Raw genomic sequence first — 72,089 nt, 5'->3', positions numbered from 1 at the left:
ATGAAGATTCCAACAAGAACCCCGATGAACATATTTTGGCCGGCGTAAAAGATGTAGCAATTTCACCATATCCAACACAGAGGTATCAAGAGGCAAATGGAGTTCAAAGTAAAAGAGTTCATCCTTGGAGTATTCCAACATGGCGAATTCTGGATGTTGAAGAAATGTCTTGCCGTACACTCCACATAAAATCACTAAACAAATAGAACATGGGCAACAAACCTACATTTTATCAGTGAGTGTCAGCGAGTAACACTAAAAACAAACTAAACACAAATAATAAAACATTAAAACGCCGAAAACACAGGTGGAGTAGCGGCAACCAAACTGCGCCAGCATGCTCTCCTCTCCTCCTGTCTTCTTTGAAATGTTCAATTTAAAGTGCTTCCATACTTTAGAAGACTTATGCCTCGGTTCCACTGGCTTAAGCGTCGTGTCGTGTCATGCCGTCCTCAGACGCGTCCCAGAGCTTTTTCTGCAAAACCAGGCCGCTGTGATCCGTCCCTCTGATGGGAGGAGCAGCGACTGTGGGTTTGGTTTGTGTTTCGTTTTAAAAACAGAGATAGAGAATAACACTACGAGCGACACAGCCTGACAAGGAGAGGACTTTTGTGTGTGTTTTATTATTTGTGATTTACATGATTGTAAACAGCGTAATAAATACACGTTTCTGTTAAGAGATGTTAGGAAGAGCTAAACGTGTAGACAACATTATATTCAGACAAGCATGTTCACATAAGAATACGGTTCCATGCACAACAATAATACTAAATAGCAAATATGTGTTGTTATTATTATCGTCATCATTTGTGCTAGTATATATGTATTTTAAATGGCACAGCGTGACTCCCTTCATTTATTACTTATTACAGATTTGTAACTGCAAACGATACTATTTGCCGTATTATTTATAATGTACTTATCAGACGTCCTTAATCAGGGCAAGTTACAGTTGAAACAAAATACACGTTTAACGATTAATCATCCAGCTACAATATAGCAGGTTTAATTTAACTAAAGTGTGCACGTCTCCGTCATGGCGTTTATGGATGCATTTATTAAACCAGTCCTTATGTTTTAGAGGGAAACACAGATCTGCTGTATTTATTTATTCATTAATTTATCTTGTAAATGGACACACGTTATCTGAATCAGTATTCCAGATGAGGTCTAACTAGCGCATTGTACAGTCTTAACATTACTTCCCTTGTTTTAAATTGTACACTTTTGACAATATACCCTAGCATTCTGTTTGCCTTTTTTATTGCTTCCCCACATTGCTTGAATGGAGAAAGTGAGGAGTCCACATAGACTCCTAAGTCTTTCTCATGTGTTACTTCATCTAGATCTGTACCTCCCATAGTGTAATTATAGTGGACATTTTTGTTACCTGCATGTATTACCTTGCACCTGTCCACATTGAATTTCATTTGCCAGGTATCGGCCCACAACTGAATATTATCCAAGTCCCTCTGAATAGCCTGTGCTGCCAAGATTGTATCTGCTGAGCCACCTATTTTAGTATCATCTGCAAATTTGACAAGTTTGCTAACTATCCCAGAGTCCAGATCATTAATATAGATTAGAAAAAGCAAAGGCCCTAGTACTGAACCCTGTGGAACTCCATTAACAACCTCACTCCAGTTAGAAGTGACTCCTCTAATCGACACCCTCTGTTTCCTATACATCAACCAGTTCATAATCCATCTACTTACATTACCTTGAATGCCTACAGCTTCCAATTTGAGGATCAGTCTTTGGTGTGGAACCTTATCAAAAGCTTTTTGGAAATCTAAGTATATCATATCATATGCTTTCACATGATCTACACCTGCAGTTGCATGTTCAAATTTTTTTAATAAATTAGTAAGACATGATCTGCCTCGTCTAAACCCATGTTGACTATCTCCAAGAATATGGTTTTCATTGAGATGCTCCTCTATTTTCTGTCTAATAATTTTTTCCAACATTTTACAGTTGATGCAGGTGAGACTGATTGGTCTGTAATTTCCTGGCTCAGTTTTGTCCCCTTTCTTGTGGATTGGTATGACATTTGCTGTCTTCCAGTCAGTTGGCACATCCCCTGTTCTAAGTGTCATTTGGAATAATCTAGTTAGCGGCCTATAAATAATGTTCCTAATTTCTTTAAATACTGTTGGAAATATCCCATCTGGCCCAGGTGATTTGTTTGTTTTTAATTCTGCTAGTCCCTTTAGTGCCTAACTATTATATTAACTGTAAGCAGTCATTGTTTCTGTATGTGGATTTCACTCCATGCTGCTAATAAAACTGCAATTTCTTCGTGATCCCACACGGCACTTGAGATTATATCTTCCGATACAATGTATCTGATCTCCTCCTTGTGTCTCAAGTCAAACACACACTTCCAATTCTGAAAGTGAATCATGTCCTCAGTGGGACGGACACTTACAGACGCGTCCAGCACCAGCAAGTTAACCACCATAAAACACGGATGCGTCCGGACGCTTAGCCAGTGGAAACGGGGCAATACATGACTTTTCACGGGTGTAGTTGCAGCCTTTCAATTTTTATTTTTTTTAGCTGTGCACCAGGTATACCCAACTAATCAACAATGAAATTCGTTACCAACGATTTTAAATAATCAACATTATCGATTGTATCGATTAGTTGCTGCAACCCTATTATTATTATTTTTTAATTAAAGTTAAATATTAATATTTACATAATGCATTACAATTTTTTCAATTAAAGCACAAGTTGCTGAAAGTCCAAGAAAAAGTACACACTCATTCTATGAGTGTGAGAGGTTAGAGATTAATAATTTAACAACATTTTAAATCGACAGCAATAGGATAACATCAATCAATCAATTGAAATGTATTATAGCTCCCAATATATGCAGAATCATCTCAGGGCGCTGCACTAATTCTATATTCCATTAATTAATGCTTTCCTGTTGGAGTACCCACGTATATTGATATATATTGTCAAAATAGTGCTTAGCCATTTCTTCATGTTACATCTTCAAAATGTATTTAGAAAAATGACAAGGGCACTTTACAAGCAATTTTGTATGACAGTTTAAACATTTACTTTTAATTATGTATACATTTCTACACAAACTACCCACCTGTAAAGGGTAAAAGAGGTATTCATGGTAAATCACAGCCAAAATCAATTACCATTTTAGTATTTGACATACAATCCTATATAATCTAATTACATTTGTTGAGAGAATTAGGAGAATTCATAAATTATACCACAATACAAACCTGTAACCTGTATTTCATTACAAAACACATGTGAAAAAAATTTAGCTTGTGTAACAGTTTATATAATTAAACAATGTTCCCCCCTAAAAAAAAAAAAGTACAATGATAGATAGAGAGAGAGTTATTGTGATTCACACAGCTTTCACTGGGAGGTTTCCAAGGCTCTTTCAAATCTCAGTTAACCATAACTTTACAAACTGAAACACAGGAGATTAAACACTGAAAGCAGACAAGCGATTTCACTAATAAACAGCAAAAGTGGCACATCTGAATCATTAAGTTACTGTGTGAATATTACAAAAATTGCAATCATATTGTCTTCGGCTAAAGAAAACGCTCAATGCATTTGTGGCTTGTGAAAAGTCAAAAGTTTTAAAACAACCCAATTTTTTGTCAACAGCTTGTGTGACAGGCGGCTCAGAGGACAACAGCTTAACACTGGTCAAAGTAAGCAAGTCTCAGTTTCAACTGTGAAGAGAAGATTTTGAGCTGCAGGTTTGACAGGCCAAGTGGCAGCAAGAAAGTCATCGCTAAGAGGCAAAATAAGAAAAAGAGGCTTGCCTGGGCCAGCGAACTACTGAAGACTGAAAGAAGGTCTTATGGACCGATTAATCAAAATTTGAAATCTTCAGTTTATCACGCAGGGTTTTTGTACACCATTGAGTAGGCAATAGGATGGTTCCTCAGTGTGTGATACCAACTGTGAAACATGGAGGAGGTGATGGTCTGGGGCTCTTTTGCTGGATCCAGAGTCGACGACTTGCACAGAGTGAGTGGCACCCTGAACCAAAATGGCTACCACAGCATTTTGCAGCGCAATGCAATACTCTCTGTTATACGCCTAGTTGGTCAGGGGTTCATCCTACAGCAAGATAATGACCCAAAACATGGGATGAACTGGACAGGGTGAAAGAAAAAGCAACCTACAAGTTTTAGAACACCTCCAGTTTTCATTAAAATGTACACAGTTTAATGTCTCAGTGTACTCTGAAATTAAAGCATAGAACAAATAAACAATTGGAGATTAAAAAAAATCATGGAATTGTTTATTTTATTGCAATTTTACCCTTAAAATGGCACCAAATCTGTGTGCTTCTCTTTAATCCCGTGTGTACTCTTCACTGTTGTGTTGTTTGCCAAGTGGTATCCCATGAAAGCTGGGATTCTCAGCTTTCTAATGATGTGAAGCATTCTCTGATGTGAAAAATCCCCTCATCCCCCCACCGCGTTCTGAAATGAGGGGGTGGGGGATACTTGGTCTGAGTAGGAACACAAAATCACAGAAAATATTGACAATTATGACATATTCTGGAATCAGACAGTCTACTGATCAAAACAAGACTATCCATGTTTTGGTAGAAGCAACACACACCCATTGATAGCTAAAAATGTAAAGATGGAAAACTCTGTGTATAGTGTACTAATACACAACAATTTTACATAATTGGATCTGAACTTCTCTGTGTTTCATACAACATCAAATAATATATACAGGATTAATCATTTGGTTGTTCTGAACAAAACAAGCCTATTTGCAAAGAAACCTGATCGAATCCGAGTGACCCCCCCCAAAAGCTGACTGCGCATTTTACCCCCGGGCTCTGAATGACGGCGGGCAACACAGAAACCAAGAGAATAGCCAAGAGAATAAGCTTTCAAACGATGTGCGCATTGTAGGATTACAGTGTGACTTCTATGCACAGGAGTTGCGTGTAACACTGCCAAATAATGCTTAAGAGGGTGTAATAACACAGTACATAACTCTGAAATGTACATTATTTTTCAGTTTTTGGTAACGTTAACTTTTTTTTTTTTTACCTCTGGCAGAGTTTACCGCTTACCTTTGTACCATTTCAGATTATTCACTGGACTTAAAATAAAAACTGGAAAAATGTAGATGTTCTAAAACGGGTAGTGTATAAATCATCATGAATCATAACATTCAGCCAACAGAGGCTGGGTGAGAAAACTAGAGCATATGTGTAGCAACAATACTAAAATGCAACAGAATCCTCAATATCCTATATATGTCTGTAAAGGAACAGAGCACATTATTTCCCTTGGCCAGGTAGCACAGGTTATTAGGAAAACAAGATGTTCCAGTCATATTTCACATGTGAGGGTGTGTTGTTTCATCTTCACACATGTATTTATTATACTTTTCAGGTCAGGAAAGAGTAGCTTCCCCCGCCTGCAGCACTAAATCATGGCAAGTGTATATTCTGAGTTACAGTCATCAGAAGGCAGTTTTTTGGAGCTTATTAGCTACAAATATGGGGCGCTTACCACCATGCTAAAACAAGAGACCCACGTACTGTATTGGCAGTAATTTGTGATTTGTGGTCAATCAATGTGTTTGATTGTGATGTGTTCAGAACTCCATCCATCCATCCATTTTCGAAACCACTTATCCTGGTGAGGGTTGCGGGGAACCTGGAGCTGATCCCTGCAGGCATAGGGCACAGGCAGGAATACACCCAGGATGGGATGCCAGGCCAGTGTTCAGAACTGTTTCCTCAAAAGAAACAAAGACGACAAAGGAGTGGCACCACTGCTTTCCCGTGATTTCTCGTCTCCTTCTGTCTCCATGGAGACAATGACCAACAGAAAAACATCACAGCCTGTTTTTCTGAGATACTTTTAAATAAGTATTTGAAATTAAGTGATAAGCAACTGTGTGCCTTTATGTATACGCACGAAACACACTTTACCACTAATCCCAGTGGTCAGGCCCTTGATTTATCATACCTTTATGGAGTTAAAGATTTGTAGGGTAGATTTTACTGTAATTGTGAAGGTGAACATTTTGCCTCAATGATCAAAACAGTGGCAGCTGGATGAAAGACCAGGAGCATTGAATAGCTCTTAGTGCTTCTTCTCAAGGTGTTTTTCTTATTTATTAATGCAGGGAATAATGCTCTCTAGATCTATAGAAAATCATTAAAAAGTCTATTTAAAGGTTTTGTTAGGTGCTCCCAGATCTGTCAGTATACCCAAACTATTGCACCGTAGACATGCCAGCGGAGGTAAATGTGTTGTCTGGAGCAATCCTGATATATATATATATATATATATATATATATATATATATATATATATATATATATATATATATATGTGTGTTTATCCTGCCATCATGTGGCTGAATTTACAGTACATTACTGGGTAAAAGTTTCAGCTCCCCTGTAATTTATTACAGGATCAAACCTGAGATGGCATAGTGGTGTTTGTCAACAATGGAAATGGCAGGGGTTCTCCACACTGGTTTGTGTTCCAGCTGAGCTCTTGGGTCCTTTGTGAATCATTGAAATTCTGATTGAACTAATGAGTGGCTTAATTTGACTTTTGTAATTGTTTAGCTTACAGAACAAACAGTAGCAGAATACTGCATCCCCGGGACCAGGGCTGAGAGCCACTGACATAAACCACCCAAAGATGGACATACAAAATACTTTGTGGAGATATTTTACCAGGTCATCTTTTCTTTGCATGCATTATGCTTTATTCTGTTCATTCGTAAGGTGCTATACTTCACATTTACATATTAGCTGAAACTTTCACTGTCCATCTCCTGAAATACAACTCCTTGAGAATAGGAACAGGACAAACACACAGAATAAGAAAACTCCTGATTAGAGACACATGATGTTAATATTTGTTATATTCTGGGTTACTGGTTAGATTGTAACAAAACAGAAGTATTTACAAGTATTTACAGAGAGAGACAGGAGAGTACAGGTGAGAGGTAGCCATCTTGTTGTTTGACTAGTTTCAGACCAGTCTTAGCATTGCTCATTTTGTTTTCAGTTTGCCTTAATTGACATTAGCATTTTCTGTAGTTTGCCTAAATTGAAATCAATTCAGTTCAGCTGCTGAGTTGGTGAAAGTAACGGGTTGGAGAAAGAAGATTTTGTCTAGGACTAGCAGGAATTCTGTTGCAGGAGGAGCCAGGTGGGGCCAGTTAGGTGTGAATTGGGGGTAGGTAGACAAAAGCTACTTAAAGCAGCTGTTGAGAAAGAGCTGCACTGTTTCTCGCTGACAAAAGTTAGGCAGTTGACTAGCAGCAGGAACCAAGAGACGAGTAAAAAAACAAAACAAAACAAAAAAACAAAGAAAAAAAAAACAAACAAGTAACATTTAAAAGAATGTGGCCACTACAGTGTCAGGTTTGCAGAATGATTGCCTTCCTGGATGAACTCATCCAAGAAGGCTTCATTTGTGAACGTTGTCAGCAGGTTGAAATCCTAGAGATCAAGGTTTGTGATCTTGAGGCTCAGCTTGTCGATCTGCACTTTATTAGGGATATAGAAGAATTGGTCAATCAGCCCATGAGAGAGATGGTGTGCACACCAAAACCTAGGAGAGTTGAGACCTTCGAGCAGGACAGCGTAGAGAACTGCTGGATTACAGTAGGTCGTAACTGCAGAAAAGGGCGTGCACAACCCCTAGAGACACCCCAAGAGCTTGAATTGCCCAACAGGTTCCAACTGCTGGACACGGAGTTGGACAGTGACTGCTCAGAGGGTGATGGGGGGGCAGTTGAGCACCAGAGCACCATGGTGCCCACTCCCCCCCAGAAGAGGGAGGTAGTTATAGTAGGAGACTCAATTCTTAGAGGTGTAGATCACACAGTGTGTTCTAGTGACAAGGAGACCCGCATGGTATCTTGTCTGCCTGGTGCTCAGGTTGCAGATCTCCCTAAACTAGTAGACGGGCTACTGGCCAAAGCCGAGGGGAATCCACTGGTCATGGTCCACATTGAAACCAATGACATAGGAAAAGGTAGGACAGAGGTTCTGCAAGACAAATTTAAAGAGTTAGGAACAAAACTTAAGAGCAGAACCTCCACAGTAGTTTTCTTTGAAATACTTCCGGTACTACGTGCCAGGCCAGGGAGACAAGCAGAGATTAGAAAGTTTAACACGTGGTTGAAAGCTTGGTGTAGGGAAGAGGGGTTTAGGTTTATGGAGCATTGGTCTTTCTTCTGGGATAGATGGGACCTGTACAAACCGGACGGTCTACATCTAAACAGAAGGGGGGCTAATGCATTGGGAGAGCATATGTGCAGTGAAATTGAGAATCATTTAAACTAGGAACCAGGGGGGCAGGGAGCTCTGACAATGGGAGATGTTCCACTAAGGAAAGAAAACCAAGGGAAACTGCTATTAGGAAAGTCCTGAAATGTTTGTACCTCAATGCCAGGAGTAAAAGGAACAAGATGTTAGACTTGGAAGCCACAGTGCTGGCATGTGACTATGATGTTGTAGGAGTGACAGAAACATGGCTTACAGAAAATGATGGGGATGAATACAAGTTGGAAGGATACACACAGTTTAGGAGGAGAGCAAAATCGAAGAGGGGGTGGGGTAGCATTATATGTGAAAAATGACATTGAGGCAGAATAACTCGTATTAGATCCCAGTAACGGAACAGAATCTTTGTGGGTGAAACTTTTGAAAAAGAGATCTGGAGGATTAGCGGTAGGGGTGTGTTACAGGCCACCAAACTCAGATATTCAGAAAGATGCTGCATTGTACAATGTAATCAGGACTGTATGCAGCAAGGATGTGGCTGTTATAATGGGGGATTTCAATTTCCCAAACTTAGACTGGGAAAGCCCAGTTGGGACTACAGAAGCAGAAATAGAAATGGTTGAGATGGTAAATGACAGCTTTCTAACTCAATTTGTCAGGGAACCAACCAGAGAAAGTGCATGTATTGACTTGATCTTTTCAAATGACCAAGATAGAGTCAGGGGGACAGTAGTTAGAGAACCAATGGCAAATTGTGATCACAATATGGTTAGCTTTGAGGAATTCTTTCAAAAAACAAGGTCCAAGTCTAAAACAATGGTCTACAATTTTAGAAAAGCAAAACTTGAAGGTATGAGACGGCACTTAGAAGAGGTAGACTGGAGCACATTGGATACAGAGTCAGTTGAAAATGGATGGGTATATTTTAAGAATATACTACTTGAAGCTCAGGAGCAATTTGTACCAAAACTTAGCAAATTGAGGACCAAAAAACACTGGCCAAAATGGTTTAATAGAGGTATGCAAAAAAATATCAAGAGAAAGAAAATGTTGTATAGCGCATACAAAAGGGATGGTGATGAAACAAAATACATAGAATATGTTGAGCTGCAAAGAGATTATAAGAAAGGGATCAGGAAAGCAAAGAGGGAAATAGAAAGAAACATAGCTCTTGGAGCTAAAACCAATGCAAAGAGCTTTTTTCAATATTACAACAGCAAGGAGGAAGTGAAACAAATAAGGGGCAAAAATGGAGGTATCTTGGAAAACGAACAAGATGTGGCAAATGTTCTAAATGAGTATTTCACAGAGGTTTTTACAAAAGAAAAAACAGATGACATGCCACAGGTTGACAATCAGTCCAGTCAAATCCTAAGAGAGATCAGGATAAATGAGGAGGAGGTACTAAAGGGACTAGCAGAATTTAAAACAAATAAATCACCTGGGCCAGATGGGATATTTCCAACAGTACTTAAATAAATTAGGGAAATTATTTATAGGCCGCTAACTCAATTATTCCAAATGACACTTAGAACAGGGGATGTGCCAACTGACTGGAAGACAGCAAATGTCATACCAATCCACAAGAAAGGGGACAAAACTGAGCCAGGAAATTACAGACCAATCAGTCTCACCTGCATCACCTGTAAAATGTTTGATAAAATGCTTACACAGAAAATAGAGGAGCATCTTAATGAAAACCATATTCTTGGAGATAGTCAACACGGGTTTAGACGAGGCAGATCATGTCTTACTAATGTATTCAAATTTTTTGAACATGCAACTACAGCTGTAGATCACGTGAAAGCATATGATATGATATACTTAGATTTCCAAAAAGCTTTTGATAAGGTTCCACACCAAAGACTGATCCTCAAATTGGAAGCTGTAGGCATTCAGGGTAATGTAAGTAGATGGATTATGAACTGGTTGGTGTATAGGAAACAGTGTCGATTAGAGGTGTCACTTCTAACTGGAGTGAGGTTGTTAGTGGAGTTCCACGGGGATTTTGTGCTTTTTCTAATCTATATTAATGATCTGGACTCTGGGATAGTTAGCAAACTTGTCAAATTTGCAGATGATACTAAAATAGGTGGCTCAGCAGATACAATCTTGGCAGCACAGACTATTCAGAGGGACTTAGATAATATTCAGTTGTGGGCCGACACCTGGCAAATGAAATTCAATGTGGACAAGTGCAAGGTAATACATGCAGGTAACAAAAATGTCCACTATAATTACACTATGGGAGGTACAGATCTAGATGAAGTAACGCATGAGAAAGACCTAGGAGTCTATGTGGACTCCTCACTTTCTCCATCCAAACAATGTGGGGAAACAATAAAAAAGGCAAACAGAATGCTAGGGTATATTGTCAAAAGTGTAGAATTTAAAACAAGGGAAGTAATGTTCAGACTGTACAATGCGCTAGTTAGACCTCATCTGGATACTGTGTACAGTTCTGGCCACCACACTTCAAGAAGGATATCGCTGCTTTAGAGGCAGTTCAGAGGAGAGCAACCAGATTTATTCCAGGTCTGAAGGGAATGTCCTACTGAGAGACTGAGGGAACTGAATCTTTTCACCCTGGAACAGAGGATACTACGTGTTCAAAATCATGAAAGGCATTGACCACATCAAACCAGAGGAGCTTTTCCAGATCAGCAGGAACACACGCACCCGGGGACACAAATGGAAATTGGGCTTCAAGGCATTCAAAACAGAAAACAGGAGACACTTCTTTACACAGAGAGTAGTCACAATCTGGAATAGACTACCCAGCGATGTGGTAGAAGCTGAAAGTTTGGGAACATTTAAAAATAGACTGGATAGGATCCTTGGATCACTCAGATATTAATGAACACCAAACGAGAACGATGGGTCGAATGGCCTCCTCTCGTTTGTAAACTTTCTTATGTTCTTATGTTCTTATGTAGATACAAAATATTACTTCCATGAAAGGAATAAGACAAATCAACTTGCTTACATGATTTATGATGATCATCATTTTCATTCTACACTCTATTACAAAAGGTAACTGTTTCACCCTGGAAGGTCATCCTCAATGTAAATCCACTGTTTAAGTGTAATTATGTCTTAAGTATTACAGTAAGATTAACAAATACCCCTGTGATTTGTAAAAGTGATTAATCAAACAATGCATTTAAATTACTTTCACTGCAAGGGATACAGAAGTCTGTAAATTAACATTGGCTGCATGCATGTGGGGCTGGTAAGAGCTCTAAAAACAGAATCTGATATGTTCAAACTGGGGAAATGATCTTTCAAAAGAGTCAAGGTTCATCCTATGTATCCCTCCTGTTATGTTGTGGGTCAAATTGACCCATTTTAAAGTTTAACATCACTGAAATGCTATTGAACTTTATTTCTTCAGCATGAGCCTTCATCTAATCCTCTAGATAGGGGTAATGAACTTGTTAAACAAAACTATATATATATTGTATATACACTCACCTAAAGGATTATTAGGAACACCATACTAATACTGTGTTTGACCCCCTTTCGCCTTCAGAACTGCCTTAATTCTACGTGGCATTGATTCAACAAGGTGCTGAAAGCATTCTTTAGAAATGTTGGCCCATATTGATAGGATAGCATCTTGCAGTTGATGGAGATTTGTGGGATGCACATCCAGGGCACGAAGCTCGCGTTCCACCACATCCCAAAGATGCTCTATTGGGTTGAGATCTGGTGACTGTGGGGGCCAGTTTAGTACAGTGAACTCATTGTCATGTTCAAGAAACCAATTTGAAATGATTCGACCTTTGTGACATGGTGCATTATCCTGCTGGAAGTAGCCATCAGAGGATGGGTACATGGTGGTCATAAAGGGATGGACATGGTCAGAAACAATGCTCAGGTAGGCCGTGGCATTTAAACGATGCCCAATTGGCACTAAGGGGCCTAAAGTGTGCCAAGAAAACATCCCCCACACCATTACACCACCACCACCGGCCTGCACAGTGGTAACAAGGCATGATGGATCCATGTTCTCATTCTGTTTATGCCAAATTCTGACTCTACCATCTGAATGTCTCAACAGAAATCGAGACTCATCAGACCAGGCAACATTTTTCCAGTCTTCAACTGTCCAATTTTGGTGAGCTTGTGCAAATTGTAGCCTCTTTTTCCTATTTGTAGTGGAGATGAGTGGTACCCGGTGGGGTCTTCTGCTGTTGTAGCCCATCCACCTCAAGGTTGTACGTGTTGTGGCTTCACAAATGCTTTGCTGCATACCTCGGTTGTAACGAGTGGTTATTTCAGTCAAAGTTGCTCTTCTATCAGCTTGAATCAGTCGGCCCATTCTCCTCTGACCTCTAGCATCAACAAGGCATTTTCGCCCACAGGACTGCCGCATACTGGATGTTTTTCCCTTTTCACACCATTCTTTGTAAACCCTAGAAATGGTTGTGCGTGAAAATCCCAGTAACTGAGCAGATTGTGAAATACTCAGACCGGCCCGTCTGGCACCAACAACCATGCCACGCTCAAAATTGCTTAAATCACCTTTCTTTCCCATTCAGACATTCAGTTTGGAGTTCAGGAGATTGTCTTGACCAAGACCACACCCCTAAAAGCATTAAAGCAACTGCCATGTGATTGGTTGGTTAGATAATTGCATTAATGAGAAATTGAACAGGTGTTCCTAATAATCCTTTAGGTGAGTGTATATATATATATATATAAAAGGGGAAACAATTACACACTTGGGTTACATACAGTTAGGTCCATAAATATTTCAACAGTGACACAATTGTCATCATTTTGGCTCTGTACACCACCACAATGGATTTGAAATTAAACAATCCAGATGTCCTTTAAGTGTAGACTTTTATCTTTAATTTGAGAGTAGTTACATCCAAATTAGGTGAATGGTGTAGGAATTACACACATTTTTATCTTTGGTTTTTTATATGTTTTTGGCAAACTCTAACCTGGTCTTCCTGTTTCCTGTTTACATCTTGTGGTAAACCCTCTGTGTTTACTCTGGTGAAGTCTTCTCTTGATTGTTGACTGTGACACAGATACTCTACCTCTTGGAGGGAGTTCTTGATCTGGCCAACTGTTGTGGAAGGGGTTTTTCTTCACCAGGGAAAGAATTCTTCTGTCATCCACCACAGTTTTTTTCCTTGATCTTCTGGGCCTTTTGGTGTTCCTGAGCTCACCAGTGCGTTCTTTCTTTTTAAGAAAGTACCAAATAGTTGATTTGGCCACACCTAATGTTTTTGCTGTCTCTCTGATTGGTTTGTTTGGATTTCTAAGGCAAAACTGAAGGCAAAACGCGCCAGGAACAAGCAGGAACTAAAGACAGCTGCAGTGCAGGCCTGGCAGAGCATCACCAGGGAAGAAACCCAGCATCTGGTGATGTCTATGGGTTACAGACTTCAGGCAGTCATTGACTGCAAAGGATTTGCAACCAAGTATTGAAACTCACAGTTTAATTAATGATTATGTTAGTTTGTCCAAACACTTTTGAGCCTCTAAAACTGGGGGGACCACATATAAAAATGGATGTAATTATTATTATTGTTATCACTTATCACACTTACAAAAGTGTGATGAGTGATAACTTACAAAATATAACCGCAATACAAAGTGCAAAAATACAGTGTAATTCCTACACCGTTCACACAGTTTGGATGTTACTACCCTCAAATTAAAGATAAAACTTTTTTTGGACAAACTCTTTTCTCTGTTGGGGGAGACAAACAGTGTCTATTTTTGTGTGAAATGGAGCCTCTTTTTCTCTTTTCTGTCTGGGGAGGGGTTCATGCAAGCACACACACACGCATGCACACATGCAGACACACACACACGCAGGCAGACAGACACACACACACATACACACGCACGCATGCACGTGCACGCACGCACACACACACACACACACACACACACTGGAAATGGAACCTCTCTCCCTGTTATCCATACAGATACACTATTCTACACAAATACAAATATTATGACTGAAATATGAGATATTAAAAAGATATTATGAATTAATTATTATTATAAGAACTGTGGAGCCCAAACTTGCGGGGACTCAATGTCTTCCCCTGTGGAGGGAGCAGCGATACTGATAAAGGTCCTACCCTACTCTCTCTTGAAACATGAACAAAGGACTTTCAGTCAGTGAGTTCCTAGAACGCCTCTTTGACAATGATAAAGAGATTGAGGAAGAGTTGTCTGAAGTCGAGGACATTATAGAAGCAAACTCTGACCATGAGGACTCATCCTCTGATGGAGAGGAAACTTCCTCACAGACTGAAAGTGAGGTCTTCATTTTTTATTTTATTTTTATTTCTTGGCAGACTCATGTCAAACAATGGAAATATTGAATGGTCCCAATGAAAGTCAGGAAAGAGTGCCTGCTGAAAACATTATAACAATGGTCCCAGGTCCCACACAATATGATTTCATGCATGTCAAAGACAAAGTCATCATTTGCATTGTTCATCCCAAGAGCAATAGAGAAAATAATACTGGATACATCAAATATTGAAAGGAGATGTGTGTTTGCAGACAATTGGAAGAAGCTTGATGAAACACGCTTACATGCAAACATAGGGATTCTCATACTGGCTGGGGTCTATAAGCCAAAACATAAATCTGTTGCAAGCCTTTGAGGTGCAGAGACTGGCAAGGCAATCTTTCCTGCAACTGTATCACTAGAGACCTTCTATATCTCCATATATTCAGCCAACAAATGTATAACATATCCATTATAGCATAAAATGGTTGAAAATTTTGTCTTTTATGATGAGTGGATAAATATCAGACAAATGTGGTATATATGGAATTACAACATTAAATAAACATTTTAAAAGTATTTTATATAATCATAGTTGAGTGACATTATGATCACTTTTTTGTTGTTGTTCGGTAATGAGTATTTTGTGGTGACTTATAAAGCACTGGTTAAATTTGACCCAAAACATAAAGTGTATAGCGTTATTGAACATAACATGGGGGGTATACAAGATCTGCTGAGCATAAAGAACTTGATTCATTTTTAGTAGTATTCGCTAGATGGCGCCAATTCACCTGTTAAGTCATTTCACCCACAGTTGTTCAGGTAGCCTTACATAGTTACATTTATCTAAACGTGTTTTTTTGGGGGATGGCCTCAATATACTTTGATTTACATGCGTTTGGGTTAAACTGGCAGTTTTGTTTGGCATTTTCTGTTCTTTTATATGATTTATGTGCGACAATAATTAATTAATACATATGAAGGGGGTTAGTTTTTTAGGTGTGTTCCTTTCTGGTCCAACTTACCCAACAAAGGAGAAGATGCTTGGTTTGCTGACTAGACACACAATTTTGATGGTAGACTCCCAAGAAAGCAATTTTTAAATCACTTAATGAATCCAACCATATTTGATCTAATGAAAAACAAGAACAAGATTCTTTCTTAAATGGTCAATTTATATCCTGAGGGTCTCAGAATAACTCCAGTGTGTCTGAGTCCAGCCAGCTGTATTGTCACAAACTGTACAGGGCCATCAATGCTTGTTTCTCACATCTCAGATCACCTCTTAGTAAGTTTCCCCTGATGTTGTTCTTGCATACAAATAAGAATTTAATATAACTTAATATATAAAAAAACATTACTCTCAATCAATCAACAACTAGTCAAAATAAGATATTGTTTAAGATTTTGTTCAAATAATTTATAGAGCTCTGGTTTATAAGAGTGGCCTTGATTTAGAGATAAAGATCAGATTTATGTGACACAACACAAACTAGGCATTCTGGGAGCTTGGCCTTGTGTGTTTGTGCTGAGATTTATTTATTACATGAGCCCCAGAAGGTTCTTGGAAAAATAGGTGAGTTCCCCTCTGTGGGGGAGGTTATTTTTAACATCACAGGGCATAGACTCATGTGTCCAATTGTATAGGCCCATACTCAAGTCAGTATTTTTGATATACCATTGCAATACCAATACCAATACCAATACCATTGCATCCTACCCTCCTAACTGGTCTTGAACATACTCAGTACTAGAGATAGAGATAGTCTCGGCCTCAAGGTGAATGCTGACCGGGTTATTGCCACACTGAGATGCTGACAGAAGAGGGAGAGGAAATATATATATATATATATATATATATATAAGCAGGCCAGACTGGATGTTTTGGTTACGAGTTGTGTGATCTTTCCTCTTAGGGCTTGGACAGAATCCATCTCATCAGCTTTGACCCTTTTACTTTTCTTCCAGTCTACAGACAATAAAACGGGTTTAATCGCTTCAAAAGCTTCATAAGACCTCACGCCCTTTCTAAAAGTTTTTATTTTTCTCTCAGGGTCAGGGATACATGTGTATGTATAGATGCAAAAGTGTAAAATAAACACAATCAAAAATAAAGGGTGGGTACAGGAAGTGGTAATTGATAAAGGATGATTATTGATAATGGATGGATGGATCAAAAACTGTGTGGAGACAAATGAAGAGAGAGAGAATATTTGACCAATTAAAATCACAGTTTATTATTTTAGAACAAAACTAAGTATTACAGTAACGTGGCAGGATGGGAAATTATAACGCACCAAGCTGGGTAACCTATTCATCACAGTCTTTGGTTACATCTTCAAACAGTGCTAAACTACGGAATGATATTGGTGCAGGCTCCGTATTGGTGTACAAATTAGAGTCTTAATATAATTGTATTTTTTACATAAATTACAGTGTGAATAAGAACTAGCCTAAAGGCACAATCTAAATTTTAATATATATATATATATATATATATATATATATATATATAATGAGTATTTGCTATCTCTAAGGAAAAATAATGCCTTCATATATATTATAGGATGAAAAACCTGAATCAAAGTGGTACGATAATATTTTTGTACTTTAAAAGTTTTGTACTATAAAAGCTGAGCTGGCTGGATCTAAAATAGGCAGCTACAGTATTACAGTGATCAATAGCAGTGGTTACACAGCAGCCAACATGCTGTGAGCGTCTACTCCTCAGCCATGTAGAAGCGGTACAGGGCCGTGACCAGGGCAGCAGTGAGGGCAGGGATCACCCAGTTTGTCCACCAGCTGAAAGGAAACAGGGAATTATAACAATGGGCAAAGCTCTGCTTCTGTTTGCCACATGTTAACCTGCAGACTCATTTTATGCTCGAAGCAACAATAAAAGACCCTATGACCTGAATGGGTGGGTCACTCTCTCGGGAGGGATGCAGGGTCTCCTGAGTTTTGTTCCAACATGAGCTCTCAGTTACAGTTATTATAGCTGATAATTAAAGACATGTTCATTAATCCAGTTGATAGTTTAATTGGACCAGTTAAGGAGCTGAGAGTTGGGCTGGAACAAAGACCCGGAGACCCTGTGGCCCTCCGAGACTGGAGTCTGACAGGAATGAGCAGAGTGTGGAGGCCAGTGGGAAAAACTCTGGGAACCACTGTTCTAGATTATATTCCTGAGAGATTTAATATTTTTTAAGCCTATGCTAGTCTATTCAATTTCAATTGATTTCCTGCATGCATACATTAAATCATGTAGCCCATGTATGTGTTCTAGTATTTCCTGCTGTTTTACAATAATTAAAAATCTTAATAGCAATCTTCACATATTATTCCTGAAATGTAATCACACTCTTCACTCACAAACCATTTCTGTCCCTTCTTAACTCAACTTAAAAGCAATAATGTACTCACTAAGATTATTCTGAACTGGTCAAATTGACCATGCTTATATTTTAACTATATATATAACTGGGTGAAAATTGGATACAAATTGAAGGAGTTATGGCTATAATAGTGCAAGAGATATAGCTTCACAGATATAGCTCACTGGGGCTGAGTGTAATGGGTTAAGACATATTGAAATATTCCTACCTTGAGTTCTCATTTACTGGAGTTACAAGTGATTCCTGCAAAAGAATAAAACACATCTGTAGCAGAGAACGAGGGGGCTGAAATTTCTAAAGATCTAAACTTTTGATAATTTAATCAGGAAGTGTTTCTTTAAGAACACATTCTGATCTTTAGATCGAACACTTTCTCTGGATGAAGTAAAACTGAGATGCTAGTCTGACCGAGCTATAGTACCGAAAATCAGATGTTAAATTAATCTGGCCAATTTACAGCCAAAAATAAGGTTTTGTATGTTTGAAAAATGCACAATTATATTTTTTCGTCATAGGATTATGTTGTTTATAAATACACTCACCTAAAGGATTATTAGGAACACCATACTAATACTGTGTTTGACCCCCTTTCGCCTTCAGAACTGCCTTAATTCTACGTGGCATTGATTCAACAAGGTGCTGAAAGATAGGATTGATATGATAGCATCTTGCAGTTGATGGAGATTTGTGGGATGCACATCCAGGGCACGAAGCTCCCGTTCCACCACATCCCAAAGAGGCTCTATTGGGTTGAGATCTGGTGACTGTGGGGGCCAGTTTAGTACAGTGAACTCATTGTCATGTTCAAGAAACCAATTTGAAATGATTCGACCTTTGTGACATGGTGCATTATCCTGCTGGAAGTAGCCATCAGAAGATAGGTACATGGTGGTCATAAAGGGATGGACATGGTCAGAAACAATGCTCAGGTAGGCCGTGGCATTTCAACGATGCCCAATTGGCACTAAGGGGCCTAAAGTGTGCCAAGAAAACATCCCCCACACCATTACACCACCACCACCAGCCTGCACAGTGGTAACAAGGCATGATGGATCCATGTTCTCATTCTGTTTACGCCAAATTCTGACTCTACCATCTGAATGTCTCAACAGAAATCGAGACTCATCAGACCAGGCAACATTTTTCCAGTCTTCAACTGTCCAATTTTGGTGAGCTTGTGCAAATTGTAGCCTCTTTTTCCTATTTGTAGTGGAGATGAGTGGTACCCGGTGGGGTCTTCTGCTGTTGTAGCCCATCCGCCTCAAGGTTGTACGTGTTGTGGCTTCACAAATGCTTTGCTGCATACCTCGGTTGTAACGAGTGGTTATTTCAGTCAAAGTTGCTCTTCTATCAGCTTGAATCAGTCGGCCCATTCTCCTCTGACCTCTAGCATCAACAAGGCATTTTCGCCCACAGGACTGCCGCATACTGGATGTTTTTCCCTTTTCACACCATTCTTTGTAAACCCTAGAAATGGTTGTCCGTGAAAATCCCAGTAACTGAGCAGATTGTGAAATACTCAGACCGGCCCGTCTGGCACCAACAACCATGCCACACTCAAAATTGCTTAAATCACCTTTCTTTCCCATTCAGACATTCAGTTTGGAGTTCAGGAGATTGTCTTGACCAGGACCACACCCCTAAATGCATTGAAGCAACTGCCATGTGATTGGTTGGTTAGATAATTGCATTAATGAGAAATTGAACAGGTGTTCCTAATAATCCTTTAGGTGAGTGTATATTTGTATACATAAAAAGAGTGAGAGGCTATTTCTCTATATTAACATCTCAGGTTTATTTCTTTAGGACAAAACTATGGATTAAGACTTAATATAATGTGATTGTTCCCCTTGGGTGGACCTTCGGTCCCCAGCAGTCATTGAGGGGATTAATATCCAAGGATCTCAATTTGTTGCAAGACAAATTCTACAGCAGAGATCAAAGAAAAAAAAAGAGAAGAACATGAAACTGCATCGGATTCTGGTACTCGTCCAGATTGATAAGATTTATTTTCTGTGAATGCACTTCCTGTACTTTCACTCTATCTATATATCTGTTGTGGATGTTGATGGAATTCATAATCTATTCGTAATGATATGGAAACGGCACTAGTTTATTTAAATCATTATTAACTGTATAAAAATTATCTGAGTGAGCTATATATGTATATATATATCGCAATCATACACAATACAATCACTTCTGTCTCCGGGAGCTGCATTGTGCACCATTAACTTTTTGTATTACCCTAAACAAGCAAACAAGAGAGCAGCCTTCTCCAGAAGTGCTCTTTCTACACACTTTGTGCTTCTGATTCACATACAGAGATAGTAGTCAGGGAGGGAGCTGGACATATTCAGAGCAGACTGGGTAAGAGAGGTGTTGTGCAATACTGCTGACAGCAGGCGGGGCAGTGTGAACAGGGCGCTATGGCCCTGAGCCGGAATCCTATCTTGCAACACCAAGTGATCTTTCAAAGTGCCAGCATTCAGTTTCTTTTCCAAGAGACCTGTCAGCCTAATAGTTTGGTTAAGAGCTTGGGGCGGGCCTGAAGGCTCAGGTGGGGTGGGAACCAGAAGACATCAAGATCACTGGGATCGGGACTGAGAAGCACCAGCCTAACCGGTCAAGCAGTTTGACTGATTCAGACAGATATCCCTCATAAGAGGCCCAGAGGGGTGGACACTTGGGCTGATATGGGTTGCTGTACCATAAGATCCTGTTTTCTGATTATTATGTTTTTTAATACACTTACGCTCCCTACCTGTTAGTTTAAAGTCAGTTATTTAATATTTTTTATGAAAATATGCTAATGTAAACATTTGCTGTAGCATGTGATCCTGGGAACAAAACACATTCTTTGTGCATGTTTGTGCACAGTGCTTATCCCTCCTATAATAACTATGGCGAAGATGAAGCGCCAAGGATCCAAATTAAAAAAGGAAGGGAAAGGTTTTGGTTGAGTTCGGTACACACAATTAGCAATGGTTATTTATGTCAATTGATGGTTACCAATGTAATAATATAGCTTATATTAACTGTGTACTATGCTGCATTAGTTATTTAGGGTTTAGTCTTTTAACGGTGGATTATGAACTTGTTTATGACATTATGTACATATTACGGTGTGATCTGTGATCAGAGAGACAAAAGTCATGAGTTTTTAACAGCTCAACAGCCCTATTAGTTCAATCGAACATGACTGCACTGTGTGTGTGTATATATATATATTTTTTTTATTATTATTTTTTTTTTATTATTTTTTTGATCGCCCCCACACAGTAAAAGGGAAATTCAATCATTACTTTATGTAACAAGTAGTTTTGTTTCAAAGCCTTTTCAAGTTTAGAATTTTTTCTCTTTGTACATGCCAAAGTGTAAAAGTGTAAAAGTGCAAACTCAACGAGAGACGATGGAGGCAATCAATAGCCTTTGTTTTTCCACATAAACAGTTTTTGGGATCAAAAGTGACCTGGTTAATGTCTCCCCTGCCAAAACTAAAGCCCAACATGATTTTCCAGAATGGTCAAAATAAGAAGCTGCCTGCAAAAAGTGATATTTGAAGCCTGGTTTCTGTAACTGGATCACTCCTTTTGTATTTATAAATGTGCCGAAAGTGGATACACCAAAGCCCCTTGAAAGGCGTTAATTAAATGAATTAAGTTTTAGAAATCACCCTACAAACAAACCTGTTATTTCACCCTCTTTGGCAATCACATCTGTTGTTGTCAGATCTCAAAAGGGACAATAAACACAAAGAAAACGTATCAGCCAGTTTTACTTACTGGTGGCTTCTGGAGTTTAGGCCGGTCTTCCTAAGAACACAAGAGAAAAAACAAAGAGCCACGATTACCACATGTGAACCGGCCTGTTTCCACATGATATCAGGCCTCTTACTTTGCTGATTACATTTAGAAGCCATTTAGAAGATCTCTATCAGGCTCAGCACTGTACACAATGTAAACACAACTAGCAGAAATTGAAGAGAGGCACGAGAAGTGAGTAGTGTGCCTAGGAACGATTCCTTCAGTAAGCACAGATCACTTTTTTCATCAAATTAAATCTTCACACCAGAAAATGTGTCAGGTCCAGTTTACACACACACACTTTTTTTAGATGTCTTCATATGACAAATGCTACACATAAATGTTCTAAAGCATAACATATCACTGATTCTGAATCCAGAACTGATTCTGCCAGAATATTCTCACTTCTGAATCCAGTTTCTAAATCAAGTGGAGTGTTTACAAAACCCCTTTAAACCCCAGAAATTTACAAACTCTTTTCCCCTAGGAAAGATAGGCCTATGTTTCTACTGGCAGCCTTTCCATATTTCATTCCCACTGCTGTCCCTTAGACTTGTCCACCAAAGGGTGAAATTTAGGTCATGTTTCCACAGCCCACAAAACCCAGCTAAAATCAGACCCGCATGGGGATTGGAGCGGGCTGCCAAAAGCTACATTCTGCTGCTTCATTTCTTGGCATGCCTCTTTCTTTTTAAAATGAATCTGCAATCAGGACACCTGTGTTTAGTAGGGGGAGGGGGCTTCTCTTTAACATCTGGAGTGGACCACCTCCCAGATGTGGTGCACAATGGGAGAAGTGAGGGGATCCATGGAGGATTTAACCAGACAACGAGAAAGAGAGAAAGAAATGCCTTAATTCCTTTCTGCTTTCTTATCGGCACTGTGGCATGATGTCATGACTGCCTATAAACTGTACAAGACAGTAAAGCAGAGAGCACCTGTGTCGACTCAGGGCACCTAGGATGAATCTATGAAGGCGGTATGGTGATGTACCTGTTAGACTCACTGTGACTGTCAATACAATATGGACAGAATGCTGTCTGGTCAATGAATTAATTCACCTGTATGCTGGACTGTAACAGAAATCAACTGCAAATTAAGTGAAATGTGAAAACCTCACCGTGCAGTGGGCTCTTGCTTTCAGTGCCTGCAGGGTTGAGCCCATCACAGTCGCACATGGAACTGAATCCCTATTTAAGAATGGTTCCCATTTACTTTGAATACGTTCATGTGAACTATTGATCTGCGATAGAAAAAACTGACTCGACAATGTAGCTCTTCCTATGAAGCTTACAGTGCATCCGGAAAGTATTCACAGTGCTTCACTTTTTCCACATTTTGTTATGTTACAGCCTTATTCCAAAATGGATTCAATTCATTATTTTCCTCAAAATTCTACAAACAATACCTCCTTCGACCTTCGAGACAGGATTGTATCGAGGCACAGATCTGGGGAAGGGTACAGAAACATTTCTGCAGCATTGAAGGTGCCAATGAGCACAGTGGCCTCTATCATCCGTAAATGGAAGAAGTTTGGAACCACCAGGACTCTTCCAAGAGCTGGCCGCCCAGCCAAACTGAGCGATCGGGGGAGAAGGTCCTTAGTCAGGGAGGTGACCAAGAACCCGATGGTCACTCTGACAGAGCTCCAGCGTGTCTCTGTGGAGAGAGGAGAACCTTCCAGAAGAACAACCATCTCTGCAGCACTCCACCAATCAGGCCTGTATGCTAGAGTGGCCAGATGGAAGCCACTCCTCAGTAAAAGGCACATGATGGCCCACATGGAGTTTGCCAAAAGGCACCTGAAGGACTCTCAGACCATGAGAAACAAAATTCTCTGGTCTGATGAAACAAAGATTGAACTCATGTCTGGAGGAAACAAAGCACCACTCATCACCTGGCCAATACCATCCCTACAGTGAAGCATGGTGGTGGCAGCATCATGCTGTGGGGATGTTTTTCAGCGACAGGAACTGGAAGACTAGTCAGGATCGAGGGAAAGATGAATGCAGCAATGTACAGAGACATCCTTGATGAAAACCTGCTCCAGAGCACTCTCAACCTCAGACTGGGGCAAAGGTTCATCTTCCAACAGGACAACGACCCTAAGCACACAGCCAAGATAACAGGAGTGGAGTGGCTACAGGACAACTCTGTGAATGTCCTTGAGTGGCCCAGCCAGAGCCCAGACTTGAACCCGATTGAACATCTCTGGAGAGATCTGAAAATGGCTGTGCACCGACGCTCCCCATCCAACCTGATGGAGCTTGAGAGGTCCTGCAAAGAAGAATGGGAGAAACTGCCCAAAAATAGGTGTGCCAAGCTTGTAGCATCATACTCAAAAAGACTTGAGGCTGTAATCGGTTCCAAAGGTGCTTCAACAAAGTATTGAGCAAAGGCTGTGAATATTTATGTATATGTACTTTTTTGTTTTTTATTTTTAATAAATTTGCAAAGATTTCAAACAAACTTCTTTCACGTTGTCATTATGGGGTATTGTTTGTAGAATTTTGAGAAAAATAATGAATTTAATCCATTTTGGAATAAGGCTGTAACATAACAAAATGTGGAAAAAGTGAAGTGCTGTGAATACTTTCCGGATGCACTGTATAATACAGAAGTGAGTAAATTAGGAAGTGAAAGGCAGATGCAGGGACAGTTACTGCAGCCTCTAGTTGGCCAATCCTGTTTCCAGAGAGCCACCATCCTGGAGGGTTTTCCAGGTCTCTGTCAAACTTCAGTCACCAGACACCTTGAACACAGGGAATGTTTGATAAATTAAGCCAAGCACTTGGCTCAGTTAGGCAGTGTAACCATTTGGGTAAAACAAAATACACAGATGGCACTGTGGCTCTCCAGGGCCATGGTCTAGCATGGGTGTGTGTATATAAGTCAATTTCTCTACCTGTCTATTTATCCATCTACCAATTTATCTGTCGGTCTAATCTATCTAGCTACCTGCCCACTACACAAAACCTTGATTGCAGATGCGCATTTACGTATTTTATTTAATTTCGTCAGCAAGCCTTTTCAGGAGCACTTATTAGTAGGGCTGGGCGATAAATCGATATCAATAATTATCGCGGTAATTACTTCTCTCGATAACGATATGAAGACGTTTAGATACATTTTTGATAATGTCAATAATTCAGTACAGCAGTCCAGTTCACCTCTGTGAGGCAGCAGCAATGTGCCGAGAAGTGACAGTAGCCCGCGGAGAGGAGCATGCACTGAAACACTGGCGCCTTGGACCCCTGTCTCAGCGCTACGCCAGAGCTCTCTGTGAAACCGGGCCGTGTCGGAAGTTCATTTGTTGTGGAGGAGCAGAGCGACTGTGGGTTTGGTTTGTTTCGTTTTAAAAACAAAGACCGAAAACAACACTACGAGCGATACAGCCTGATGCTTTACATGATTGGAGACAGCGTAATTAATACACTTTTCTGTTAAGAGACATTAGGAATAGCTAAACGTGTATAGACAACATTATATTCAGACACGCATTACATTACTGTAAGAAATAACATAATAACATATTTGCTATTTATTATTATTATTGTAATCATCGAGATATGTGCTAGTAGATATGTATTTTAAATGGCACAACTTGACTCCCTTAACGCATTACACTTACTACAGATTTGTAACTGCAAACAACACTTTTTGCCGTATTATTTTAAATTTACTTAGCAGACATCCTTAACCAGGGCAAGTTACAGTTTTATTAATCATCCAGCTACAATATAGCAGGTTATAACTTAACTGAAGTGTGCACGTTTCAGTCATGGCGTTTATGGACTTATGGACACATTTATTAAGCCAGAAAACCAGATCTCCTGTATTCATGGGCGCCGAGTTTTTAAATTCCGGGGGAGGGCTGAGTTACTAAGCCGAAAACCCTACGACCACTGTCAGATAAAGTACTTAGTTTTCTCCAGTGGGGGCTGAGCCCCGCTATTTTTTTTTTTTTCGGCACCTATGGCTGTATTTATTTATTTATTCATTCATTCATTCAATCATTTAACTTGTAAATAGGCACACGTTAACTAAATCATGTTCGCCTTCATACTGATTGTCTCTGCGGGGCTGCTATACAACAGACCTACAAACTATTCACAGGACAACAGCCTGAAACACCTTCCAGTTGTTCATAAAATATTAATAAAATCTGCTGCTACCAATCCGATTATTATCCTTCAGTTTATTTTTAACTAGTCAGGGCACTGTACCGGGTCCTGTGAAATCTGTGCTCGGCAAGTTTTCAATACACTCAGATATTAACTGTAAGCAGTAATCGTTTCTGTACGTGGATTTCACTCCATGTTGCTAACAAACTAATTTGTGGGGGGAAAGCAATAAAAAAGGCAAACAGAATGTTTGGGTATATTGTCAAAAGTGTAGAATTTAAAACAAGGGCAGTAATGTTCAGACTGTACAATGCGCTAGTTAGAGCTCATCTGGATACTGTGGACAGTTCTGGGCTCCACACTTCAAGAAAGATATCTCTGCTCTAGAGGCAGTTCAGAGGAGAGCAACCAGACTTATTCCAGGTCTGAAGGGAATGTCCTACTGAGAGACTGAGGGAACTGAACCTTTTCACCGTGGAACAGAGGAGACTATGTGAGGACTTGATTCAAGTCATGAAAGTCATTGACCACATCAAACCAGTGGAGCTTTTCCAGATCAGCGGGACACACGCACCCAAGGACACAAACAGTGCAGCACTGTGGAGTAGTGGTTAGGGCTCTGGACTTATAACTGGAAGGTTGTGGGTTCAAATCCCGGGTGGAGCAGTGCTGTTGTACCCCTGAGCGAGGTACTTTTAGATTGCTCCAGTTAAATGTCCAGCTGTATAAATGTAAGTTGCCCTGGATAAGAGCGTCAGCTAAATGATAATAATAATAATAATAATAATAAATGGAAATTGGGCTTCAAGGCATTCAAGACAGAAAACAGGAGACACTTCTTCACACAGAGTTGTCACAATCTGGAGCTGAAAGTTTGGGAACATTTAAAATCAGACTGGATAGGATTCTTGGATCACTCAGTTATTATTGAACACCCAAAGAGCACAATGGGGCGAATGGCCTCCTCTCGTTTGTAAACTTTCTTATGTTCTTAATTTCTTTGTGATCCCACAAAGCACTTGAGATTATATCTACCGACATAAAATGTGAAATGATCCACTGTTTGGACAAGTGTTTGTCATGTTCTGACCATTAAGAATAGTTTAAAACCACAATTAACCATCTGGTTTCTTCAACTTTCACTCAGGAGCAAAAATCAGCCTTTAAACTGGAAAGAAATAATGACTTTACATTTATCGTGATAATTATCGATATCGACTGATATGATTTCTATTAATCGTGATAACATTTTTGGCCATACGCCCAGCCCTACTTATTAGCAGTTCCTTTCTTCATCAAAACACAAAGCACACTCAGTCCTGTACAGCAGTCGCTTTGTGGAGTCCTATGTTGTTGTTACCAAGCACAGCAGAGTGTAATAACATCCTCTACATGCTTGTCATAAACTCCCCCAAACCATAAGGCTCTTTAAGAGCTGCTTTCCACACCCAAGTTCCCACTCTGCAGTACGAAGCGACCTTCTAGAAGACAAACCTGCAAATCTTTTACCACTACACTGTGATTTTCTCAGTGTTGTTTTGTGCTTTGGGACATCACTGTGAGCTTCAGAGTGATGCAGAGTTCTTACCGGATGTACTTCCCCTATGACATAGTTGTTGGTCAATGTCTTGGCATCTGTGGAATGGCCGACATCTTCAAAGCTTTCTGTGGCATCACCCCCGGCCTGTTCCCGCAGCACCTCCTCCCCGCCTGGGTGCTGGAAAGAGAAGAGTCACATAAGAGGAATATGAACAGGTGGCGTGACCCCACTGCTGGTAGTAATTAGGAGCAACGGGGGTGGTTGTGATATCTTCACTTAACTGTTACAGCTTAGATTCGCAGCCAAAAAAAAAAACAAGAGTTAGCCTTCTCTCCAATAGGTTGGTTTCCTAAATCCTAGAAGCACAGAGACGGTCAGTTTGACTGTTTTGGGTAATACAATTTGAATTACTCTGTGTTCCTGAATACACTGCATATACCCATTTATCACTTTTGCTAAATATATGTATTAAATATGCCTTCAGCGTTTTAGCTGCATAAACACAAACATAAATATGTTTACCGGTTATTTTGACCGGTTGTTTAAATACATAATAAATCAAATATAATGCATAATCCTGCCTGCCCTATACAATACAGGAGTCTCACGCTCAAGTGGCGATCTACCGGTCTACAGTCTTTCATTACTGATCTCGGTTGCATTTGTTGTACCGACCAGAGCATATAAACATGAATAACCAAAGACACAAAGGCCCTACACAAACAGGCTTGTCTTCGCCAAAAAGGATTTTTATTTATTTTGTATTCGTTATTTGTGTTGTATTGTGAGCTATGCCAATTTGGGAATGAAATATGTCACTTTCTTGTTCCTATTATTGTACATTTTGTTCCCGAGCTTGCTGCGACTTCAGATGTCTGAAAACAACACGCAGTCTCCCAGCAGGAGTAATTAGTGTCCACGTGCACTGGAGCACTCTACTGCATTCAGCAACCTGCTGAGAAAGAGGGCTGCAGCCTCCAACTGCCGACTTATTTGGGAAATTATTCTAATGTATCCAAAGCTTTATAACAGCCAGTTCCCTTTCAAATCGAAATACAGCCACTATTTAATTGAAAGAGCTTTCTGACCTGCCAATCATTGAAAGTATGTACTAAAGCTGCCCAATAGGGGCCCTGCTGGCAGGAGGAAGACCCGCCCCTGTCGTCTGTGAAGTCTCCTCTTGACTGCAGCTCCCTGACATTTCTTCTTTCACCTTGTCAGTGATAGTGCTTTATTACATTTTCACTTGCGATCGCCATGAAGTTTTGAGAAGTGTGCTCACCTACTCTTCGGAGTTCGGTTTAATTTTTGCTAATCCTCTACGTTATCTTCATAGCTCAGACTACAGTCCTTTTAATTAATATTGCTTCTCTTCGGAGGTCAGTGTGCGGTGGGAGTCTCGTCGGAGCCAGCCTCGGTCCCTCCACTAAGATCTGTTGCATGATTTTACTTCCTGTACCATCTGTTCTTCTTTTACAGATTCGAGTGATGTAAGGAGAGGAAAGAGGAAGGAGACTACTCTGCTAGAGCAGCCTCCCCCGCGGCTGGTTGGCAGACCATTCCGCTCTATCTTATCTGGATTGTCTCGACCTCCGTCAGTGGACTTTAAGCCGCTCGACACATCAAGAACGGCGCTCGACAAACCAATACTGTGGACCTCAACCAACACATCGACCTCGACAAATTCTATTGATCCCTCGACCTTTCTGTCGATATCGACCAACTCTGTCAATCTCTCGACCTCTCTGTCGACATCGATCTTGGAATTCCACCCCTCGTCCATCCCTTGTCGACCTCGACCAACTTTGTCGACCGCTCAACCACATCCATCGACCTCTCGACCACGATGTCATCGCATCGACCCTTGCTTGACCTCTGGACACCCGTGTAGACCTCTTGGACCTCAACGTTGACAACCTTGACATAAACATCGAGGGGGACAGTATCAGTGCTGAGGAGTTTGGGGAAGTCCATCTGTCACACAAGCTGTCGATCTACTTAGATCTAATAAGACCCGGGAGGAGAGATGAAGGTCCCAGAGAGCGAGACAATCCCACTCCAGGTCATCTAGACGCTCTACTCTGTGGACTCCACCACGCCACAGGAGACATGAATCGGAAGGGACTGCAACACTGCTCAGGCAGATTGGGGAAATGAGGCGTCGGCTGGACTCCCAGCAGCAGTTGCTAAACACTGTGTGGGCGTGACTTCCACTGGAAGAGGACGCCCACCTCCCCCCTCAGCTGCCGCCACCGGAAGAAGCGCTGTCCCATGTGGCGTTGTGCTCTTGGTTCCTCCATCTTTCACAGAAGAGACTGAGGCAGCGAGTTCGGTGTCTGAGCACTTTCAACGGCCGTCCATGGAGTTCAAGCCCTTGCTGAGACATGCAGCTATGGCAGTGAATGTCCCATGGTGCCCCCAGGAAGAGGTTCCGAAAAATCGGTTAAGAAAACCACTAAACCTGCGGAGACCCTTCCCCTCCTTGATGATTACGTGGACATTGTGCAATCCATGTGGAGCCAGCCAGTATCTGCTCCTGCGACTTCTAGGCAGGCCGATGCCATGTATGCAACGGCGGGGGTGGAACAGAAGGGACTGTGATCTTTCCCACCGATAGGGGACTTGGTGTCCAGGCTGGTGCAGGAGAATGTGCTATTAGGCAAAGACCCGCTTTGCCCTAATAAGCAATGCAGGACCACGGACGGCATGCTGAAGAAGGCCTATTCTGTGAAGACGTCAGCAGTCCGGACTAATAACACACAGGCCATACAGATCCTGTACATGGGTCACCTGACGGGACACCTGAGGGAGCACCAGTCTATGGCAGATGTGGAGGAGCCGGAGCTGGTGAATGCCTACATGACAGACTTACTACGAGATGGGGCAAAGGCCATGGGGAGGTCCCTCACAGCCATGGTTATAGCCAGACGCCATCTGTGGTTGACAAGGACAAGGAGTAGGGAGGTCGAACGTTCCCTAACAGTGTTTATCACAGAGTGTAGAAGCTCTCCGTGAAGAGGTTACAAGCATTTACATGTGCCGTTTTACAATTACTTTTAAGGAAAATTAAAAGAACCATCCAAGCAAAATACTACATAGATTAGTAATACAAAACCTATCAAATACAGTAAACATAAACTGTGTGTCAAAACTAAAGCCTTTTTTCTCTAAACACCGATGTGAAAAGCCAGCCTCTCCTATTGAGTGGCAGGGAGCAGCACCTCTCAGGGCGCAGCGGCACCGAGATTTTCGGTTCCTCCCCTTGTCTAAAAGCTCAAGCCCAAATGGTGGTTTCACGCACACACCTGTACTGTAATGAAGGTGTCATTTGATAGGTTACATCCCCACGAATTGCATATTAAGAGCCTATTTGTACCCGAAGTCAGGAAGTTAGAAAAAAATTGGTTTGTTTACTTTAACACGTGTGCTGCTAGTCTGAACCTCAAATGAGAGGTCACCACACAACTGAGAGGTGGCTGTACCCCTCTACTTTCTATTTTTATACAGACCTAAGCCAAACTTTTTGATGTAATTCGCAAGGTTTTAAATACAACATACACCGTATATTTCTGTGGAAAATATATATTCGAACACATTTCCCTTCAGCAGCAGGAGCGCGTGCGTATTCCAACATTACATTCTATAATAAGCAATGATGACCCGCAGGTTTGACTGGAATCTTAATGTTGTGTTTCTTATTTACTCTTTTAATTAAAGTGTCAATGCATGCTTTTTGTTGTTGTTGCATATGACTAAGAGTCATTTGAAGTGTACATTTTTATTATTGCCCATATTATGATGAAAAATTAATTAATGTATATGACAGACAGGAAACTAATAAACTGAATCCTAGTTGTGGATTTCCCTTCTTTTATTTAACGTTTTGTTGAAAACCAAACCCAAGCACGCGTGTATTACTATTTATTTCTTGGCAGACGCCCATATCCAGGGCAACTTACAAAATATACTTGATACGGGTGGTTGCTGTGAGCTATTAAAGTATGTAAAGACATTGGAAGCGATGTATAGAAAGACAACATTCAGTAGAAGAGCAGAATTAGAGGTGGCAGGATTCACAGTGCCGTTTGCAAGAATCGTGCATGACTCTGGAGATGGCGAGGCTTCAGATACAGGTGCAGGAAACTCGAAAAGCCATTTGCTTAATTTGCAAAATGTGGATTCTGTAGTTTACAGGATACGAAAAGAGATGAGGAAAGTGAACGACTTGACCTCAGAATGTAAAACTCTGGCAGATGAAAGAGACCGAATAGACACAGAAAGAAAAATGATTGGACTCTCTGCATAGATGGGACAACAACAATAGGTCAAGAATTATTTAAGTATGGTACAAGGATGCATTTAGGACTCAGGGAACAGACTTCAGGCTCTGCTCAGTGTATATTTGATACTGTCAGAGAAATGGTTCAGGACATAGTCAGAAGTGGGGTGTGTGACTTGAATGTACATTTTTGTGAGTGAAATTATCACAACAATTACAAATCTTGTGGGGGACAGAGCTGCAACTGAGAGAAAAATCAATTACATTTTGTCTCAGTACAGATCTGATATTCTTCCAGAGATGGTGGATGACTTTGAACAGCACAGTGAGGCTGATAAGGCTAAACTTAAGATTTGTAAATTAGCTTTTCTGTGGATTGCATTTAGTTTATGGTTTGGCCAACCAGGCTGATGTAACACTTCTATCTGAGAGAGATACATTTTTGGTGGAGACAAAGTAGTTCGTTTGTGCTTACATTGGGTACACAAAACAGTAGGAGAAAGCGGGACAGTTAGATTGATCAGCATTGTATACAAGGTAGTGCAGGAAAGAGGCTGTGAAAAAAGTGGAAAACCAGTGCAATTAAAGACAGTTCTGTTCGGCAAGGATAAATCTGAATTTGTGCCACTGGTACCATTCAAATGTAACAGAATCAATATTACGTTTTTCAATACAGCTGGGTTTTTTACCTGTACTCTGATTTGCTGGAATTCAGCATGAAAACAAATTGGTGGAGCTGTTTTTGCTGATCTAAATGTTAGACAATACTTGGCAGGAAGTAGGGCACTTGGATTCATTTGTAAAATTGTGACAGAGCCTCTTTTGAGAGTTTTGTCAAGGAAAGGAGCATGTTCTTGAGATGAATGACAGATATCAGGAACTTGTCCGCAAACTGAAGGCATGGCAGTCAGACGGCCAGAGATTTGTTATAGGAGAGGTTCAATTGTTTGATGATGTAGAAGTGATGGTGTAGCCTGTCCTTCAGAAACTTACAGAGGAGACAATTGCAGATTTTAACAGCATGACTGTGCAGATAGTGGAGTTAATTCTAGGCAGTCTTGTTAAAGTGTGTTGCAGGATGTTAGCCGATCACCTAGATCAAGGGTTCCCAAAGCAAACCTTCAACCCCCCCTTTTCTGAACCTTTACTGTATTTTTACACTTTCTGAACATTTTCTGCTACAAATTACACATGTGGCCCCCCCATCCCATGTAACCTCTGTAAATTGGCCCTCCATCACCAGCCATTGGGAAGCCCTGACCTAGAACATGGGCGGTATGCTGAGGTAGCAGCAGAGCTGCACAGTAAGCTGCAGTCCGCTCCAAAAACCAGTGCCAGTTGCGAGAGGGATTTTACTTAACTGAAAATAAATATCTATGCACTGAATATAATATTACATATATTTTACTTTATCGTCTAATTTAATGACTATACTGTAGGAACGTTTTATTGTGTTATATAAATTAGTATTTGTATTGCATTACTACTATGTTAAAGTCCACGCTTCCAGCGGCATGGTGCCGATGCGCACACAGTGCATAGCCGCAGCTCAGCACTGCTCAGTATGTATGAATGGTGGCGGCTCTGGCGGTGGAATTCAGGGGGTCACTGGACTCGCACCATTTGACAATGTTTTGATGTGTAGTTCACACAAATCGATAAAAATGTATCAACTATCACAGCCAAACATTAGACAAGGGTCTTGTACTATGATAAATGTGGTGGTTATCAATATTTAAACTTTTATTAAGTTTTAAAACATCGTTTTAATGACCCTAGGTAAAGAAAACCCAAGATGGAGGATTTGATTAATAAAAAAATACAAGTTTTTTGTGCGTAAAAAGGGTTAAAGTCAAAATTTCATTTTTTTGGTACTGCACATAATCTATAAGTGTCACATAAGTGTCAGGACTCACGACAGCTCTGGTATAGTCTTCCCATTAGGTACAGGCTGTCTTTCAATTTGAAAGGGAACAATAGGTTATTATCATAACCCTGGTTCCCTGAAAAAGAAAGACAGCCATTACTCTTCAGGAGTCGCTTGACCAGATGACCTTCCTGATGAAGAAATGGCAAGGAGCTGCAGTCAAAAGGAGACTTTTCACCGGGGGCGGGTCTTCCTCCTGCCAGCAGGGCCCCCTATTGGGCAGCTTTGTTACATGCTTTCAATGATTGGCTGGTCAGAAGGCTCCTCCCATTAAGTAATGGCTGTCTTTCGATTTGAAAGGGAACCCCCCTTACTTTGTGGGTTGTCATTGGTTTGTTGTTGCAAAGAGAGTACTGAGTGCTGTTATTGAATTTATTTACGTATTTTGGAGGAGTGTTCAAATAATTCAGATTCAGATACTTTCTTCTCCAACGTACAAGATGTACCAGGAATTTGTCTTGGTGCAGGTGTCAACATGAATTATACTAACATATGGAAGAAATAGAAGAATAATATATAATATACAAAACACAATTATAAATACATTTTGAAAAAAACAAGTCTGGATGCTCGAGATTCAGGGAACCGGGGTTATGATAATAACCTATTGTTTCTTATACTAAACCAGGGATGGCAAACTTTTTTGTCTGCAGTGCCCAAAGTCTGGTTGTTTACATTTAAGTGCAAATTATAAATTGGGATGTAAAACTTCATACAGGTGATAAACAGCATTTTTTTTAATACTAACTCTTTCATATTGATTTGTTTGAAATTGCACTCAACCATTCCCAGCGTACCTTCGTTTTGTTTTCCAATTGATATTTTCTTAAAACAATCTACTGCTTTTACATTTTGTAAAATAATTAAGACTGGTAATATATTAATATACTGTGTGTGGCACTGCCATGACACTACCATGAAAAAATAAGTATCCACTCTACATATCAAAGGCATATTGAGATTATTATTTTGGTTGTTGTTAAGAATTTACTTGCTTTTGTCCACTTTATGAAGAGGGCATTTTAAGACATTTTAAAATTGTTTCAGAATGTTAAGTATTAAAGATTAGGTCCTTTTCTCCATTTAACACAGGAGATAACAGTACGAAAAATGCTTCTTTACCATGTGTTCAAGAGACACATCCATTGCTGATCATTGGGACATTGTTTTTTTCAGCTTCCTTCTAGACCCAGAGTGCAGCACAGCAGCATAAAACAATCATCAAACATTACAATATGAATATTCAGATAACTTTAGCACTACTCAATCATGCGGGGGTGAGGGTGAAGCCGTCATTTAAAAAAAACTGACTTGTTTTCTAAAGTGCCAATTAGATAACTGAGGACAGGGCTGGCAATAAAAACACAACAACAAACACAGATAACTGCTTACCTGGTGTGCCAACATACACGACTGTACGTAAAACCAGGGCACAACCACAGTGAAAACCATGTTATAAGTGTAAATAATGCCATGGTATGATACACTTAAATTGGGTTAAACTTGTTTAAGGGAGGGAATGCAGGGCACAGAGCATGACAAACTGTGGCAAACCAAAGAGAAGGGGCAGTATAGGAATAGAAAATGTGGTCAAGTTTGGTATTCCTGCAAAAAAGTTAGCAGTCAATCTCAATCTCTGTACAAGAGAAAAAGATTAAAAAGTGCTGCCCCACTCTGTGGCTCCAATCCACGGTATGCCACTACTAGCAAACTGGGACTGGCATTTGCAACAGTCAAGGACTCCGTAATTTGCTCAATTAAGTGATGAACTGCATTATTTTAACACTGACCTCTCCAGACTCCAAGATGCTTTGTGGGGACAATATCCTGAGTAACAGCTGTAAAAATGAAAGGTGTATGCCTGACTGAGAACTGAGTAACTGCAGGGTATCCCACAGTTAAATGCAGTGCCGCCTAGCCAAACAAATGCATTAATGTCGGGGGGAAAGTACCAAAACAAACGTAATTAACCCCTCTCCTCTGCTCTCGTTCGCACAAACAGAGCTTGGAAGAAAGATATGAAAAGCAACACAATGTATTAATTAGGCAAAAATAACAATATGAATTTAGAAAATGCCAACTTAATGCATATTAAAAATCCATGTAATTGCATAGTTTTGCATTGTAGTGGATTTATTCTGTTATGCAATAAAACTCTATGCATGCATGAAAAGAACTACCTATTACTCATGAAGTGATAAAGCAACTCTTCAAGAAATGGCAGAAGTACAGTGAACTATATAGGCTACATGCAGTTTTCATGGGTGAATTTATTTGGAGGGCACACAATGTACTTGGTGAGACCTACGAGTGTCTAATTTATCACAACCAATCATCTGATATTGGTGTAAAGGGAGACAGAGAAAGTGCTTGGAAAAGTAAGTTAATCAGCATACTCTACAATTTTAATTTAAGCAATAACTTTTTACGAACTAATGTCCAGGCAAAACTAGGTCAGATTCAAGTGAACTGTTCTGTACAAACAACAATTATTAGCACAACCAATAAATCAAAAGCCAAACTTTAACATTGACATGACAATAATATCCCTAACACATTAATTAAAGAATAGCCTATCCATGGATAAACATTTGTAAAGACAGTTTAAAGTATGTCCCCTGGGGCATAGTACAAATAATATTTAACAGAACACTCAATATACACCGATCAGCCATAACATTATGACCACTGACAGGTGAAGTGAATAACACTGATAATCTCGCATCTCCAAAACTGCAGCTCTTGTGGGGTGTTCCCGGTTTGCAGTGGTCAGTACCTATCAAAAGGAAGTAAAAGCGGTGAACCAGTGACAGGGTCATGGGTGGCCAAGGCTCATTGATGCTCGTGGGGAGCGAAGGCTGGCCAGTGTGGTCCGATCCAACAGATGAGCTACTGTAGCTCAAATTGCTGAAAAAGTTAATGCTGGTTCTGATAGAAAGGTGTCAGAACACACAGTGCATCGCAGTTTGTTGTGTTTGCGGCTGCGTAGCCGCAGACCAGTCAGTGTGCCCATGCTGACCCCTGTCCACTGCCGAAAGCGCCTACAATGGGCACGTGAGCATCAGAACTGGACCACGGACCATGGAAGAAGAGGGCCTGGTCTGATGAATCACAAGTTCAAGGTGTTGACTTGGCCTCCAAACTCCCCAGATCTCAATCCAAATGAGCATCTGTGGGATGTGCTGGACAAACAAGTCTGATCCATGGAGGCCCCACCTCGCAACTTACAGGACTTAAAGGATCTGCTGCTAACGTCTTGGTGCCAGATACCACAGCACACCTTCAGAGGTCTAGTGGAGTCCATGCCTCAATGGGTCAGGGCTGTTTTAGGACCTACACAATATTAGGCAGGTGGTCATAATCTTATGGCTGATCAGTGTATAATATGTAGGCTAATCCACTGAAAGAAGAAACATGATGTTAAACATTTGATCATATAGCCTATCTGTTTACATCAAGATCAATTAAACTGAAAAGCAAGTACAAATTGGGTCGTTAAATTTGTGTTTATGCTGGAGTCACTGCTGTCTCTTTGTACGGTTTGTAGTTCTGTTGCAAGGGCAGGGATGTCCACTTCTGAACAGGACCAGTTTCTGCATGGTTTAGAGTTGTGACTCTCAACCTTGTCCCTGTGGCCCCACTCTACTGCTTGTTTTTGTTCCAGCGCAACTCTAATTACTTAATTAGATCCTTAACCAATGTATTAAATCGGCTAATAACAATAATTTTAATAATTTCAATTAGTTGAATACAATACAATTATTTGAGGCACTTGCATTCTCAGCCTTCTCTGTAGGCTAAATAATTAAAAAATTAAAAGCAAAGTTAAGGTTTTGGTACTCAAGAGCTCAGCTGGAACACAAACCAGGACAGTGCAGCCCCAGGAGCAGGGCTGAGAGCCACTGGTTTGTGGGTAGGACCCTGTGTTTATACCCAATTTGCCATAGCACTTATATGGACAGATCACACAAAACAAAGCCCATATGTATAGGCACCTTTAAAACAGCAACTGATGAAGACATAAAATAAGTCAGATCACCTGTTTCTTATCTTAATTATGACTCCAGTTACGTAAGGAAAACCAGAAAACCCTTTGCCCCTAACATACTCAAGGCAACGGTCTGTTCTGTGTAAATGACCTGAAACACAAGTCAATGTTTCACTTCACTGAAAAGGGAACACTATCAACAGAAAGTGGTCTGAAAGTCCAAGGCTAATCCACTGTGAAAAAGAACTTCAGCTTGAAGTAAAACCTCTCACTGTCAAATTAAACCATTACCAGGGTGTTCAGCAGCTCAGAAAATGCCACAAACACAGAGCAACAGTATTAACAATACAGTTCTTGTCCAGTTAAGCTGTTTTATGGAACACCAAACAATATTTAACTTCTGCTCTATACATTAGGCTAATACTAGGTCGTGTGAAAGGTGTATCTTATTGTACAAGAAATGTCATCTCGGTTAGTATACAATAAGAGAGACTTTCAAGCAACCTGTTAACTTATAAATCACACACATTAAACACCCAGATATCTTTACAATGAAAGAAAACAAATTTATGGTCCAGGACCCTCTGTTACTGACCTACAAACCCGATCTGTGGTGTGTAAAATAGGAAACTATTTTAAACAAATGTATCTTGTGAAACTAGCACCACTCCAGTAAGTATCCTAGAATTGAGGACGTCCCTGATCACTGAAGATTTGACTAAATTCTGTTATTTCTAATGAACACAACATGAAATAGGAGAACGAGAATTTAGCTTACAGATAATAGGTTAATGAAACGTTTTAAAACATAGCTTTTCTTATTTTCTTTTTGTTCTCTCGAGAAAGCCAGTTAAACAAAGTGTGTTTTACGTTTTGCTGCACAATCCGCCAATGCGTTATTATTTTTATCACAATTTAATTTCACAAGCAGTGTCTAAGTTAGAACAACACTTCTGCACGCTAATATTTTGTAAGTATAATTCTGCTAATAAATAAATAATAATAATAATAATAATAATAATAATAATAATAATAATAATAATAATAATAATAACACAGGATAAACGTTTACCAGCATTAGGAACTGATTTAAATATTGAATTGGGATTGTGCAAGGCGACCAGTTAATACAATCAAAAATCCACACTGTTATTATCACTGATATGGAATAATGTAACTGGGTACGCTTTGCATATCTGTTATTTGACAAATAAATGCAACGCACGTAGCTAAGCGCCGGGTCAAAGCGTCGGCACTGGTCCTGTCCTCACCTCTTCGAGAAATTTAGTGACGTCGTAAATCTTATGGTGAAGAATAATCCAGGTGCTCTTGGAAGAATTGTGCTCCTCCACTTCCTTTAAACGGTAGTAAGGCACTTGCTTGTCGCTTTGCTTTTTTTCTCCCATTTTTAGTATTTCTACCTGAAGTTAGGAAACTCTTTTCTCGGCAACTCCCGACTTCCTCGCATTGCCTGGCACCACGGCAGCGGTGTCCCGCCCCGCGCGTCTCTCTTGCGCCCCGCTATTGGCTGAGACATGTTGAGCGCTCAGCGGGGCTGGGCTCTAATTGGCTGCTGTGCCTGCCGCTCACATGTGACGCGGGCTTTGGAAGCGCTGAGCGCGGGGGGCGAGAGTTAACCGGCGCGCGCTGGGCTCGCACGCAAGCGCGCGCGGTCTGTCACGCAACGCGCCCCGCCCCACAGACCCGAGCCGATAGCAGCTGTACATTTGGAAATGCAGGAGACTTATAATACCCCCCACAGCTATTTCATGCCTCGCAATTGTGTGTTTTGTTAAAAAGCCATTTAAATGTGTCCATACTCACGCGTGCACTGCTCGCACACGAGTGGTCCTGCAACATCACTTTCAACCACTGCCCTGCCCCGAGGATGTTTTCGGTTTTAATTTATTTCATAACTTTATATTATTTTAGCTTTTCATAATGGATTCGAAAGGTGTGCATCTGCCCAAATATTAATAAATAGCCTATATACATTTTAAAAGTGAGCTAGTTTAAAACTGTACTGATCTCTTATGGTACCACCAGCTACGGTCAGGTTCATGTCAACTCCGCGACGCAGCCCCGCCGCTGCCGCGCCCCGCCCTCCTCTCTGCGCAGACGCGGGAAGACTCGTCCCTCTGCGCCGCTGTTGGGGGCACGAAGACGGGCGTAACAAGAACCACCCGTATGTTTAAAATTGTTATTAATAATAGATTAACCCTATTAACCCTAACACTTTATCAGAAACAAATTAACAATTACCGCACCACTGACAAGAGACTGCTGTTTCTGAGACATCCCTAAGAAAGAGACCCATCACAGCCGAGGTGAGATTTATGCCGCCGGGACAGATAACCTGCCAATTTCCATTTGTGTCAGTTACGGATCACACCTCATTGTTTAAATATGGGAATAACTATTGTCTATTAATAGACTACGTAGATTATTACTACAACCATGTCAGCCATTTTTATTGAAAACAACCTGGACGTGAAGGATGGAAATGCAAAGTGCCCTGTTGAACTCCAAGCGTTTTTTAACTGTGACTTTTTCATTTATTAATTTAATTGCAGAGTTTGTTAATATTGCTCCATACACATTATTTATAGTAAAATGTAAGTCCACTTTCATACAATGTATTAAAGTAGGCTACTACTGGAGCTAGGTTAATGAAATAGCTAAATAATGAATTACAATGAAAGGCAAATTCAAGGTACATATAATTATAACTAACATTTTGAACGCTATACAATGCTTAACATATTTAATACATATATATATATATATATATATATATATATATATATATATATGTTACTAAAGGAACACAAAATCCATATAGGAAAGCCCCTATGGTTATAATACAGTGAACATTATAATAGATTATTTATAATAAGTATATAGTTATTGAATGCTATAACATGTCTATTGCAGTATTATGCGATTGTTATATACTACTCTAGTATAATAGTTCTACAGGAATTCCTATAGGATATCTACACGATTGCAACAATAAAACAAATGCTACAACATTCCTGTAGTATTTCTACATTACTTTTGTGTAGTGTGTCCCAATTTACTGCAATAATTATATTATAACATTCCATATAATAGTAGAAACTGGTGGGGGAATGTACATTTATTCTTTTGTAATAGTTTCTAGTTTAAAGTTGTTGTTTTTTAATTTAAATTAGACTCCTTAGGATATCTTACAGTTATCAAAATATGACAACAGTATTAAATACTTTAAAAGTAAGAAGGAGTAATGCAGCAGTTTCAAAAACAACAATGAGTTTTGTATTCTATTTAGTGTATTTTAAGTCTTCTGTCTACCGTATTCTGTTTTAAAGGAGCTGTAGGTCACAGTAAGAATAAAGATAAGAATAAAGATGTCTTAAAAGGTGATGGATTATAAAATATTACTGCGAAGTGAAAACAGCAAATTATGTTAATGTTTTGGAATAGTCAGTCGGCAGTTCCACAGAAAAAAATGAAAAAAAGATGTTATTGGTGCGATTAACGTGACAAAGTCAAAAATAAGTTAGCTTGCAAAGTAATAAAATCTAAAGAATCTAAACCTAACTAGGGTCACTTAATGATGGTGTTTTAAGGGGATCATATAAAATGTATCAAAAATACAATCGAGTTGACTCTTATAAATCATTATTTGCTTTAATTAATATTTTTTGATGACAACCCAACGGGTCTGCTGTATTTCCCCAGAGTGACCATGAGCAGAAGCAACATGCAGTCCTTGTTCTTCATTGGCTTGCCTGACCTCCGAAAACTGTGCAGTGTAAACTTATCACTGCTCTCTGAGGCTGGCGATGGGGAGTCCAGGAACAAGCAGATTAAGATGTGCAGGTTATTATTGGGATTGCTAGGGTGACCATATGAGTTTGTGGCACTTGTCGGGAAGATGTCGACATGTAATCAGGCCTTATGCCACTGCTATATTGAGTAAAGTACAAATAAGAAACACATACATGCAGTACTGTGCATAGCTTTTAGGCAGGTGTGAAACAATGCCGTAAAGTAATAATGCTTTCAAAAATAGACATTAATAGATTATATTTATCAGTTAACTATGTGTAAAGTGAGTGAACAGAAGAAAAATGTACATCAAATAAATATTTGGTGTGACCACCCTTTGCCTTCAAAACAGCATCAATTCTTCTAGGTACACTTGCACACAGTTTTTGAAGGAACTCTACAGGTAGGTTGGCCCAAACATCTTGGAGAACTAACCACAGTTCTTCTGTGGAATTAGGCAGCCTCAGTTGCTCCTCTCTCTTCATGTAATCCCATACAGACTTAATTTTGAGATCAGGGCTCTGTGGGGGCCATACCATCACTTCCAGGACTCCTTGTTTTTCTTTACGCTGAAGATAGTTCATGACTGTCGCTGTATGTTTGGGGTCGTTGTCATGCGGCAGAATAAATATGGGGCCAATCAGATGCCTCCCTGATGGTATTGCATGATGGATAAGTATCTGCCTGTACTTCTCAGCATTGAGGAGACCATTAATTCAGACCAAATCCCCAACTCCCCCCAAATTCTGACTCATCATTCCAGAGCACCTGCTGCCATTTCTCTGCACCTCAGTTCCTATGTTTTCATGCATAGTTGAGTCACTTGGCCATGTTGCCACGTTGGAGGTATGGCTTTTTGGCCGCAAGTCTTCCATGAAGGCCACTTCTGACCAGACTTCTATGTACAGTAGATGGGTGTACTAGGGTCCCACTGTTTTCTGCCAATTCTGAGCTGATGGCACTGCTGGACATCTTACGATTGCGAAGGGAGTAAGCATGATGTGTCTTTCATCTGGTGCAGTAAGTTTCCTTGGCCAACCACTGCGTCTACGGTCCTCAACGTTGCCCGTTTCATTGTGCTTCTTCAGAAGTGCTTGGACAGCACATCTGGAAACCCCTGTCTGCCTTGAAATGTCTGCCTGGGAGAGACCTTGCTGATGCAGTATAACTACCTTGTGTCTTGTTGCTGTGCTGTCTTGCCATGGTGTATGACTTTTGACAGTAAACTGTCTTCAGCAACCTCACCTTGTTAGCTGAGTTTGGCTGTTCCTCACCCAGTTTTATTCCTCCTACACAGCTGTTTCTGTTTCAGTTAATTATTGTGTTTCAACCTACATATTGAATTGATGATCATTAGCACCTGTTTGGTATAATTGTTATCATACACCTGACTATATGCCTACAAAATCCCTGACTTTGTGCAAGTGTACCTAGAAGAATTTATGCTGTTTTGAAGGCAAAGGGTGGTCACACCAAATATGGATTTGATGTAGATTGTTCTTCTGTTCACTGATGTAGATTGTTCTTCTGTTTTGACGGCAAAAAGGGGACCTACATAATATTAGGCAGGTGGTCATAATGTTACGGCTGTTTGGTGTAAAATAATACTAAATTTGCTACTGAAGTTTATTATTTTAAACTTTTGTCAAACTATTTTTTTTTACTGCAAAAACAAATCTGGATAGTATAGGCCTAATTGGTTTGCACTTGTTATAGGGCTGGGCGATATGACTTAAAAATAATATCTCGATATTTTTAGAAGTTTGGGCGATACACGATATATATCTTTTTTTTTTTTTTTTTTTTTTTATCCAATCAAGCCACAAAATAAGACCAAAGACATTCAAACTACAAGTATTTCGTTAATCCTTCAATAAGCAAAACTAAGAAATACTACATGCAGGCTGTCATGATAAATATATGCAGAATGCAACACATTACAGGGCAAGTGTTATGTGATTACTATTACGTGTGTTATGTTATGGGATAAATATACGTGTGTGTGTGTGTGTGTATATATATATATATATATACATACATACATATATCAGTTTAAAAAATAGCTGGCGTTACAATAGTTTTAATAAATCTTAAAGGCGGGGTGCCTTTTCCCAAGGATTTTATATAGAACAATTATCCGGTCAAGGATGGACAGCAGCTCCCGTCTAAAAACAGTCCATATTCACCGATGTCTCAAAAATGATTTATTAGAGAAAAGTGAACATCATAATACTTACGCGTTTCGACTTATCTTCCTCACAGCACATCTATACATACACACAGTATGATTTACTGTCACATAACAACAATAACACACGTAATACTAATCACACAACACATGCGCTGTAAGGTGCAGATTCAGGTAGATTTAGCACAGCCGGGTATATAGTGGCGCATTTAACATCTGCTAGACAGAGACATTTCTTCTCTGACTGTTGCGTCTCGATTCTGCTTACAAGTACAGCATGTTGTTAATACAAAATAGTTATAATAATAATAATAATACAACTGTTGAACCACTTCACCATCATAATAAAAAGAAAATGATACTTTCTGCATGTGTTTACATTGCTTTCCAATGTATTAAAATGCAAACAAACGTTATTATTAATTTTATACAAATGATATCAGTCTAAATTAGCGGGGGTGGGGGGTGCCTGCAGATCGAGTTTAGCCCGGCGACGAGAGCGGGGCGCAACGTGTGCGCTTGCGCATTAAAGTATCTCTCGGTTGTGTTAGTTATTCCGTGTCCAGTTCTCTCTCGTCCATGTCTGTGTTTCTGATGCACATTTCTTACTGCATCCAGCACGTGTGGAAGAACCGGGAAGAACACAAAGCGTCCCAATGACGAAAAATACTGCCGTAAATATTGTATGTTGCGACACCACGATATAAACGATATAGCATAAAATGAAACGATAGACGTTTTTCTATCGTCGTACGATATATATATCGTCATATCGCACAGCCCTAACTTGTTACATTGCATCACCTATTGGGTGGACAATTTTACATTAAATAAAACAAGCAAACAAAAAACAAGATACAGCATCTAGGCACAATTTAAGCAGCCTTTTGACCCTAATGACCGCAGGGCTGAAACATGTCTGCTTTTATAAATCATTAAAGATTTTTAAGGACTTGGTTTACCATGTGCAGACCTCCTGGGAAATGGAAGCACCCATTCAGATTAGACAGAAGGGAAATTCTCTTATTGTTATTGTACTCGTTTTTAACAGCTTCCTTTGCTAGCATATCTAGGTTGATTAATCTTGCCCTTATTTTCTCTTCCCTTTTACAGAGAGCTAATATTCCTTTATCCAGACCTCCTTGCTTCTCCTGTATTTGGCATATTCAGTGAAATCACAGTGATAATGGCTGTAAGTGCAGTATGTTTTATTAATTTTATAAGTGCAACAGTATTTATATATATGTCAAATGTCTTTGTGTGTAATCCGTGTATGTGCACGTGTGTGTGTGTACAATAACAGCACTCCAGCTTATTTTTATGGCCCCTCCAGTGCTTGGCCTGATAAGTGGTACAGAAGTGAAGGTGATATAGCTGCTACAACGGTCAAGGACTTCCTTTTGCAGTTCAAACAGAGACGTCAGCATTGTCACAAAGCACATCTATAGCTTACCTGACCCTGTAAGATGCATGCAAAATTAATTAAGTTAATGTTAATTGGAGAAAAGGGAGGTTCACAGAAATTTTGTTTTATGTACTAGATTCAGCAAAAACAATGTGCTTGTAGCTCGCCAGGGTAAAATGATCTCCACATCTGTTCCCTTTAAGGCATTCTTAATGTCTGCAGAAACAACACAAGCATATTTACAGAGTAGGCTCATAGGAGAAGTAGTGTAACTGTTCAATTCCACCAAGACGGTAGTCCTACTTTCAGCAGAGACCGTCATCTGCGACTGTCTGTTCCTGACAGGGGCAACAGGAGATGCCGGCTGTGGGTTATGTAAAAATATATACATAATGCAGGAAACCAAAAGCCTCTGACATGCAGGAAATCAGTCAGCACTGTGGTCCTGTAGGTTCCCTGTGTCGGACAGTTTTCTTTCCAGGGCCAATGACCTGAAGGAAGAACAACTGATGGGGTTGAAATAAGAAGATTGTAGGTGTGATCAAGGTTAAAATTAAAACTTCAGTTGGAACCAAAGCCAGCACACCCAGGGAGCCCTCCAGGAGCAGTGCTGGGAATCATCGATTCACCTGTTAGAACCTTTCACCAATATTTTATCAGTTTACAAGTTAATCATTAACTGGTTTGCGCAAGTCCCTACAGATACCAGATCCCAAGACTATTTTCTAACTGGAGAACTCACATGTTTCTGGATTGTTTGGGTAATAATCTAACTCTTTCATGAACATTTTTAATAAAACTTAAATTACAAACAGTGATGTATTTAAAACAGTGGTGGTAAAGCTGCTGAGTCATGGGTCTTCTGTAGTTCTCATTAATTTCCCACCAACACCCAGCCTTGAGACAACCCAGCTGACCAGATAACGTTGACAGCAGAACCATGTGTCATTGTGGTAATGCTGCAATATTACACATTTATAATATTTCCCTTACATTCAAAAAGGAAATGACTGCATTAATTGTGAATCTGGGTGAAATGCATTAGCCCCACCTAAGGCACTCATTGCATTGATGATAAATTCTTTTGAACATATAATGATTTCTACTGCAAAATGTATACATGGTGTTGCCTCTCTCTCTAAGCTAACAACTGCTAAGTTATAATTATATTTAGTGTAAAGCATCACTAATGTCGATAACTGTGTTCCATGACATAGATTAACTTCTTCAAAACTGGGACCATTCAAGCCTTTGCTCAACGACATGGACTGCAGGTAAGCAAGTTGTTTTTATCGTTCATGAGCTGGTAGGTATTTTTTTAATGAAACGGTAAGCATAGAGAATATTGTTAATGCTCACTCATTTCTACAATATTTGGCTACAACAGACTCTATATACAGAGACAAAAATAATGCAATGGTACAAAGAAAACATTGTTGGCTGTTAGCTGAATTCAATATTGCACTGATCTAAATTGGTGGAAACTGAAATATGTAGATATGTATGTAATTGTGTAACCTCTACAGCAGTCAATATTCAAAAATTCTACTGAAATGTTCTTACTAACAGGAAACTAGCCAAAAAAATAAAATATGCTCCAAAGTTTTTGTTGTGATTTTATTTGATGTTTACTGAGCATGATGACACTTGGAGTGTATATCCCTCCCTCTCTTTTATACTCTGAATGTCTTGGACAGTGTTTTCAACTGTAAATTCACATTAGGAAGAAGAGACACAGAACAGCTGAATCAGCCTTTTCAACCATGCCCCTGACTGAGGCTTTCATTTCTCTCTTGACAGATGGGAGCTCCCAACATAGTGCGGCCTGGCCTTCTGCAGACCTGCCTGTCGTACTCCTTAACAGCTAAACTGGCTCCATACTGGAACAAGGCAGGGCAGCTCCTAATTGCAGGTAATGCCACAAGAGGGAGAGAAACCAACAAAGCTGTACATAGGGATACCCTGTGTATACAGTTGGCACTGAGCCTGTGCTGATTGAGAAAACAAACCCCATCCCCTAGTTAGTTCACTATCAGAAAAGACTTGCCAGTGATACTTTTCACCCTTGCACAACAGAAATTCAGATGATACTTGACATTCCTCTGCTGTATCTCTGTTTGAACAAGTAACGCTGGTCGGGAGTCAGCTGGAGTCATTTTGTGTTATTTGGATTTTATATATTCTCGTGTCCTTGGTTATATTATAAGTCAAAGGAGTGCCGAGCACGTACACAAGCCTTCAGTCCCCTAGACACGAGGCAGCGTGCCCTTTCCCCTTGAACTTTGGAGGAATGAGACACCAGCCAGATAACCAGGCTGCACAAACACTTTGCTGTGTATTTGTATTTAAGTGTCAATGCATATTCTTCCTCAAACGTAATATTTACAATTGGGACATATTTAAGAAATCCGCAAAGCAGGTATACTAGGTGTGGTTAAAACCATAAAAAACAGTTATTCCACATGATGAGGCATTGAAGAGTGTATTGTTCTATGAAAAAATCTTGGGAGTATGGTAGTACTTAACATAATGCTTCAGGGTGAACATATTGTCCAGTAAGTGAAGTGGGGGCACAGTGGGAAGATTATCCTTGTACTGTTGTGTGTAAAACCAGCCATCCTGCTGTTTAATTCACAAAGGACACTCAGACTTCCAGTAAAAATAGGCTGCCCCCTACACAACCCTTGCGTGAAAAAGTGGACCCCAGAGCACTGAGAGTGTAACCTCACAGACATGTTTTTCTCCTCAGCCTCAGTTACTCCTTGGTGAGAAGTACCTCTCCACTTTTACACGAGGTGAAGTGGAATTTGTTACTTTTTGATTTTCCATCACCAAATTTTCACTGGTTTAGCGTGGTCCGTCAAGACGCTGTAAAGGTATGACTGGAGCAGCCTGTGCTGAGCTGTTTTTGGAGTCTGTTGGCCTTGCACATCATGTGACTGAGGGACTGACTGAGCACCTGCCTGCTTATCTGTGCTTGTCGGAGCAAAACATCTGTAGATAACAGCAAAGGCACAACGATTATCAAAGCTGGTTTCACAGCCTACACAAAACTTATCCCCACTGAGACTGATATGTATATGTCACACCATCTGGACTAGATGTGCTGGATCAGAGAACCCCTGTGGCCCTGATAAAGTATACTTTAAAGTAGATTGTTACAATTAATGTCATTAATTATGGGAATTTGCAAAATAGATTGGCAATCAAGCATAGCTCTTCTCAACGTTCACACTCAAACCAACCAGAATGATTCAGTTGATTCTCTCTGGGATGGTAACATGTTTCCTGCTTCTTACTTTACTTCTCCTTGTTATAGTGATTAAAGCAGAGATAAAAGAGATTCGAGGATACACAGATTTCCGTGTTCTTAGAGCTCAGCTACAACAATTATGAGATTTGTGCAGATTCTGTGTCAACCTCACTGGTGGCAGATTACTGTCTGCGTATTATAATTCAACATTATTGAGCTGTCAGTAACTCTTTTGTAAAGCCTTCCTGGTCAAATGGGAAAAGTTTCATCAGCTAGGTAAAGCGATGGTTAAGTGTTAATTACGGCAATGGCAAAAATAATCGATATAAAGCACACCAGGAGGCTAAAGGAGATCAATAAAGATGTGAAAAATTAATTCCGATGGGATTGGATGGACCAAAATATATCTGTGTTAATAGACGATGATAGTGACTTGTTCGATTTTTTTTTTGTAGTCTGCAAAATTAAGACTTCTACATCAGAACGTTATCACTTTGTATATTTATTATAGGAACATTAAGTTAATAGCATATTAAAATAGTTTTGGGTAATCTTCCCTCATCCTGAATGTTTTCAGATTGTTTTCATTATGCCCACTTTTTTTAACTCACTCAGGGCCATTTGGCTGGAGTATACTGGGAACATTATGCCACAGCGCCATCTAGAGAGCAAAGCACTGTCTCGGTTTTAATTAAAAGTTTAATTAATGTTTTTGTTCTGTTTACTGTAAATCAACTCACTATTACAGAATATTCATCTCTAGCTTAAAAATGTATGTTGAGATATCTAATATATTTAACCTTAGACTTTATTTCAACAGCCTGGTCACATATATCACGTAACCTTATGCCAATATTACTCCATTGCCAATAAAAGGTGTGTGAGAGAGAGACAGAAACTGCTTTGATTTTGCAAGGAACAGCCAGGGAACAGGAAAAACCTTCCTTAATAAATTAACTTTACCTACTGTAACAAAACCAATCCTGGTGCAGGAGAAATAAAATGGTAGTTCTTTAAATGTGCCATCAGGGATTTGTAAACATCTACTCATGTGTGGGTGTGGCATTTTACATTTGTGGGGACACCTTGACTGGCAACCAAGCGAAAAATCGAAATGTCCACAACCCTCTGCTGTGACCACCTTGACAGAAAGGCACAGCCAGAAGCACAGAGATGGGGCTGATGATTAAGAACAAGGCTCTGAACAAATATAATGTAACTTACTGCAGCTAATGTACCTTCTGTTTCCCATGAATGTAAAACACTTAAAGACACCAACACAGCTACCAAACAATGATGTGTGGAATAAGTTCCATGTTTTGGGGGGAGTTAAATTACCCCTATCTACCCCAAGAGAGACTCTTTGCCTATAGACACCTTAGTTTCTTGGACAGAGAAAAGTCTCCTTATTGATTAAGAGGGCCCAAGTGTGAGGGCCTACACATGTAACAAAATAAACATGCAAAAAAGCTATTTAGACAGTTTTGCTCAGTGCTCAGTTAACAAAAGTAACTAAAACCTTTCTCAATGTCTTTCTTCTTTTTCTAGGAAAGGATTTTTTAACAGAAACTGGGAGGCTAAATGCTTTGGGTAGGATATGTGTCTTGTGTCGTGAATGAACACTTGTGGCTTTTAAGGCTGGTGGTGTCACTAGAATGAATTTGTGAAATAAATCTTCATTAGAAAAAGCCATCAATAGACTATCACTGTATCCTCCTACCAGGGAACAGAAAGAGATGTTTTATTATCTGAAAGGATTTAGTATTATTTAGTTGGAATATGGTAACACAGTTCCTATTTTGAATTGCAGTGTGCCTTGCCGAAGTTAAAATGCTAATTTCCCATTAATCCTTTGTGTACCTCTTTTTTAATTGGGTCATATAAAAGTTGTCATCTGATGTATTCTATGAGCAACGTTTCCCTTATATCATTCCCTACTGGCTGAAACACGAACCTGGAATAATTTTCCAGAAAGTTTTTTTGCTGGAATAGTCCGCAGTTTTTTTTTTTTTAATGGAAGAAGAGTTACAGTTTAACTGGCTCAATTATGGAGATTTCTTATTGAGTTGCACTATGCATTGATATGACATGGAGATATATGTAGAATAGATAGCAGGTAAATCTCCAACCATCTCAGAACTGGGAAGCCAGCTCAGTTATTCCCATTGCACTGTTGTTAATGTTTGCCAGGACTGTCAAACTGTCAAATCTTATTACATCAGAACTGTGACCCATCTGCTAATAGAAAACTACAGTCCTCAGGTTACTCAGTGCTGGATTTTTTTTTTCTTGACAGATGCTTCTTCCTTCTGCTCATAAATGTAACCGCTATGAAGCCTGGGCGTGTAGTTTGCTATGGGTCAATGTTTTGATTGAATCTACACTCATTAGCTTTCTGTGTCTTTTTTACAGTGATGGAACTAAATGCCACCGATACTCAGCTCTGTGTCAGTTTGGAAGCCAGCACAGTCCGACTTCCACCTGCAAAAGTGAGAATCTCTGTTTACAATTATATTTCACTTTTGTTGGGAATTTCATTTTTTTTATGCATCTTAGCAGGGCTAGTAGATGGCACAACATGTACTTTTTATTTTAGTTGTCTTTTTCAGGGGAAAGCTCAGGTTTGTAAAAGTCTGTATGGTCAATACAAAAACACAGAAAGGGACAGAACTCTATCTTAAAGAACTTTTATTCATGTGGGATATACAGAACATTAATGAATCAATGCCTGAAAAGAGAACGTAGAGTTCGTCTTAGAGTGCCTTGGAGTGCATAGTGTACTCTGTTTTGTGTTTTTTTTTATTTTATTATTATTGTTCAACTGACAAAGCCGTTTATATCTGTGGGTTTTGGTACAATGCAGTAAAAGGCACAATTGAAGTTGAGCAATTAGCTCCTCCTAATTAGTGGCCAGGACCTATTTGATTCACTGATGGAGCAGCATGAGAATCTGGATAAATTCCTCACTGTCATTGTATACTCAGACAGCCAATCAGACGCCTCGGATATTTTTCTCAGGCACACATAATTATGAGCTCAGGGGTGTCCGTTTTTTTTTTGTCTTGGGGGTTGGGGCTATTACAGGGTTCCCACAGTCATGGAAAAACCTGGAAAGTCAGGGAAAATGGTCAAAGATGTTTTGAACCTGGAAAAGTCAGGAAAACAAATTATTCATATTTCCAAAAAAACTAAAATCAAAACATGAATTCTAAGAAATGAAAGCATTAAATATGCGTGTCATCAATTAGTTAAATTTCTTGGAGATTATTTTTTTCTACAACATAATAATGCAGGAGTGCTTACCATATTTGTTTCTAACTATAAAATAATAATATCTCATAATGAGATGATGAGGGTCAAAATCCACTTTTCTGTGTTCATTTGACATGGAATAACCCACTTACTGTACTTTTAAAGTGGTTTCGTAGGGTGGAGAGATTTAGTATTGGCATCAGTTCAGTAACATGCACCTTACATAGAACTATTTATGTAGACCTTTAGCAATGGCAACAGTTAATATGCGTACAAATATGATGATTATGAATAATGACTGTTATTATGCACATTATTAATGCTATTTTTGAGCATTTACTGAATATGTCAAACAGGAAAATATCTTGCGATATAGAAAATGTTTAGCTTGAACTTGATTTATTTTTCCAGGAAAATAATGGAAATTATCCTGGAAAGTCATGGAAAATGGAACTCTGAATTATTCCCTTTACATGTGGTTTATTTTGGATATTAAATGGTGTAGTGGTTTCAGTAAATCCCAGGATACACTGATGAAGAAGTTTGTTATACAAGACATACATACAGGTTAACCCGGAGCTCTCCTCTCACATGAAGTGAGGAAAAGAACTAGAGATGTGAATTGGAAGAAGCCCCTTTGTATCTTTGACAGACAATAGGTTATAGCAAATCCAGCTTAATCCAGCTGTATGAGTTCAATTTACCCCATGCATACTGATACAGTTGTTGATCAGGTATTAAAAAGACAATAGCTGTAGGCCTATATATTCAACAAAGAGTGAGCCTTAAGGCAGAGGCAGAGAGACTTGGAGACAATTGTTTTTTATACAATCCAAGAAACAATTAACCTTGAGGGGGAGGCAGGGTGAAATTACTTTGGTAGATTTCTGTAGCATTCTTGCATGAAAACTAATAATTAAAGTAGTTCCCACGAAGGGGTTAATACAAACAATTGATTGCTGCATAGACAAAACTGAAACAATACTATAACAACATGAAACAATTAATAATATAGAAATAATATACAGAACATAATAAAAGTAAATTTTCCCACTACAGTGGCCTGTGTATTTTTTAAATTGTTTTCAGTTATACTTTTTATGTATTTTTGTGGAATGAATATGAGCCTCTGGTGGTTTTTGTAATTCTAATTTGCATCCACCCCAATAACTCAACATGGCCTTTTTAAACAATGCTTACTCCATGGAAAGGGGGACTGGGAAAATCAAAATGGATTGTATCTGGATAGCTGGGCTTTGAGAGCAGTTCTGCCCAGGCTATAGGACCATGGTTTTCTAACTTTTTCTGGCGACCCACTTCATGATTCTCCAACGTGAACCAATAATAAATAGCTGATTATAATCTAATTGTACATTCAATCAAACCACTAGGTTAAAACCTAAAAGGCAGTGTCATAAGAAAATATTTTACGTATTCTGTATTTCAGTGTTTCACACTGCTAGTGTGGATGGGTTTACAGTAACAAGGGTGGAGGTAGGACATGCAGTTATATATTATTTCACTTACCCAGAGAACATAAGTTGGGGAGTCTTTGTGAATCCAATTTTGGCGACCTACATTTATAATTCTGTGACTCACTGGAGGGTCGAGACCCCTATTTTGAAAACCACTGCTATAGGAAGTATTCTGGGTCTTTTTCCCAACATACACCACTCAGGAGTCCCATCACACCTCTCCTTAAAGATGACGGTCAAAATGCAATAGAGTTGAAGCTGTTGTCCGTCGTCCTTTGGGTGCTCTTGCTGGAGAATCTCTACCACCCCCCACCCCCTAGCTCTCACACATACTCACATATGCCCACTTTCTCATGTCTTTGTGAATGTATACTTAATTACTTAAGTTTGTTTTAATGTTTTCTTAATATTCGGTGTATGATTTTAGAAATGATGCCCAAATAAATGCATTGAGTTTTAAGCATGGTGCTTCTTGATGAAGTGGTCACTCACTTCTGTTTGCATCTTTGGTCTGTGGAGGGGTCCTCCTGAGTATCCTGTTGCCAGTACCTGGAGACCTGTTCCTATGTAGTTTGAAACCCTATCATTATAGGAGCATTCCAAGCAAACACACTATATTTTTCTTGTGTTTTAACCTCAGTTAAGGAGTGGAACATACAAATGAAATGCCTGTATGTATTGTATAACATGAAGTTAACAATGACAAACTGTAATCATGTTTATTCTGTTGTGCCAGTTGAATGATTTAATGGAAACTTGCAGCTGTAAACGCAAATACTTATTTGAATTGGCTCACCCAAGAAAAAAAAGCAATTTCCAAGATTCCATTATTTAGAAGCTAAATAAACATTCTGCTGCTCTCTTATTGAAATGTTTTAGTTTTTTCTTATTAATCCACAGCTTGAAGACTTTGATATTTCTCCAAACATTGTGAAGAACTTCTACAACAACCGAGATGCTGTAATTCAGAAGCACTCCATGCCTAGCAATTGGTGTTACATATTACCCAGGTGTGCAGTTCATCTCGCTATGCACAGGAACGCTTCCCTCAGTTGTGCCTCAGCCCCCATCTCTGGGAAACTGCAATCCTTTTCCTTTGCACTTTCTGATTTGCACTGATCTACTCCTTGCTATGATGCTTCCCACCACCTCTATTCTTTACTCTTGCACTCTCGCCTCCCTGTACCTGTGCTACTGGTAACCATGCCTGCTCCAAACCAGTTCACACTGTATACATGTTAATGTTTCCATTAGGACTTGTGCTGCATATTGAATGTTTTTGCAATTACTGTAAGCCACTCTGGGTAAAGGTGTGTGTTAAGGAATAAATATTAATAATTAATAATTGTTATTATTATTCATGTGGAAGAATTAGTAATACTAAGAGACCTGATTTGAGGAATTTAAGTGTGAGTGTTTTTTTTTTTTATTTCTAATCTAAACAAAGTTATGTTGACACAAAACAACATAAAATTCTCTTTATGGGAGTACTTCCTTCATCTGACCTGTACAACTTTTTTCAGCTTAGGCATGGCCACAACATAGCCGTTTGGATGCTGTGAACTTTTCTTTCTGTTTATGCGATTCAGGGCTAGGCCAACCATGGTCCTGGAGGGCTCCAACCTTACTGGGGTTTTGTAGATCTCTCAGCCAGCAATCGCTAAACACTTGGAACACATGGGAATCACTGAATCAATTTATTTATTAAGGGACTTGGGGTAATCAAAAACAGAAGACCTTGTGGCACTCCCAGACCAGAGTTGCCTATCCCTTCTAAAAACACTCTTTCTTAAATATGAGATTATATACATATACATCCTGGGACACCGATCATCAGCCTTTCACACCATCCTCTATGTGTCTCTGGCAGCGTTGCCCCCATCAATGGCACATACTCCATCTTGGACTAACACTATTGCCGTTTCTCTGGGCTTCCTTCCACGGTGTGTTTGATTGGTTTTAGAAAGTGGACAGATGTTCCTCATAAGGACAGTAAGGCGTCTTGTTCTTGTTCCACAGTATGAAGATGGGACAGATTATCAGCATCAGTCACCAGCCATCTGCAGAATGCCCATTCCAGTCGTACACAGAAATGCAGAAACACTGGAACAGCCTGGTAGGACACAAACGACTAAATGTTGTCTTTGTATAATCTGCCGATTTTGTATAATCTCCATAAGAAATCTTTCTGTGCTGTTTGCGTATTTGCAGTACGGCTACAGGCTTCCTGTGAAGAGCGAGGCAGATGCTCTGTATTGCAGCGTATACTTTAAACCAGTGGGAGAGCGTCTTTTCACGTATCCTTTTATATGCCAGATGACATGTCTGTGCTACTGTAGTCTTTACAGATACCCCCAAAAAAGCCAGTTCTTTTCATTCTTGACTGTGGAAGAGGGCAGAAACGTAAATGGTACCCAATCACAGGACCAGGGGTATGTTTAAAGGCTCATGATTCTCTGCAGTATAGACCTCTTTAAGTGTAATGAACAATAAACGAATATGCTTGGGACTTACATATACTGTGTGTGTATATAGATCTATTGCATCTGTTTTGGAGTTATTACTAGTAATAAGAGTGCTATAACGGAAGAGTTACACAGAGTGACAGTATATTCTTGCTTAAAAGGAATAAACACTATGTAACACTTCTTATGTTAAAACAAATACAAGTGAATTGCATTCTTGCCATCACTTTCTCTTGATGATCAGAACCTGAACAGAAAATTCCTTCCCAGACATCACTTTGCTAATACACTGCAATAATATTTTCACTATAAGTAAATATTGTTCCTTGCAAAGTTTATAGATCCTGTTTAATAGCATAGAATATTTGTTTCTGTTTATTTGAACTGGGAACTGCTGAAGAAAACCTTTCCCTCTGGTTTTCTTTTTAAGGCTTGATTTACATCTTGTTGTTGGCAAAAAAATAAATTAAAAAAGTGGCCTCATTACATCAGATGAAAAAATCAAAGTGCAAAGCTGTAACAACACCTAGTGGCCAGGGAGAGAGAATACCCACTGATTATGACCTCTGTAAACCTGCAGTGTTGGGTTTCTTCCCTTCCTCTGCTCCTGGGCTAGTGTTGACCCCCAAGGTGATCTCCGTTTCATAATGCAGCTTTATTGTTCACATATGTGCAGAAAAATGTATTTCCTGATCTAGTAGGAGTAATGAGTCTTGGTACAGGGGTTAAGTTACAGATTAATGGGGATATGTTGAAAGACAAGTTTTTTTTTGTTTCGGTCCTCAGGGAAATTACTGAATACTGCTCAGAGATGTTGTTAGATGCATGAATGAAGTCTTCTGTGTCGCAGTGGCTCTCAGTCCTGGTCCCGGAGCCCCACTGCCCTGCTGGTTCTTGTTCCAACCATGCTGCCAATTTCTGTATTGATCCATAAATTAATTTTGAAAAATGTGCCTAATTGGAGTGCTGCTGTGACTATACTTAAAGAGATGGGAAGCTTTCAAGTCACTCATAAGACCTTCAGACACTTTGTAAGCATTTATGGCTCATAGAAGTGACACGCACAATCATACACCCAGTGACCGGAGGGGATAGAATCACATTAGGCACCTGAATTCTCTGATGTCTTGTATGCTAACCATTTTGAAAGGTCAAATTTAGCAAGTTGGTTAGTTCAATTAAGGTGTCAATTGGGAAGCAAGTGCATGGCTGGAATGCAAACCAGCGAGGCAGTGCCTCCTCAGGGCTGGGGGCTGGGCAACCACTCATGGGCATCTTCCAGCACTTCAGTGTTTTTTTAATATTTTATTCTTAACCTCCCATTCAGCTATCCTCTGTGCTGCATCAGAAGCCAGCCAGCGCAGCTGTTTCCCAGGGTTAACTTAGAGAGCGTGCTCAGTGCCTTTCTTTCAGACCTGAAGAGCAGACTGCGGAGTGTCTGTGGTTTCCCTGTAAAAATGACTAGCAAGCCCTGCTACTCCACAAGCAGCCTTCACAAACTGAATGGAAAGGTAAGAACATAAGAAAGTTTACAAACAAGAGGAGGCCATTCAATGCAGCTGACTGTATATAATTGTGACATTTTGCTTTTATAGTTGACTTATTTGTTGGCATGCAAGTCTTACCCTGTATCGGGATCATGTGCCAATGGAAATGCAGGCCTTTGTTTTAATACTCCGCAGTGCAGACTGAGAAGCCCACTATGAATCTTTAAAATATGAGATTATATACACCTTTTCTGTAATAGCACTAGTCACAAAAAACATCAACTTGCATGTTATTTAGTATTAAAGAAAAACAGTAAAGATGACATTACCCCACTTTATGGAGTCATTCAAATGGAAAGTGCATGCATTATTTTTCTAGGGGAGGATATGTAAACCTGCAAACTGTAGCTTTGGAAACGGCTGTTGTCTTTGGGTGAACTTTTGTCATGATTTGTAATACATCAAGTTGAGATTCTCAGCCCAGACTTTGGATGTTGATTACATCCATTCTATGAGATCACTTCCTTAGGTTGCCGCTCTGTGGAAATCTTTGCTGCCAAAATGAATTTGTCTTGTCTTTGAATTGGATAATAATGCTTTTTCCATCCGCTGAGTAATCTTCCAGGACTTTCTGAAATTGATTCTGTAGACAGTAGTTTGCTGATCTGAATAGTTTCCCTTTGTTTTATAAAACATGGCTGAGGAGGATAGACACACAGTGGGGACTTCATTTGATGACGTAATCCTGAGAACTCCCATTGTGTCATATATAATTCAGTAAGGATATGGATACTTCACACCTTTTTTTAACATTTTTTAAAAACCATTTCAACAAAAAACACAAAAGTAGATTTCTCACAGTCCAGAATACAGTCAAACTTGTCTCCTTATTTCTCTGCTTCTTGCAGATTGCAGGGTTTTGTAGAGACAGGTTGTGTGTCTCCTTCTCTCTCCCACTCCCACACACAGCGACCAATGGAGTGGCAAAATTAATCACTGAGTATCATTGTTTTACAGATAGTGTTGTCTAGGTCAGGGGGAAGCAATTCAAGGGGTTTCTGGTTTTTACTACACCTGGGGTCTAAATTACTTAATTGAATTCATAATAAGGGGAGGAAGTCAAAGCAGCCTGTTTGGTTCCATCTCTTAATCAGTTGCTGATTGAAAGGGGCCCAAAATACCCATGAAGGACCTAGCCCTGGAGTGCTGGAATCGCCCACCTTGGGCCTGCACCATTTGTTTAGGAAGTTATGTTTCTCTGTGACAGGAACTAAGTTCCAGACCAGTAAATCTGACGACCAAAGCTGTCTGCCGAGCTGTTTTAACCCAGCTTCCTGCGAACACCCCCAAAAGCGATTCCATGGGTGCTGTGCAGGAGAGGCTGCGCCAACAGGAGGGGGAATGCAGGCGCACCCAGTGCACTGTGGGGTCTGCTGAGGAACAGCCCCAGCGACTGGCACGGGCCCCACAGTCTGCAGGTGTCGGTCCTCCTGCTGCTTCCTTCCCACGGCAACCCAGTGTCCCTGAAGGCCCGCGGGACAGAAGCAGGGGATGGATAATCCCAATCTTTAAGAACAAGTCTTTGCAGCGGCACATCAACGTCACCAAGATCTTGGCAGACAGAAAGCAGCAAGCACCTACCCCAGCTAAGGCCGCTGCCTTGCAGAGGCCTGTAGTCTCAAGAGTGGGGACCACCAGGCCTGTTTTCCTACACCTACCTGCTGCTACACAGCGCTCAGGGCCACCTGTCTCTCCTTCTGCACGCACTGGCACTCTAAGCAGCCAGATTACCCAGAAGACCCCTTTCTGTAGGAAGAATCCTGCAGGGCTACATCCAGACTTTGGTGTGGGTGCCCAAGTCCCCTTGGGAGCTCCTCTGATTCCAAGCAAAGCGAGAGTGAGTAGAAGTGCAACTTGGAGCCTTCATTTGTGCAGAGACAACCTCAGTGTAAACAAGCTCCCAGCCCCAAGGGTGTAGCAGTCAGTCGCAAACCCTTCAGAATGGTTTAGACACATTCCAGCAGTGACTCACAAACAGTATTTCAAGCAGAATGTTACAGAATAAGAATATATGCTTTGTGCTTTATGGCCTTTTGGGAAATTAAAAAATAAAATAAATAGTAATTGCTAAGTAAAATGCATGAAAATTGCATACGCTTGAAATTGTAAGCAATTTCTGTAATATTAATAACCTGTCGATTGTGAGAAACACGTCACCTTTATGTCACAAGCAGTATATTCCGTGTGAAAATGAAATAGTTTTATTCAACATTTCCTTTCTCTACTGAACCTAAACCACTAAAAGTGAAAATAGACTGCAATTGCTTGAGCCCCTAACCACAGATGGGCAGACTCTTGCTATTTCAATTCTGTGCTTCTAATTCCTCATTAACCATTCATTTTCTGTCTCTGCGTCTAAGGCAGGAGCCATGCTTACGAACAAAAGTCTGCACCATCACCAAGCTAGCCCCACAGCCCTCCTCTGCACAGGGTTACCAAAGAAACACCCGGAGAGTAAAATAAATCCTCAGGTAATTAACCTCAGCTTGTCTTGATGCACAGGACTCCTTTGATTTTGCAAGACATTTATTAATTCTTGATCAATGAGAAATGGTTACATAGAGTATTTTTACAACACTGCAAACACCTGGAAGTACATAATTTTAAATGGAAACAAATTCACTATGTAATAACGAGGTGCAACAGGTAGAACCTTTCCCACTCCTCTTCCTTATACTCCATGGAAGGGTGTTGTACTGTGCATTGTACAGCTGAAATACTTATTGACCTAAGCAGGCAATTTCACTCTGTTCCATTGCCCCAAACCCTGAGTGTGGTTTCCCACTTGTCAATTGCTGATAGCGAAGTGTTTTGTTACTATGTGCTAGCAAATAATTCCAGCAATATTCTGATTCCCACTAATTTCGTGGCAATTCAGAACCTTTTATTGGGAAGTTTGTTCACAGATAATTGGCTTTAATTTAAGTGAAAACAGACATGTGGGACTTTAAAGGCAATGATTAACTACAGTATTAAGTAACTGCATAACAATTTGGTTTTATTTATTTATATGAACAAAGTTACTTTGAAAGAAAATGTTGTCATGCATGGATATATTCACACACTCAAATACAGTTTTGCTTTATACACGTGTAAATTGCAGCTTTGTAATGGAAATCTGTAATGTCAAAAGGCGAAAACTGTATATGATGTAAAGAGACGCTTCTGTGTTAAAGCCGTGTGTCTGAGCTCCGTGATGTTTTTGTGGTTCAACTATAATATAAATATATACACTCACCTAAAGGATTATTAGGGACACCATACTAATACTGTGTTTGACCCCCTTTCGCCTTCAGAACTGCCTTAATTCTACGTGGCATTGATTCAACAAGGTGCTGAAAGCATTCTTTAGAAATGTTGGCCCATATTGATAGGATAGCATCTTGCAGTTGATGGAGATTTGTGGGATGCACATCCAGGGCACGAAGCTCCCGTTCCACCACATCCCAAAGATGCTCTATTGGGTTGAGATCTGGTGACTGTGGGGATTTGAAATGATTCGACCTTTGTGACATGGTGCATTATCCTGCTGGAAGTAGCCATCAGAGGATGGGTACATGGTGGTCATAAAGGGATGGACATGGTCAGAAACAATGCTCAGGTAGGCCGTGGCATTTAAACGATGCCCAATTGGCACTAAGGGGCCTAAAGTGTGCCAAGAAAACATCCCCCACACCATTACACCACCACCACCAGCCTGCACAGTGGTAACAAGGCATGATGGATCCATGTTCTCATTCTGTTTACGCCAAATTCTGACTCTACCATCTGAATGTCTCAACAGAAATCGAGACTCATCAGACCAGGCAACATTTTTCCAGTCTTCAACTGTCCAATTTTGGTGAGCTTGTGCAAATTGTAGCCTCTTTTTCCTATTTGTAGTGGAGATGAGTGGTACCCGGTGGGGTCTCCTGCTGTTGTAGCCCATTCGCCTCAAGGTTGTACGTGTTGTGGATTCACAAATGCTTTGCTGCATACCTTGGTTGTAACGAGTGGTTATTTCAGTCAAAGTTGCTCTTCTATCAGCTTGAATCAGTCGGCCCATTCTCCTCTGACCTCTAGCATCAACAAGGCATTTTCGCCCACAGGACTGCCGCATACTGGATGTTTTTCCCTTTTCACACCATTCTTTGTAAACCCTAGAAATGGTTGTGCGTGAAAATCCCAGTAACTGAGCAGATTGTGAAATACTCAGACCGGCCCGTCTGGCACCAACAACCATGCCACGCTCAAAATTGCTTAAATCACCTTTCTTTCCCATTCAGACATTCAGTTTGGAGTTCAGGAGATTGTCTTGACCAGGACCACACCCCTAAATGCATTGAATCAACTGCCATGTGATTGGTTGGTTAGATAATTGCATTAATGAGAAATTGAACAGGTGTTCCTAATAATCCTTTAGGTGAGTGAGTATATATATATATATATTTAACTCTCTATAACAGGAAGATGGGTTGGAGTCAAAGACAAAGAGATCAAGGCCTAATGTTCAGGACGTGGATGTTGAAGAGTATGCAAGAAATAATCAGGTACAAACAGGACCCTCCCTCCGGACTCCTCTGTTTTCCCCAGACTAATCGAGCCATTCATGATATTTCCTATTCTGTGTTTCAGGCGTAGAGCTCCCATAGGGCAAAGCTGGCTATGTCTCTAGGAAGACTTTACAAAGAAAACGTTTGTCTGTAATTGCAGTTAGAAAACAAATCACAGTATGCACTTCTTAGGCTTATCTTATACTGCCAAGTAAATTTATTTATGGAGCCCTTGTGTTCTACTAAACTAACTCCCCGTTTATTCCAGGAATGAAACTGACAAACAAGCTCAAACAAAATGTACAAGTAGTATTTTTTTTGTGTGTGAGTGTGTGTGAGTGTGTATGTGCATGTGTATTGGGGGGTGAGTGAGTGTGTGTGTTTAATTTCAGCACAGGAATCCCTGCTGACACCAAAGGTTTTAGCCTGGCACATGAATTAATTTATGGTGTTTATAGCATTTTCATTTATTTTCTGTTTTTGTGGGTGTGTTGCTCAAAAGTTGTAGCCCAGACAGAGGAGTCCAGTATTTTCAATAGAACCACTACCAAGTGCTGCTCTAGTTTGCATTCAGTGGGCGGGGTCAACATTTGGATTTAATGCGTCTCTTACTTTGCAAAACAGCCACTCCATCTGGAGCTATGATGTTTGTTGAAATTAAACATCTGGTTGATGGGAAAACCCACAGCTTTCTAAAAACACTAACCAGAAAACCTATAATCCTAGATAATCCAACATAAATGGCATCCTTTTTGCTCTTACAGTTACGGTTTCTGTCAGTTTTTACCAACCCTTTAAAGCTCAAGACACACCACTGAATTTAAAACTTCTGCTTTGTGCAGCAGCCCTTCCTGCCCACCCACCTGCCCACTTTACTTTCAGTATGAAAATTTCACTTATATTGATGCTCAGGTAGACACGCATTAGTTCTTCATTAATGAGACATGTTTATTCCTTCATCTGTTCTGCCCTGACAGTGGGCTCCACATGAGACTCTGTTCAGGCCAATCCCTTTTGCTATTCTTCAAAACATACTGGGTCTGAATGAGAAACTCTTCCTCTGTCTGCAGCTCTTCAAGATCAACTCCGCCACTCTCCAGGCCTGGCTGAAGATGCATGGCATTTCGGTTAAGTCCAAGGACAAGAAAGAGGATCTGGTTTCCAAGGTCATGACGTGTGTCGGTGAACCATGATGCTGTTGTTGCAAGAGTCTGGAGGACAGGTGCACATCTGCTTGGAATGTAAAATCCATGTGTTGCTTTACTAATTCAATTCCTTTATGTTTGTAATTGTATTCATGTTTGATTTGGGTGTTTTATGTCACTTCATGGGGGGGGGAGAAAATAACACCAGTTGATTAGTAAAGCAGAGTTTGAAATAATAGATATTTAAGAAATGTTCATGTTTTGTATCCCTTGTAGTAATCACTGTTTATTCTGTTCAAAATGTTTAGAATTGATTGTTTGGTATTCAGCCTCAGCCACTTGTCTAGGTGCATGTAATTGGTGGGGAAAACATGAGGAAATGTTCCTTACGTTAATAAATAGTTTTCCTATCATCTTTGAAATGGAGATTTTGTAGGGGTGGGTTAAGGTGTCTAAGGTGTCTGAATGGTGTCTGAAGTGGGTATGTGTGTACTTTAATGTGTTATGCACAGATTGAGAATGTGTAATTCACTTAAATTGTGTAGTGCATAATATTCAGAGTACAGTTTCCCCACTCTTCTTTAATTACAGACAGGAGTATGGCCTCCTAATAGCCCCAGAGATCACAAGACCTAATAGAAACTCCTGAGTCCCTTGAAACAAGTCCAGAGGTTAGACGGGTCTGGGTGAGAAGCAACTTCAGGAAGTTTTAGGAAAAGCAACAAAGAAAAAGTACAAATATATAATTTTTTTACCTAGCCCGTATGTAAATGATGTAAAATCCAGACTGAGATATATTACAGGTCTAGGGCAAGCAAAGGTAAAACAGTTTTCAGAAAAGCCAGTATTCAAGCCTCCTGTATTTTAATGCACTGGTATTGATACTGGTGTGTTTTATTTAAATGGCGGCCGAGACGAATCAGGCCCTGTGCTGTAAAATGTTGTAGATCACAGCAGGTGCTCCGTTATCCGCTTGCACAGGTTGGGTTAGCACAGAATTTTACTAATTCCTAATGAATCAAGTGCATGGAAAAATACTTACCACAGACTGAGCAGTGCACATGGATACTCATTGTTTTGCAGTCTGTTAAAAGTGAGTGATACTCTTCTGGAGTACAGCAGTCCTGAGGCCTGCTGGTGGCAGTAGTGAGCCTTGTAATGTGAAGCGTCGGCCTCTCTATTATGTGTGTAAAGCCACTGTCTGTTTGGTGTCTTTAAAGCTAAGTGCTCATCTCTTGATGATTGTCTCCATCTCCATCACTGTAGCGGACTGCGCGAGTACCTCAGGGAGCAGCTGGAAGCAGAAAGCAGAAAAATACAAGTGGAAGTGACACTGTTGCCTACGACACTTTTTTTAAAATCTCATATGACACTTCTTGCTCATATATAACATTTTTTTGGTCACATATCATATTTTGTATGATGCTTTTCTCCCCCGTAAGACTTTTTGATCACATATTGCATGTTTTGTACCATACTTTTTCTGTGTGTTCCTTATTAAAGGGTAGCTTAGTAAGTCTTGGGGGTTATTTCCACTGTAAAATCAGTTCAGCTGTTTAAGCTATTATCTTAACAGTTTGGATTTATAGTACTGTAGTGTTATATAAAACAGTGTAGTGCATCAGTGTTGTGCAGTGTAGTGTTGTACTTTTGTATAATACAGTGTACTGTAATTACTGTAATGTAGTGCAGTGTTTAATACAGTGTAGTGTAGTATACTGTAGTGTAGTGCAGTGTTGTATAATACAGATAGTGTAGTATACTGCAGTACACATAGTATTGTTATATACTGCTATATTATCACTACTTATGACATACATGTACTTCTACTTACATAAGATCATTGACACTAACACACTTTTTGTCAAAACTTGTTACTCTCACATACTACTTCTAACTTATTCTACTACTAGTACTAACCTACACACCATCACTAATGGTGCAAACTGCCATACAAAATGATACAAATTCACTAATAACGTAGTAAAGTACTAAAAGCTTCTGACTTAGATTATACTGATTAGACTAACCTACAAACTGTCATTAATCCCAACCTGCACACTACCATCAAAATATGACTTGTTCAATATTAAATAATTACAAATATAAGTACAAGAGCTTGCAGACAAAGTTTCTTTGGAAACTTTCAAAATGCAATTATTACTGTTTGTTTTACTTTAATGTACAGAAAGTTAGATATGTATTGAGATATTTCAAGTGTTCCATTGCATGGATTTATAGTTTAAACAAAATGTTTAATTGTTATTTTGGAAGAGAAATGATTTGGTTTTATATGAATGAAAGGTTGACAATCAATGCTTAAATTGAATATAATCCTTGCATTTGGGGTTCAAGATGAGGTTGGCCTTCTTTTCTTAACATTCTTGTTGAAAAACACTCAGCACATTAAAGCTTAATCTAAAGCAGACTTTAAATTTGTTGATTTTGAAAGGAAACTGGCATTCATCAAAATGAAATCTGTTATGCAGAACCTGGGGTAACTTTATGAGTAGTCCACAAATGAGAAGACATCAATCACAGGTATTTCTGAAGGACACCACTTGGAAATGTCAGGCATGCAGAAAATAAGAGATCAATGTGCTCTTATCAGAATCCCAGGGATGATTTAAGTTTTGTCAAAATGGCAAGGTAGTCTGTACTGCAGCCTCTAAGTTCCAAGATGAAATAAACTGTTTGTTTCCCCAGTTGTGCCCCTGGAATTGACCCAGTCGCAAATTTTTCTTTCTGGGACAGCTGTGTATAGTTATAGTTGAAAATCATATATATATATAGATTCATTCAGATGAAGAAATATTGAATTAAGTATAATATACCTACTAATGTAGCCCATGTGCAACTTTTTTGTAAGGTATGGGATTTGGAGGAAATATTTCAGTTAAAAATACAGTTTGAGTTGGGGTTTTTTGTCTGTTTTTTCCCTTGCTGTTTTAGCCATGATATCCTTAGTAGTGATCTATCATTACATTAGTGCAATCTGTCATGGTGTTTTTGAGACTTTGCTATGATTGTCATGCTCCTTCATCACAGGAATCATGGTGCTTTTGGACACTTTATCACTGTGATTTATGAGTCAAATAAATCACGATAAATATTTCATCATGTTTTCAACATCGTTATTAATCACAATGAATAATGTTATGGAGAGATGAAAGTTTGAGAAACCATGCAATATTATGTGAAAACTGAATGTGACATCATAGGAAAAAAATACAAAGATATTTTATCCCAAATAGGGTATTATTAAAAAAATATGCTTGGAATGTTTTTTTTTTTTTTTTTTTCTAAATTAAAAAAATATTTATCTCAAATAGATTTAAATTAAGGCTTAAAAGTTTCCTATATAGTGGTTTCAGAAATTCTCAGCATAAACCAATGAAGAAGTAACAAGTTTATTAAAAAAAGTTAACCCAGAGCCCTCTGGAACTAAGGATTTTGAGTTGGAAAAGCCTTTTTATATCTTCAGACAGATGATAGGTTCCAGTCTTATATATTAGAAGTGACTACAAGTTGTTAAAATACAGTCACATTTATCACATGCATACTAATTAACTTTGGCCTGAGTTGGTTACTGTTGTTGTGTTTGATGTGTTGATTGGTGCTGGTCAGAAATCTTCAGACAGCAGATGTTATCAAATACATTGTTTTAAGTCCTCAACCAAATACCTGTGCCCCAAAACAAACACACGGTTACTCATTTAGCTGATTGAACTAACCTAAAGCTATAATACAACTCCAAGCAACTAATAGTTAAAGTAGCCCCCAGAAAAGAATAAATACAAACTAATGATTGCTTTATGGACAAAACCAAATTAACAACATTAAACAATAAAACAATGTAAAGAAAATCTAAATAAGTTATTTCTGCCAACTGTGTACCAACATTTTACACTGTGGCTTCTCGCACGTGTATAACACAGACCATAATAAATCATGCCATAACAAATGAGTATTTACTATAATAACTGAGTATTTGTGAGAATAACTGAGTGCTATTTATTATCGTCATAAAACAGGATTAAACGAGATATACCCTGACGTATTCTGAGACACAGGATTTTACCACTGGGGGCAACAGCAGTGTCACAGGCAAGGCGGGGGTGGGAGGGGTCTGTCAGCCACTGCCTGGTGATTGCCTTTTAACAGCTCGGTCCTGTGTTCTCAGGTTGGCAGATAAGAATCTGTTTTCCCACTGGACTGGGCAGGCAGGTGCAGACACCGGGCTGAGAGTCAGCCTGCAGGGGGGATATCGCCGCCACCACAACACTCTCACATTGTTTTTGCTTTCAGAAGCCTGCAGTGGGCCGTCTAGGAGGGCAGGGCAGGTTGTGCAGCAGTAAGTATTACAGTTATGCACTGCTTACAGCCAAAGGTTTAGGTACCTGGGGGCAAGGGCAGGAATTCCTAAAGGGAGCAGGCCCCATCTTGTACAGAGTCCTGTGTCTCTCAGGATTTGGCTGCTGCCTTAATTCCCACTTCACTTTGAAAGTTTCAGCATCTTCCTTAAATGCAAGCCATGCTTACTGTACTCTACTGTAGTCCATGAAGAGGACCTGAACCATGTTTTTAATTCTTGTCCTGAAAATAAATCAGATGGGAATAAGCCACTTTCAAGAACAGTATTAGTCTTAGATAGACTAATACTAAGATTATTGGTCACTAAGGGTGACCAATAATGGTAATGATTATGCTGTTAGGGTAGACTGGGGGAAGTAGAGCAGGTTGTCTTCAACTCCTTTGTATCTTGCGTCCTGTTGATCGATCTCTCTACATCTCCACTTTGTCCTGGTTAGATCACATTGCCTAGTGATTGAATTTAATTTAATGAAGTCAATTTCAAGGGATGTGTTGGGAGGAAGTTAGTTATCGCTGTGTATTGCTCAGGGGGCACTTGAAGAAAGCCAAGGAACTTGGAGTGCTTTGTAGTGAAGCTCCCGAATTCCCGCTGTCACATGCTAATGACCTTGTAATGGAGTGCTCTGGGAGTAACAATAGGCAGGAATGCAAGCAGCTCTGAGGCCGGAATCCAGCTCCTGAGATCAGAAAACAAGAGTCTTATGGGTGGCAGAAACCTGATTCTGATGTGGAAGGGAATCACCAGAGAGCATTATGGGTAAAAACAGCTTAAAATCCAAACAGGACTTGGTTCAATTGAAAAACTGTTGTTGAAAGTGTTTTCCAGCATCATAAAATGTGATTGCAGTAGTTACTTATTTTTTTGTCAGCATTTCTTATGGTCTTATTGCCAAATAAGAGGTGCTGATATAGGGCAAATGTATTTTTGGTTTTCTTGGATCAATTAAAGTAGGCACCATATTTCCAGTTAGCAAAATTATTTTGTTACATGGGGTGCAGCCCCATAGTAGGGGATACTGAGGGACGTAACCCAGCATTGAATGGGTGATCTGGAATATGTCAAAATGAGACACTCAAGAACAGGGAAGCAGTGTACGTTTCAAGTCAGTGGTGGCGATGAAGGGAAGACCACGTGGATTTTTAATCACTGCATTGAAGACTAAGCAAGTGTTCCCAAAAGTAAATTACTGCAATTTACCACGTCTCATCCAATATATAGCAGAGCTTGCATTGATGGAGACAAGGCATTTATTGCAGCTTTTAGTCACATCTTCCAAAATAATGTCATACGTCTATAGTCTGCAGCATACATCATATATGTAGCAACCACAATGTGTACCTCAACACACTTTCAGATGTAATAGTCTCTTTCCCCCCACACAGGTCCAGCAGATTTCCAAGGTACTCAGACACGACAGGGAAGTAGTGATTTTTTATTTACACCAATTCACCACACCTATACAAAATAGTGCAACACAAAGTCTGCACAGCAAGGCAAAGTATACAGCCAGGCCCAAAACTAAAACTTAAAATCACCTTTATTAAAATGGGCAAAATTTCTTCCCCACCTGACTGCGCAATGTTTCTCCACAAACAGCCAACAGTAGGAACAGGACCTGAAGGCAGTCACAGGACAAGAGCTGGATCCAAGTGCATTCTAACAATTACATTTAAACTGCGAATAAACACCAAACCAACCCCTACCAGTGAATAAAATATGGAATACACATTTTAAATAATAAAAAGCATATTCAAAGTAATACAAAGTGCCCAAGGGGGTGTTTAAGGAAAACATTCAACTATACAATAGTAGTGTTCAAGAAATTAAATCAGCAATGAAAACATCTTAGAAGATTGGAGACTGTACTTTTCTTCCCCCTGCATTCAACATTCATGCAGACATTTGGTAGATTACCCACAAGATCCTTGCTTACCAGCTGGCACAGACAGCGTTGTGTGAGTGGCAGTATGGTTGCATTTTGGTGTTGACCATTACAAAGCAAGAACAGTGTCGTGGAGACGTCCGACCCTTGAGCACTTTGTGTCAGTAATGTTTTCTCAGATCGCAGCACAGTAACGTTTCATCAGTCTGCCTCTGGAATTTCAATACACACAAGTGCAATTCCATTATTAGTAGTTTGGAAAGTATTATATTACAAAGTTTTAACAATGTCCCCTTGGAGTCTGCAAAGTGTTTCTGCCATTAAGTCACATGCTGTTCCCAGTTCACTTTTATGACAATGCTGCAACAATGTTTTTTGGGTTGGCTGAGTTTAGGCTTCCGCTAAACTCTTGTGCGTGCGTGCGTGTGTGCGTGCATGCTGTGAACGAGTGTGTTTTTATGCTCTGATCATATCTGAGTGATAGTGCCTCAGTGACAGTGTTATGGACCCTGGCCAAGTGTTTAATAAATGTCTGTTCTCCACCCTTTAGAAGAGACAGTGGAAATGTGGTGAAGTCAAAGCACAACAAAAACACAGACTGAAGTCACCCAATGTAAAGAGGTAAATATTTTAAGTAAATGTTGTGGATAAATTATTATTTTCTGATGTGTGTGTGTGTATCCAAAGGATGGCACTTCTAATTAAAAGAAAAGGATTAAATTGTCGTCCTTTCAATAATATGAAACTCTTCATGGTAAATGTATTTCTTATCTCTCCACTTATCCCTTTCTTCTTTGGTCCTCCACTGTTTCCAGACTCTGGTTCCTGTCTTTCCCTCTCTCTGTATTTCATAAGGGCTACTCTGTTGGACAGGAGCCCACTGTGAAATAGCTAGCTTTATATATAGCTGTGTTGAGTTATGTGTAACATGGATTTTCCAGTGAAGGTTTAAACTGCTCTGGCAAAGGAGAGGAAGATGGAAACAACAACAATCATTTTTGTTTTGTTTAGTTTCTTTTAAAGATTATACTTTTGACAGTATAATGTAATGACAGGCACAGTTTAAGAATAGCGTGCCTGTGAGTAACTGGAAAGAGAAGACAGTAGAATAAAACTTTTTGAACCAGTAGGTTGGTATAACATTTGGTGAATGGTTTGCATGCTTGAGACAATTACTCACTTCCTGCTTCTCTCAACCATGTTTTTTGAAATGCAGCCTTATCCTCACAAATAACTGGCCCGTTGCTCTGCTACACACAGCGTGTCTGGACCTCCCACCCTCTCTGACCTGGAACTGAAACAGAGGTGGGATTTCAGGGGAGAAAGACATGCAGTTGGTTTTGACTCGGCCTGGAGCCCTAAAACTGACCTAGTAGATTTTCTCAAACCGATCTCCCTACCTTTGACATGGGAAACGTATTCATAACCGAGAGAGAGAACAGTAGCACGTTTCGTCTTAGCTTCGTAGGTTCGTCTTGTTGGAACCTACCTTTAGGTTTTTGTTTTATTAATTGTATTATGGCCACAAGCCCCTGAACACCCCCAGAGTCTGGAGACCTGTTCACAGAAAGGGGGGTGACTCAGGTGCCCTCCCATGCTTCGTCCACGTGACAGTGAAAGCGACAGGAGCAACACAATGTGCAATTTGCATTAAAATACTTCTCACTTTAACATGCTGATTTCAGCTGGGAAGCCACTAGGAGTGATGTGTAAGTCTCACCTTCCCTTTGAACGGAGGAGTTGAAGCCTGGCAGTGCTTTGCATGAGCGCAGTTACACAGCCCTGAAGGAGTGATGTGTTAAGGCCCACTGGAAATGTACTGAGATTAACTTTGCCCTTCTGGATTAAGGAGCTAGACAACATCATCTTATTAGGAAGTTAAATAAAGAAGCTATAGATTTTTACAGCCATGGTTTTGTTGGTGCTCAATTTTTCCTTCTCATTTGCCTCCATGTCATTCTCTTCCTTCTTGTCTGTGGCCTTTATAATATTAATAATAATAACAATAATAACAGTTTTCATCAAGGTTCTGATTAAACATTCTGGAATGCATTTTTTAAATATTTTATTCCTAGTGTACATCACATTTTTTTCAATCCCCCTCTTTCTCTTCCTCTTATCTTCCCTCTCCCTCAATATCTAATATTCTTATTTGCATTATAAATGATCGACAGATGAGGTCAACACCCCAAAACAGAGAAATAGCCTCTGGAAATATTAAATTGAACTGACATAAGTGTCCCTGTGCCTAAATGTCTCCTTGGTCATATTATTGCCATGCATTGCAACTTGTTTTCTTGGGCATAAAATCAAGTGGCTAGTTGCATGAAACACATAACATTGTCACTATGTTTTCACAAGTGATATTCGAGTTTCAGAAAGTTGCACACAGCACCTTAATACACTGAGTTCGGTGCACTAGATAAGGGGAAAGCCACTGCAGCTTTTTCTCTAGTTACTCAATACTAAAGGTGTTTGATGCAATCAGAGCTACCCCCAGGCCTCTGAATGGTAAATGGGTTTTTTACCACAGGAATTTGGTGAAAATAGATTTTGAGGTCAGACAAATTTAAAAGAATAACCACAAAAAAGTAAAATAAACACCACTTTAACCTCAGCTGCCTCCACTCAATTTACTCCATGAACTTCTTCATCCGGGCAGATCTGAAGATCTGACTACATGTTCATCTTCAGAGCTGAGTGTAATTCCTGCTGCTGTCTGAGGAGGAGGCAGTGCGGACAAGGATGGGCCTGGCAGGTGTGGGAAAACGTGGAAGCTCCCAGGTATGAGGATGCCTTGTGATCTTGAGGGAACCGGATTAATCAGCTGTGAAGATGGAATTTGCAGTTATGCACAGCAGCAATATAATTTGGCATTTTAGTTCTTCGGGATGTGCTAGGCAGTTATGGTTATTATTATTGTTTGTTTCTTGGTAGACACCCTTACCCAATGTGACTTACAGAAAACACAACAAATACTTCCCACAAAACATGACATTACTGTCAGTGCAATTATGTACAATGCACAGATTGGGTCCACTATACTGTATGTAAACTAAAATACAGTGTGATAGTTACACATATTCTGCTTATATTTGCTTAATTGCTATCTATCCCTCTGCAAAAAATCCAGTGGA

General features: G+C 39.8%; 2 protein-coding genes across 2 annotated transcripts; one reads left to right on the top strand and one right to left on the bottom strand.

The window, feature by feature from the left end:
* Positions 1-16,773: 16,773 nt before the first annotated feature.
* cyb5a (cytochrome b5 type A (microsomal)) lies at positions 16,774-39,129 on the bottom strand. The gene is made up of 5 exons (XM_066724222.1): positions 38,892-39,129; positions 27,475-27,603; positions 21,742-21,771; positions 18,165-18,199; positions 16,774-17,363 (listed from the first exon to the last, which is right to left on the bottom strand). The coding sequence occupies exons 1-5, from the start codon at positions 39,024-39,026 to the stop codon at positions 17,282-17,284; spliced, it is 411 nt and encodes a 136-aa protein (XP_066580319.1). The 5' UTR covers positions 39,027-39,129; the 3' UTR covers positions 16,774-17,281.
* A 2,215-nt stretch (positions 39,130-41,344) lies between these two features.
* Positions 41,345-63,091, top strand: c2h18orf63 (chromosome 2 C18orf63 homolog). Its single transcript, XM_066690082.1, has 14 exons — positions 41,345-41,484; positions 44,735-44,813; positions 46,244-46,300; positions 46,827-46,854; positions 49,828-49,869; positions 50,692-50,768; positions 53,907-54,016; positions 55,026-55,122; positions 55,218-55,303; positions 56,799-56,982; positions 58,226-58,855; positions 59,379-59,489; positions 61,464-61,547; positions 62,621-63,091. Exons 1-14 carry the CDS (start codon positions 41,351-41,353, stop codon positions 62,741-62,743), a joined length of 1,842 nt encoding a protein of 613 aa, XP_066546179.1. The 5' UTR covers positions 41,345-41,350; the 3' UTR covers positions 62,744-63,091.
* The last annotated feature ends 8,998 nt before the right edge of the window (positions 63,092-72,089 follow it).

The sequence above is a fragment of the Amia ocellicauda genome, chromosome 2, assembly GCF_036373705.1.
Source record: "Amia ocellicauda isolate fAmiCal2 chromosome 2, fAmiCal2.hap1, whole genome shotgun sequence".
Lineage (NCBI taxonomy): Eukaryota > Metazoa > Chordata > Actinopteri > Amiiformes > Amiidae > Amia > Amia ocellicauda.
Note: the sequence above shows the minus strand (reverse complement) of the source record. Positions and strands in the feature narration are given on the sequence as shown.

Excerpts from the sequence above, each read along its gene's own strand:
- cyb5a (XM_066724222.1), bottom strand. The coding sequence starts at position 39,026 with ATGGGAGAAAAAAAGCAAAGCGACAAGCAAGTGCCTTACTACCGTTTA. Across the intron at positions 27,604-38,891 it reads TCACTAAATTTCTCGAAGAG|CACCCAGGCGGGGAGGAGGT; the intron begins GTGAGGACAGGA and ends TTCTCTTTCCAG. Across the intron at positions 18,200-21,741 it reads CTAAACTCCAGAAGCCACCA|GAATCACTTGTAACTCCAGT; the intron begins GTAAGTAAAACT and ends ATTCTTTTGCAG.
- c2h18orf63 (XM_066690082.1), top strand. The coding sequence starts at position 41,351 with ATGAGCAGAAGCAACATGCAGTCCTTGTTCTTCATTGGCTTGCCTGAC. Across the intron at positions 46,301-46,826 it reads CTCAACGACATGGACTGCAG|ATGGGAGCTCCCAACATAGT; the intron begins GTAAGCAAGTTG and ends CTCTCTTGACAG. Across the intron at positions 46,855-49,827 it reads TCCCAACATAGTGCGGCCTG|GAAAGGATTTTTTAACAGAA; the intron begins GCCTTCTGCAGA and ends TTCTTTTTCTAG.